Source organism: Canis lupus, chromosome 4 (assembly GCF_048164855.1).
Source record: "Canis lupus baileyi chromosome 4, mCanLup2.hap1, whole genome shotgun sequence".
In the NCBI taxonomy this organism is placed as follows: domain Eukaryota; kingdom Metazoa; phylum Chordata; class Mammalia; order Carnivora; family Canidae; genus Canis; species Canis lupus.
The window spans coordinates 78,983,146-79,055,234 of NC_132841.1; the positions used below are offsets into that span (position 1 = coordinate 78,983,146).

At 34.3% G+C, this 72,089-nt stretch overlaps 1 long non-coding RNA gene across 1 annotated transcript; it reads right to left on the minus strand.

The window, feature by feature from the left end:
• Window positions 1-19,145: 19,145 nt before the first annotated feature.
• Window positions 19,146-56,137, minus strand: LOC140631634 (uncharacterized). Its single transcript, XR_012029159.1, has 3 exons — window positions 56,050-56,137; window positions 30,828-31,126; window positions 19,146-20,533 (listed from the first exon to the last, which is right to left on the minus strand). It is a non-coding gene; the product is annotated as an uncharacterized lncRNA (long non-coding RNA).
• Window positions 56,138-72,089: the final 15,952 nt, after the last annotated feature.

A 72,089-nucleotide genomic window follows, 5' to 3' on the forward strand; every position in this document is an offset into this window, starting at 1 on the left:
TGGAAATATTCTTTTCATCGTTAACTGAGTAATCATTGTTAACATACTTAAGTCCACCATTTTGAAGTATGCCATTTCAAAGTTATGTTCAAAGAAAAATGCACAGTCAAAGCAAGTCCAGTTCATTATCAGAAAACAGCCTGTCTGTTCCAACATAGCATATAGTTTCACACATTTCTTTTTCACATTTTGAGAGTATCAGTCATTAATAGAATCTTTTCAAAGAGCTTAGTCCATTGTGAAATTTCTTTTCCTGATAAAGAGTATTAAAATTACAAACAAACTTTGATATGGAAATTAAAATAGCGCATAGTGGACGTGGGTTGCAAATGTCTTCTAATTAGTTATTAGAGATGCTTTGGCTATTACTACCTCACTAATGGATCTGTATTTCTTCACTGTGACAGGCTTCATCAAAGAAACTTTTCCCCATAAAAAGAACTTGCTGGGTTATTATTGGTGCCTGCCCTATCTTTTTAGAACCTTATAATTAGCACATATATTGTTTTCCGCATTTAATTTCTTTTCTATTTTTAATCTAATCTCAAAGAGGGCCAAATTCTAATTGTTATATTTATAAACTTTTTAAAATAAGAAAACTGAAGGTCATGGAGGTCAAAAGTCATATTCAAAAATATACAATTAATAGGAAGTACAAATAAGACTTAAAATGGTTTATGTTAGGGTTCCAGAAGCTGAATTTTATAGGAATAAGAAAATATCATTACTATTTTTTTTCCACTATCACTATGGGAATTTTGAAATATGGTCTTACATGTCAATTTTCCAGCATCAATTTGTGAATCAGTTCTCACAGTGCTGAGGAGAACTGATTTAGGGTCAAAAGTCATGGATTGGATGAGACCTACATTTTTTATTTGAGTTCTTTAGTTACTATCTCATTTATTGTGATCACCTACCATGAAAGATATTAAATTTGTTCTTGAAGTACTATGATAACCCCTGAAAGATGCTGTTATAATTTAAGCCAGTGTTTTAATATTCATAGAAGGAATAAGTGATACTTTATATGTAGCAAGAGAAGAAAGGCACCTTCGCTGTGAAGGATCTTACATATTGTCTCAAACTACATTATTCAAGAGACAAGACTATAAATCATACAGAGGTAGGCTAATGAAACTTACCAATCCTTATTCTTTTTAGAGCACTTGACTTAACCCATTAAGAGTAATTCTGATATGTGGAGAATTTACTATCTAGTACACCCATTAATGAAAAAGTACGGTCTAATCATGGCAATTAAATATTAAATGTGAAAAGGAGTAATGCAGTGTTATTTTAAGGAAGGTGAGAGAGATGTTAAGAAAAAAATCAAATGGAAAGAACTACAGGCTTTTTACTATTCCATAACAGTGAAATTGTGTTAAGTACCTATCTAGTTTAATAAAATCTTCTTTTGCCAAATTAAAGATTTTACAAAGGTATCTATAGTGAAAAAATACTAATAGTAATAATAATAATTTTACATTACATTCGTATCAAATAAAACAGATTATTCATTAAAAATTATGGTTAACTACTAATATAGTCCTATTGTGAATGTTTTTATATTTATTACCTGAGCATGAAATAACTATATAATATTTAACACAAAGCAAAACAGGTTTTCTGGACTTAAGAAAATTAAGACAGTTGGAAAACTCAGCATTGTATACTATTAGACCTTAGTAATAAGACATTCATTAATTTTACATTATGTCTTTTTTAATTTCTAGAAAGCCAAAAATTAAAATATTTTCCTTAAAATTGAACCTAATTATAAACATTAAGCATAAATAAGTAGATACAACTTTATTTTATACATAACAGATCATATGAATATTAATATACTGTGAATATGTTATATAAACATATAATAGGATATATAATGTAACATATTAATTGATATTACAAACAAAGATTACAATTTTTCTTCTGCACTATAAATGCTTTATGCTCCTTCTAATACTGAATTAAGGTGATTGGACTATATACACTATTGATTGGGATACCTTAATTCCAGCCATAAAATCCCACAACTTATTCATAAATTTGTACCATAAACAAAAACCTTCCCAAGCAAAACATAAAGAACAGAAATAAATAGTAGTTGTGAATATACACACTCCTAAGATATGATACATTTAAATTTATCAATACTACAGTATAAAACATTTTATATCAATATACTGTATTTATAATAAAGCAATATTTGTTTTACTAAATTCTTAAAATAAATATGGAGTGTCACTTTTTCATTTCTTTAGTCTTAGTCTATCATCAAGTATTAAATTAACTGCTAAAGTAAAATTAAAAAAAATTAAACACTTTAGATTAATTTTGTTATAGTTGCAAAACTAGTCTCTCTAATACATCATCTTAGGTTTTGACATTTCAATCTGTTATAAGAATCCTTTGTTGATTGGATTTATCTCTTTAAATCCAATTTATCTCTATCTAAGAGCTACTTTTCTTGACACATAACATGATTTACCTGGATATTAGAGATAAAGTCTGATAATATTTCATCTCCTGCTTAAATATTTGCTACATGATATTAAATTTTCTTTTATTACTTTGGGAAAAATTATAAATAAATTTTATATTGAGTTTGTAAGGAAAAGATACATAATAAGGTGCCTAACATAATATTTCCCTTTCCCTTCATATTTTAAAAATTTAGTTAACCTCCCCATAGTTATTCAAAAATTATATAGTTTACTTTAGTTCTATCAAGTTTTTGCTTTCAAAATATGGAACATTAAGTAACTATTGGAAGAAGAAAGAAATAAAAATAGAAACTATTAAAAGCATTTGCCTCTAGGAAACTGAGCTACTTATAGGGAATGCTGAAATAGGGGAGTGTTGCTTGATTTTAAATTGATTTCTGTTACATAACTTAAAAAATGAAGTGCATATTCTAATTGGAATAAAAATTATAAAAATACAAAATTTAAATATCTGAAATTCAAAAGCATCATATTATGTGGCCAATGGATACTAAGTTATGAAAAATATGTGCAAAAATAAAATGAACAAAATTATTTTAGATAGGTATAAACACTAAGAAAGAAATGAAATAGAACACATTCCAGGAGAATTGAGGAGCAAGAGTCTGATGGTCAAGAATGACTTGTTGAACTACCACTCCTTATTTCCTCCCTCCTTAGCCTTGGACAAGTATAAACCTACTCCCTAATTCTATGCATTTAACTATTTTAGATACATTTTATAAGTAGAATCATGCAGTATTTGTCCTTCTGTGACTGGCTTATTTCACTTAACAGTATGCTCTCCAGGTTCATCTGTGTTGTCACATACGACAGCATGTACTTTATTTTTAAGCCTGACTAGTTTCAGTTATATAAGATGAAGAAGTTCTAGGGATCTCCTGTAGTACTTAGTGCCTGTAGTTCACAATACTATATTGTACATTTAGAAATTTCTTAAATGAGTAGATCTCATGTGTAGTGTCATTACCACCAAAACTAACTATGTAAAGACCCATCGAGAAGGTAAAATTGAGCAGATGCATAAGTGAAGGAGGTCTGATGGCAGACTATTTCATCAGAAGGAAAAGGAAGACATGTCTTTAAAATGGGGCGAAAGAAAAAGACCAAAGACCATGGGAAAAGATGAAGTGACAGTGAGAACAGAGAAGTAAACTAGTTTGGACTGGGCATTGTGAGCCATGTTTATTTATTCCATGTGAGAATTCTAATGAAAATTCATTGGAGGGTTTAACAGGAGACTACAACTTCATACATACGTTAAAAATATTTTAAAATATCCACAGTAAAAACTAAAAAGAAGAAAAAAATTCTAGGGGGGAAAATGTTGCATATGAACATGTGGCTGATTACTTCCTGGTAATTATAGATTATATCTGCCATAAAAACTCAAAGTATAGATGTTCTTCTTTTCAGTAATGCTTTATAAATGGTGTTTAACTATGTCTTTCTTGTCTTGGATAGTGTTCTTAGATGATAACACTGAATTTCTAAGTAAAGGTTATCATTCTGTTTAAGGACATTTAATCATTGTAGTTACAGTGATTGTGAAGAATTTCCAACCCTAATTTCATACTCCATTAAAGTTTCTGGATAAAAAAAAAAAAAAAAGTCTAAGTTTAATGCTCCTTTCCAGATAATTAGGAAGTTACCATGAAACAATAATATGATTTTTTTCTGGAATCCCTGGGAGATAAATAAGATTAGTACATGGTACCAAATGACATAAACCTAACTAGGAGAGCAGAAGAACGAATTTGAGGAGCCACTTCAGTTGTAAAGCAGGGACACATAGCAGAGTAACACTAAAGCAGCTAACTCCAGAGTGAGAGATGAGCAATGATGGAAAGTAATCTTAGCTCTGAACTAAAGGATATTTGAAAATTGCTCTCAAAATAGGAGGTACATTCTTTATGTCATGTTTTATGTTTCTTGTTATAGTAAAGAAGAAAGAAGGGAAAAAGAGAGAGAGAAGAGAAAGAAAGAAAGAAAGAAAGAAAGAAAGAAAGAAAGAAAGAAAGAAAGAGAAAGAAAGAAGAAAGAAAGAAAGAAAGAAAGAAAGAAAGAAAGAAAGAAAGAAGAAAGAAAGAAAGAAAGAAAGAAAGAAAGAAAGAAAGAAAGAAAGAGAAAGAAAGAAAGAAAGAAAGAAAGAGAAAGAAAGAAAGAAAGAAAGAAAGAAAGAAAGAAAGAAAGAAAGAAAGAAAGAAAATGAGAAATATATTTTTCTTGAGTCATTCAATTAGGCTTTTTTATTAAAGCAAATGTTTGAACCTGTAATTATTTATAATATATATCCTAAAATAAGAATGTACAATTATTTAAAAGTTTAAATTTTGGGAGTAAATATTTGAAAATTTTACTTTCCCATAGATTTGTGAAAGGCTTCACTTCAACATTTATCTAAAAAGATGATAGTGAATATGAGCGGGTTTCATCAGGACTAGAGACACATGCATCCCAATGTTTATAGTCGCATTATCAACAATAGCCAAAATGTGGAAAAGCCCGGATGTCCACCAACAGATGAATATATAAAGAAGATATGGCACATATGATGGAATATTAGTCATCAAAAAGAGTGAAATCTTGCCATTTTCAACGATGTGGATGGAGCTTTACTTTCTGCTAAGTAAAATAAGTCAGTCAGAGAAAGCCCATACGATCCCACTGATATGTGGATTTCAGGAAGCAAAAAGATGAACATAGGGGAAAGAAAAAAAGAGAGAGAGAGAAGGAGACAAACTATAAAAGATTCCTAACTCTTCAAACTGAGGGTTGCTGGAGGGGAGGTGGGTGACTGGATGGACTAGATGGGGCATGGGGATTAAGGAGAGCACTTGTGATGAGCACTGGGTGTTGTATGAATGATGAAATAATGAATCACTGAGTCTTACCCCTGACACCAATATCACACTGTATGTTAACAACTAGAGTTTAAACAAAAAACTTTAAAAAGAGCCTCTGCAGATGACAGGCCTGAAGGAGAGAGAAGCCAAAATACAAGAGCAGACCACACACAGCACACACCAGACACTCTCTGAAGGGCCAGGCCCTGGACCTTCTTCTCCATAAAGCCATTACTCTCAGGAGCAGGAAACACAACTGGCTTTTCTAATGCAGGGAAAAAGGCAGAGGCTTAGACAAAATGCCAAGGTGGAGGAATTAATCCAAAATGACACAAGACAAGGCCTCAGCCTGAGTTCTAAGTGAAACAGATATAAGTAACATGCCTGACGGTGATTTTAAAGCAAATTATGAAGACACTTGCTGAGCTTCAATTAAAATTAAGAGGCAAATTTATAGATTAGAACAAATATGTATGTTATCATTGTCAGAATATTTTTGTTGTTCAATAATGTGTGCTTTAAACTGAGTTGAGGTCTTTACTAACAAAAATAACAATTAAAAAAAAAAAGGATGGGGATCCCTGGGTGGCGCAGCGGTTTGGCGCCCGCCTTTGGCCCAGGGCGCGATTCTGGAGACCCGGGATCGAATCCCACATCGGGCTCCCAGTGCATGGAGCCTGCTTCTCCCTCTGCCTATGTCTCGGCCTCTCTCTCTCTCTCTCTGTGACTATCATAAATAAATAAAAATTAAAAAATAAATAAATAAATAAAATAAAATAAAATAAAAAAGGAATTAGAGGCTTGGATCCATGACATCAGCAACAAAGAGGATACTTCGATGCTTTTCTAATTTTCATCATCTGCTCTTTCACTCTAGTCTGTTCCTCCTGGCTGTCTGAAACCATGAAACACTTTTTAAGGCCTAATTTAAAAATCCATCTCCCCCGTGAACTATTTCCAAATCTTTCAGTCTCTGGTAATCATTTGTCTCGACTGATTTTATAGTAAACACAAATTAATAAATCTCCTTTCTTAAACTACGCTTTGTCAAATTTTCAGAAATAGCAGACGTCAAACCAATGAATTGCTAAAGTAGTCATTGACAAAAGTTTATCGTGCACACATCAAAACAGTTTGCACACTGGGAGCACTCAAACCAGAATGTGGAATGAGGCTCAGGGGTAGACTGCTCTAAAGCAGCTTAGATATTTAGTAAGAAGCAGTGACTGTTCTGGTGATTGGTTACAGTATTATAGTTTTCTTAAATAATAGAAAATTGGTTAGCGGTTACCTCATATCAATACTGGGAAATAGTTTAAGTTTTGCTTAAGATTTACAGGGTTATAAGCAACAAATGGCCCAGGTCAGTTAGTCTTGCAAAATAAGCTAAAGGAAGTTCGTTTGTATGGTTACACTGTTTTGTCTGCTCAGGGAATTTTCAGCATCGGTCTAAGTTTGCTTTCTATTTTAATAATTTATACCACTTCATTTCATATTGCAATCACATTTGAGCTTTCTCTGAGTTCCACCTTCCTTTCTCCTGCACAATGATTTGAACCAGGTCAAATAACAAGGTTTTTTGTGGTACTTTGTACTACCTGTGGTAGATGTTGGATAGAGCTCCTCCTTCTTAGGCAACACTCTGTTCCCAGCATTTTCTTTCCTACATAATTTCAGATTAAAATGGACCAAATCATGCACTTTTGCAATGAAGGCAGAGAAATTTTTTACCCCTGGAAGGTTTTGTTTGCTTTGATTGTTTATTTTTATGGCATCTAAACTGGCTGGAAAATTTGGAACAAGAAAATGATGCGCTCATGACATTAATTCTCCTGTTCTAGTTTCTTATAAGGGAACAGACAGCTTCTATTATTACCACAAAAGAAAACCTTATCCTCTCTATACTGCTTATGTTTCTGAAAGTCTTATCATACCTACAACGTGGTAACTACAGTTAATAACACTGAATTGTTTATTTGAAAGTTGCTAAGAGCCTGTATCTTTAAAGTTCTCATCACAAAAAAAGAATTGTAACTATGTGTGGTGATGGATACTGGGGGAATGATTTTGCAGCATATACAAATATCAAATCAGGTTGTATATTTGAAACTAATATAAAGGTTTATATTGATTATATCTTTGTGAAAAAATGAAATCAAACCCCAAACTGTGTTGGAACAGTGCTGTCATGGGAATATCTCACCAAGAGATATTATGAATAAAGTTTGACTTTAGGGTTAGCCCATCCATTGAACATATTAGATGCTCATTAAAAGTTTTCTGAATGAAAAAAAAAAAAAGTTTTCTGAATGAAGGACAAAAAGATGCTGGAGTGTATTCCTACCCCAGCTGACCAACTTACCTATTCTGTTTGTTCAGGGGACAGATGTGAATGATGATTATGAAACTGGATTATCGAAAATACAATCATGCAAAGACTCCAAATGCAGCTGCTGATCTAGATGAAATTTCATTGCCAGACCAAATCATTATATCCCCTGGCAACTTATAGGCAGCAGTAAATGTGGAAAATCCTCTGTGTGTGTGTGTGTTTGCTAGCAAGGAATATAAGAAAAGCAAAATTAGGACTAGAAATATATCTGTACTCTTCTCGCACCAGGTTATATAAACTATTAGGCTTTTCTCTTATAGTCTAATCTGTAGTAACCTAAAACACTTATCAATTCAAAAGGATGTCATGTTTATCCATCACACGTATAAGGTAATAATTTGAATCTAGTGAATGAGAAGTATCAGCTGATCTAGAGACTTTGGTAAGGTGCATGCATGCCGAAGTTTGGCAAATGCAGCCCATGAAATTCAGGAGCCTGACACCTGGGTGAAATTCATGGATTATCCACTTCAGGAGGCATGTTGAAATATCCCTTTCAAGTTGAAGGTCAAATTTCTGTCTCTAGCTCCTCCTACTATTAAGAAAACGTATAACCTTCAATAGGCCTCTTTAAATTTGGGATGCCACATACATGATTTGGTTGTATTACGCATGCCCATTTACTAAGTATCCTGAAAAACTGTCAGTTTCGAGTGGGACCACGAATAAGTCTGCAAAAGTCCATCTGCCAAGAAAGCTGCTGTGCTGCTTGGACCATATGACCCAACAGATCCAATTTGCTTTAAGTGTCTGTGGCTGACAGAAATGTTGCATGGAACATTTTGTAGGCTGGTATAAATGATTCACAGAACAGGGCTTTGGAATTTTGAACCAAAACTATGACAGTGTCTACATATACTTTACCTTATGAGAAACCAATTCTTTTTGCGACTGTGCCATAGTAAAACAGGGCAACCAATTTCAGGAAGCCTGAGATGCCCATCATGAACTGGTTTTATCTTAAGGAAACCAGTTGCAACTAATAAAGGACAAGAGTACAAAAATTGAGATTTGCAAAGTTCTATACAGGATGGAGGCTAAATCATGCAAATACTTTTATTTACTTAAAGAAAAATAATTTGTGTAATAAAATGCATATGAATAGGTCTTAGGGAACTTACAAGAATTTTGAACGGGAGTAAAATGTTTTTGGAGCAGGACAAGCACCCAACAGAGGACAAACAAAGACAAAGGAAGAAGGAAGTAGGAGATGCCTTAGTAGTAGCAGCAGTCTCTATCCCCTGGGACCCCAGCTCTGAACTGTGTGCTTTCCCAATAACACTTGGTGACTTGGTGCCCCCAACCTCTACAAAAAAAAAAAAAAAAAAAAGAACTTTTTTTTTTACAAATGGTTTTCTTTTTTTCTTTTAATATTAAATTGTATTTTTTTAAATTTATTTATGATAGTCACACACACAGAGAGAGAGAGAGAGGCAGAGACACAGGCAGAGGGAGAAGCAGGCTCCATGCACCGGGAGCCCCACGTGGGATTCGATCCCAGGTCTCCAGGATCGCGCCCTGGGCCAAAGGCAGGCGCTAAACTGCTGCGCCACCCAGGGATCCCAACTTTTTTTTTTTTTTTTTTAATGACTTGACAAGTGACAAATGGTCTGAATTGAAATAATAAATAGAAGTTGACTTTCATCTAAAGGGACTTCTATTTATCCTCTAGCATTTGGGAAGCCTAGAACTTGGGGTAACTTGGAATAAGAAAAATGTGGAAACAAAAGGGCTATGATAGGCTACAGGTGATAATTGGATTTTAGGAATATAATCATGGCAGAGATTCCATATTTAAGTAATTTGCTGTTTTGTGTTTGGTTAATGATTTCCCCCCTTTTGCCCAAATCTTAAGTAATTGCTTATGCATACAACCACAGTTGTATTGACTATTTGGAGAGTAATGCAAAAGTCACTTTTTGACATAGTTGTAGAATGTCACCAGTTGTAAACAATAAACTGGTGATTTCAGATTGAGCTGGAAAAATAATTTCTGAATGAGAATAGAATTCCCTTGGAAGTTTAAAAATGCATATTCATAGTTAATAACAGCAAAAGCAATAGCGGTAGCAGCCATAATATAAATGATGATAATAATTGCCATCATTAATGAACGTTTTATCTAATCCAGGTTGTTGAAATACTTTACCTGGATTATCATTTAATTGCCACTATAATATATGAGGTAAGAACTGTTCTTCCCTCTGTTTTCAGTGATGAATTTGAGTCACCGAAAGATCAAGAGACTTGCCAAATATCAAACTTCTTATAAATGGAAGTCACAGGATGTCAGAGTAGGTTGACTTGGCTCATAAAAACTACACCACACACTCTCCATTCACAGAACAGTGGGAGGGTAAGATTTAGCATTTGAGCTACATGTTATCTGACCGTAATTCTAGAACACTGAGTTTCTTTGGGTTATGCATGTTGGAATTTAGTTTGTACTTATTTCCTGACTTTTATTAAGTAAGGTTATTTTCCATTTTATTTATGGGAGACATAATTGTGTCATAAAATGAATATCACTAGGAATACATTTCTCACACTGTCAACTCATTGCAAAGTCATGTGCTTATGACTGATTATAACTGAACAAGTACTATTATGTAAACAGATAAGTTTCATCCTCTCTAAGACTGGTGATTTAGGAAATACTTCTCATGATAAGTTAAGAAGACTGTAGAAATATCACTTCACCATAAATGAAAACAAAAGAATCAATTTGTTACACAGAAAATGGGTAATGTGGAAATTGGATTCTGTGACAACTCATTGAACAAACAATCATGAGCAACCACAATAAAATGTAATTTCCTTTATCTTAAATTCTTTAAAGTTAGCAGTTAAAGCTGGATTCTCATATGTGCCATTCCATATAGTTTATCTTTCAAGCAGATAATTTTATGTGTCAAAGATCTATAGCAAGGATAATTCATGAGCTGAGATTTTAGGGGTGAAAAAAATCAGTGGAACATTGCACTCCTGTTTCTTTGCTTCTAACTCGTAAGTGCACAATGCTAAATTTTTTTTTCCAGTTTTGTGTGAGTTCATGTAGCAGCGGGAAAGCATAATATAATCAAGACAGCAGGGAGCTTCTCTCTACAACTAGAATGAATTTACATTTGTCCATTATGTAAATTCTTCACCATTTTCCTATTTGCTATTTGAGGAAGTGGCTGGTTGAATTTCTATGTGCACTTATGAGAATGTTTTCAAAATCTTTATGCAATGATATAATAATAGTAATTTTTCATTAATATTAAGAAAAGTGACTGGTGTATTTCTTTCAGAAATAACAAATCAAACATATTTGTTGCTATATTCCCTTATTTATCTTGTACATGATTTAGCTTGCAAAACTAAGACTGTTAGCAGATTTATTACATAACCTGAATTAGTCATGATTATAGCTTCAGAGTTGGTGGACATTAAATATTTTTCTAATAATTAGTAAGTTTTCAAAGTTTTTCGCTTAAAAAGGAACCAATACTATTTATTAAATAAAAATAAAACTAAAATAAAAATATGATTTTTATCTGCAGACATATCTTTTATCAACAGCTTCTAGAAATTAATCAAATGCAAAGTTCCCAGATTTTGCAGTTTTTGAATTATGTCTCTCTAGTTCTCTTTTCTTGTATTATAAATATAGTTGGATGAATTTTGCTGTAAGTATGAGAAACATTTTCAACCCCAGAAGTTAAAGTGCAATTTAAACGGAATGCCTTTTTATGTATTTTATTTAATCGCCAACTTTACTTTTGACTCAATGAATGCCATATATTTTTTATTCCTGAAATTTAGTTCACTTTATAGCAGCTGCACAAATAGTCACTCACTCAGTCACTGCAATTAATAACAGATGGCAGGCAAGTAGTAAAAGTGTTCAAACCATTTATTTTCTTTAGTGCAGACTCTTGGGGCAGTTTGCTATGGCACAGGTTTCTCACTAGTAAGCAAGTTTCTGTTGAGTCGTGTGTGACTTTTTTTTCTGAGAGTCTCAGCCACAAAATAGTCTAAGCTCATGACTCCATTGTTCTCACCGAATGCTTCTCCCAAATTGCTCCTCTACGTTCGTGCCTTCGCCTATCACCTTCAAGATTAACAACCCCTCATACTTGTTTCTCTAGTTATGTATTCACAACAGCTTTCAAAATATTTGCACTTTAATTTTCTCCCAACCAGACAAATTTAAGTCATTAAACAAAAGTTATCTTCCTACACTGCTCTTGTGCCTCTTTTTTCCTTAGACTCTTCTCTTGCATCTGTAGATCGTGTCCAGTATCCTCTCTTCCCAGACTTGAAGGCTTCAATTCCTTCTGGCAGTGGCCATTTCTAGTTCCTTCAAACGGTCTACTCTGAGTGTGTGTGTCAGCTTTCATTTGTTTTACAAAATGCCATCATTTCATAGAATCTTTGTAATCTGGCTAAATCCCTTAGCCATCTCAGACTTCCATAACTGACAGGACATGTTCTATCCAGTCATGCTTACCTCTTAGCTCTTCAAACCAATATCTTTAGTTAAGTCATCTTCACTATTTGTCCCCTTGTACCATCCTCTACACACACACATACACGTATTTTACTCATATTGGCAACTGGGCTTTCCCCATTTTATGTCTCATATGGGAAACTCTGAGATGGTCAACTAATTTAAACCCTATATTTTACTCTAACGGCTACCTCAGAACTTTTTTTTACAGATTCGGAATTGTTTATGCTTAAATATTCCAACATTTTGATAGTCTCTTTTTACAACCTTGACCACTATGTGATGTGTGATGACCTAGAATTTAAGGGGAAGATTTAAAGAGTTATTTATTTATTGGAGGGAGCATGTGAGTGCAGGGAGGAGCAGAGGGAGAGAGAGGGAGAGAAAATCTTCAAGCAGAATTCCTGTTGAGTCGGGACTCCGACCCAGGGCTAGATCCCAGGATACTGACATGATGACCTGAGCTGACACCAGGAGTTGGATGCTTAATCAACTGAGCCACCCAGGTGCCCCTTGAGGGAAATTTTTAGGAGGAAATTTCATGGGAGTGTAGATGTTCTCTTTCACTCCAATCTTAATTAAATATGTTGGCATTATTTTAACACGATGACATTTAAAAAAAATCATTTCCTTTTTTGTAAATCAGTTAAATATAATAGTAGAGGTTATAAAAAACAATTATGATGTAATGATAGAAATTTCAGGATTTCTGTGGGGACCAGATGCAAAATTCAGAAAAGGAAAATGTAATTCTGGAGAGGAAATATGAAGGAAATTTTGTAGAAATTCTCTGAGTTTAAATATAACATTTAGTAGGTTTTATTCTGCTTAAAAATGATCCAAACATGGTGTAAAGTAAAACTCTTTAAATTTTTGATATTTTAAATTTGTGAATGCACTGCCCACTCCCGTTTTTGTTTAATTAACCATTTTTTTAAAGACATGGGCAGGGTACAGGCATTATTTCTTGCACAATTTTGCCTTCATGCCATTATATTTAACAATTGAATGATTGAAAGCTATGACATAATCAAGTATAAAAAACGAAGTAGAGACTGCAAGCTTGGCTGTCAAGAACATCGCTTTTCGGGTGGAATACAGGTTGAATAAGACAGGAAAGGGGCTGATGGATAGAACTTTTGTTAGACTGAAATTCTCTAGAGATGATGTCTGAGAGAGATTTATTTGCATGAGATGTATTGAATAGTTCCCTTAGTAACAACTGCCATTAAGTGACAGAAATAGTGAGGGTTTGAAGCTTGATGTTAGTTGAAAGAGAGGATTCATTCAATCCTATGAGAAGCTCTAGAGTTTGGTTGGCCAAACAGACTATAAACTTAAGTGAAAATTTGTGGTAATGACATAGATAATGCTGAAAAAAAAAAAAAGACTGATAAAGAATGGTAAATGATTATAAAACTAATTAACAAGAAAAAATGAAAAATTACAAGTATGAAAAATAAATTAAAAAGCATAAATGGTAAATCTCTGTAGAGTATAATGGACAATACCTGATTTAACTTTGTGCATTGCAGGTTTGGGTATCTTCCTCTAATAAAAAGCTTCACATAATAAAAAAAGTCATACCGACTTACACTTTCAGGTTGTAAGTCTTCTAGATAACTATCAAGATAAATGGAGACATTTTTAAAAGAATTGACCTAAAATTTCTGAAACCTAGGTTTAGGAATAGTAAAATAAAAGTTGGGTTCTGATAAACCCAATGTATCACCAGGATATTTAAGAAATAAAAAAAAAAATCAGTCACTGTAGTCATAAATTAAATTAACCAATATTAGAGACTAGATTTAACCATCAGTTTTTCTATATCAAGAGGAAAGTGATTGTCAACTAATATAGGAAGATGAACAAGCAACAACAATGACATAACGCATGCTATCTGAGCTCTCAGTATTTGCGAATTTATTTGATGCACCAAACACTCAATGAAATGGATGCTGGGGTAAGAAAATGGTGCTGGAGCTGAGAGTTACAATACTCTGCTGGTAAATGAAATTGTTCTCCTCTTACTTATCTAAGAATCATTCAGTTTCTCTAAGGAAATACATATGTTTGCTGTTGTTAGCCTTTGTAGGAGGAGGATGAGGTGTCAATTTTGAAGGAAATGAAAAATAAAAAAAGAAAAACAAAAATTGAGAAAAACTCACTCCAGAACTAATTTTTAAAATTTCCTGAGAAAAATAATCTACATTGTCAGAACTCAGGATAATAATTCCCTTTGGGAGTAAGGATGGAGGAGACTCCTAGACTAAGATGTTTAACAAAATCAGCATACTTCTAAAACAGTTGCATCTTTTTTTTTAATGCTGCAAGCTTGAAATATTTTTAAATGATTCCAGTAAATTATGAAATAGCACAAAAAATAACTACAAAACCTAATGATGATATTTAACATCTGTATTTGGATCCTGCAGTAGAAAAGATCCTAAGATAATCCACCCAAGATTCCTGCTCCCTGGTGTAACGGACTTCTATCATCTTCCCTGGAGCATGAATGCAGTCTGTGAACAGGGCAGGACATCACTGCTGTGATTAGTTTATCATTAAATCCACTGTGTTAATCAAAAGGGAGATTATCCTGGTGGGACTGTTAAGTAAGCCTTTCAAGGAAGGTGAAGAAGCCTCAGAGATGAGAGAACACAAAGTTGTGGTGCATTCCATGAATAGTCCTATTATAGAAAGAAGTTTAAGGAAACCTATATCGAGTTCATGGATTATAGGTTTTGCATTTTCTATTTTTATCTATTATTATATATAAATCATCTAATTTTATTAATTTCAACTATTGCCTTTCTTCTTTCTATTGCCTTTGGATTTAAAGGGAAAAGTTTAGGACATTGTCTTGATCTCTTTTTTTTCGCTCAGTAAAGTACTCAAAGTCACACATCACAAGCTTGCTTTAGCAGTACTAAAAACATTTTGATCTAATGTATTTTTATTTTTAACCAGTTAACATATTTTCTATTTTCCTTATGAATTTTTTCCTAAGTATTATTTACATGTGAATCATTTCGTTTCTATACATTTGAATATTTTTTATATGTTCTTTTTTTGTCAAAGTCTTATATTTTAGCTCTTACATTTAGGTCAGTGATCAGTTCTGAGTTAATTTTAGTGTCTGGTATGAAGAAGTGGTCCAGCCACACCTATTGCTTGTGAATATCCTGTTGTTTTCATACTTTTTATTGAGAAGACTATTCTTCCCTTATTGAGTTATTTAGGAAGACTTATCAAACATGAATTGACCATGAATGTAAAGATTTGTTTCTGGACTGTCAATTCTATTCCACTGATCTATATGTATATCTTTATGACAGAACCACACAACCTAGATTATTGTCGCTTTGGTTTAAGTTCTGAAATCAGAAAGTATGAATCCTTAAGCATTGATATTCTTTTTTTAAAGATTGTCTTTTGAGTGGCTCTTGCATTTCATAGAAATTTAGAATCACCTTGTCAATTTCTGAAAAAAAAAAAACTAGCTTGGATACTGATAGGGATTGCACTGAATCTACAAATTAATTTGAGTTCGGTCATATAACAATAAACATGGGATGCCCATGAACATGGGATTTTAAAATATTTGTTTACAACTTTTAAAATTTATTTCAACATTTTCCAGTTTTTTTCTTGCATTTTTTCATATTTGTTTTGAATGATTTAATTATTTTTTCATTCTATTGTGAATATGTTTGTTCTTAATCTAGGCCATATGGCATTCATTCTTACACCATGAACTTTGATATAAGCTGTGAATTATTCATAGGTTTTCTTTTTTTTATTATTCATAGGTTTTATTTAACAAGTTGAGTAATTTTGCTTTTATTCCTAGCCTTTGGAGTACTTTTATCATAAAAGTGTATTGAATGTTAGCACATGCTTTTTCTGTATCTATTGAGATGATCTTGTGCCCTGTGTGCCACATAACTCATTAGTCTATTATGTTACATTGATAATTTTCATAGATAAAATTGACCATTCTTTGGATGAAGCCTAGTTGGTCATGTATAATATTTTCATATATTATTGAATTCATTTTGTTAGTAATTTTTGAAGATTATTTGTCTATATTTAATAGAAATATTGGTCTGTAAATTATTCTTATAATATCCTCATACTAGAAAGAAATAGCCACCTGTTTTGTTTCTATGACAAGAACATCTTTTTTTTCACACTAATTCATGAACTCATCTGTTTTGATCATAATATAAGCAGAAATAATATAAATTTATATTAATGTAGGAAAATTAATCATCATTGTCCATTCTTTTTAGTGGAAGAGAAGCATATAATCTCTATATGAAAATGAACATTTAGAAGGAAAATTACTGTCTTTATTTTATGGTGCTTTTAAAAAAGATTTTTCACCTTTAGTGTTGTTATTTTAGATTCAATAAATTTGAAATGTATATGTAGGGTAGTGTTTATATCTCATATGTGCTTGGCCATAAACATTATCTAAATTATGCAAGTTTTTTACATTAGGGCATTATTTCCTAGCCTCTCAACTAAGATTTATAAATAATTGATTCTGGCACTTTGTACATTGTAATACAAATAAGCATCGGGTGCAATATCAAACTCTTACCATAACTGATCATTAACACTCAGGAATGTTTTATGTTGGAGGAAAAAAAAAAAAGTTGACTATCATTGAATGGAAAACAGAAACATGATTATACTTAGAAAATAAAGGCAGTAAATGGTTCATTTGCTCTCTTTCCATTTGCAGGATTGTAATAAAAGTGCCAACTAGATTGATATTTAGGCAAACAGTACATTGCAATAAAGTTAAGATTACTAGAGGAGATGTATTAATACACAACATTCTTCTTTGAGTCTGCTTTTCTATTTCAATTTCAAGAGTACTTCGGTGTTTTAATTTCAGTTATAGAATACTCATTTAGCTCCCGATTCAAAGAGAACTCTCTTTTCTATAAAATAAATGTTAACACTTCTAAGTTATTTCATTTTACCATGCTTTCTTAGATTTTAATCTTAATATTAAAAATCATATTTGAAAGAAGTTACAGTCTTGTATATCATACAAAGTACTGAATGCCTTCCTGTTTACACATTATTAAGCTGCTGTAGCAGCAGCTGCATAGGATTTAGCACAACATATGGTGTTGATTCTTTCTCTTTTTTAATGAAAATCTGATTTATAAATCTCTTGCAACAAACTAGTGATGAGATGTTTAGCAAAGCTCTAACACATATTACTTGATATTTAAAAATGCCACTTTTTTTTTCTTGTGAGCAAAAGGGTGACAGGATTATGGAGGTATGTTAAAAGACAAGAGGAAATAAAACGGAATAAAAATGAGAAAAATGTAAAATTACAAGGTTAATATCTTATATAGTTAATACCTCCTATAATGAGTTTCACAAAACAATAAATTTAGTTTTATAGATTAAATAATTATTTAAATAGTAATTTTAGATTTTTTTCTGAAAATTTAAAAGCAATAGGATATGATTGATTTTTGCGTGTCTTATTGATGAAAAGTAGAAAGGTAGTACAGAAGCTAAAGAAAAACTATGCTATTTCAGGATGTGTAAGAATATTATGTAAGATATTTCAAATACATGTTTTTAACATTAGCTATGCAACCTTGTAAAATACAGAAAAATTATGTTATCATTAAAATAAAATGAAAAATGTTGTACAGACTCTGGGGCATACATATTCCAAGAAGGAAAACTTGATGAAACTTGCTTTTCTTACTCATCAAATCTTATTTTTTTCTATTCCTGTGGCATTTATTCTTTCTACAAATTAACCAATGACTTCATGTGGTTCCAATTCCTCCATCTCATGTAAGGCATGATTCTAAGTAGCTCCATCTTTAACTAAAATAGTTCCCATAGGACCAATACTTCAAGTTTCCCTGCTTTGGTGCCTGTAATCTTTCCACTTAAAAAGGACGACTTCAAAGATATCACAATGAAAATATATATTATCAATAGAAGATCTAATAAAGGAGGAAACCATCTTTACCTATAAAGTAGTATAATGCAGGTGTTTTAAGGAATAATAGAGTTTCCTTACATGTTCATATATGCAGAGAAGCTTGATTCCCCATCTAATAAGTTTTAAACCTCAATTACTCTCACAAAACTGATGTTTTTTGTTACCAAAGATACTATCATAATCTATCTATACAGCAGTCCTTCTCAAAAAGCAGCACTTCCATCATCACCGATGGCAGTATATTATTTTTCAATGTCACTTGTAGATTATAGATTAGGAATTAGATGTGTCTCTTCAAATCCATTTATTAATGCAAGCATTCACATGTTCTTGCAGTCTGAGCTCGAGAATAATGGGAATGACAGGTTTTTTTTTTAAGCTATTTTTTTTAACCTTTCAGGTTCCACTTCTTTATTCAAAGTAAGTCTCCATCCCACAATTCTTGCTAAAGAAGAAATTCCATGTCCTGGAAGAACTTTCCTCACCCTAATTTGGATGTGTCAAAACATGTCTGAACATTAGAGTGAGCATCAATTGGTCACAGGCTGGTAACTCCACTATATATAAGAATACTCAGATCAGGACACCTGAGTGGCTCAGTGGTTGAGCATCTGCCTTTGGCTCAGGGCGTGGTTCCAGGGTCCTGGGATCGAGTCCCACATCAGGATCCCCGCAGGGAGCCTCCTTCTCCCTCTGCCTGTGTCTCTGTCTCTCTGTGTGTCTCTCATGAATAAATAAATAAAATCTTAAAAAAAATACTTAAATCAATATCAGACTTGTAAGAAATAAAACATTTAGAGCTAGCAAAGATATTTGAAAAAAAGAAATATAGTAACTGATATCTATTATTAAGTAGTGTATTTTTATTTATTTACAATAAATAACACAGATCTTATTAAGCCAGCGAATACAGCTTATAAAATATTTATAGGTATTTCCAATGGAATTCATGGTATTTAGAAATGGCCAGGCATTATCATTGTTCTGGTTATCATTACCCTTATACCCATCATCACTGAGCACAAATAATTTATGGTTGTCTGTTGACCTGTATACAAAAGGAAATGGCATCAACAGAGAGAAAATTAATGAAATATTAAATTAAATCTTGACAGTAGGCTCTCAGAGATGGCAAAGAAATTCTGTTTATAATACAAAACCAACATATTTAACATATTTTCTCATTTATAGTATCTATTATCTAATCACATGAAACACCTGCCCCAAAGTTTCTATTCTCTCAACTCTTACTCTCAACTCCTAGAAAACATGATTTCTGCAACTCAGGCTGGTGAGTACATCTATGTCCTTTCCTCCTCCCTCCCCACACACAGTGTTTTGGAGGCTTTATATTTTAGTGTAGCTGTCTATAATTCTAGAATGATTTGAAATAGTCAGTTTTTTTTAAAATTTCATTTTAGTGCATCCCAAGAGACTGACATTGATCAGACACAGAGAATCTGTCTTTTAAATCAAAGACTAAGTAAAAGTCTGTGAATGCTTATGTGTGAATATGGTTGTGTTTGCCCCTGACATAGTTGCTGTCAATATTACTTTTCTTTTGCCATACCTTTGCACTGAATTTAACCTGTTGCATTAAAGAACACTATTAGGTATTCCAGGTAGCATAGATTCTAAAGACCTCTTAACAAGCACCTCTGAGGAGCTAGCTCTTGGAACTGTCCTCGTATTTATACTGCTGAGGCAAGACTCTTTTGATAAATAAGATGCTATTCATTTTATAAATCACTTGATTTCTTAAACTGGAGGAAGCAGTACATACCCTTAATTACAGAAGTTGAGAACGCTTGGGGAGAGAGAGATGTGAAGTTCTTTTAATTTATTGCAGTACTGGAAGAGTGCTTTACCTGGATATGCCATTTGTTTAGTCTCAGTGGCTATCCTAGGTGTTAAAGCTCTTGCTTCGGTGTCTGTGACACTGGCCTCCAATTTTACTCCTTATTGACAGCTGAGTCCTCTCCACTTAGATCTAGATTCCAAGGCCAGGCCAGTCTGGATGGGGCTTCTCTCATTGGATATGAAAATGATCATGGTTATTATAAAGTGGTGGATTTAATTGAGTATACAAGAAGACACCACTTGTAGAACTGAGTGGTCACAGTTCAGGATCTGTGGTAGAAAGATACCCAGGAGCCATGCAGATTGTAGTAAGTGGAGTGACTGGCTGGTGTACAGGATTTTGGTTCTAGAAAGCTGTAAAACTTAAGAGTAAGTGCAGTAGGCCATGGCTTGCTTCTTCATATTCTCCAGTCACAGTGGTGGTGTGCAGATCAACTGGGTTGGAGTTGAAAAACATAAATGAAGCAAGAAGACATGATTAAGAAAATGAACAAATAAAGAAGCATCTGAATCAACAATAAAATCAAAGAAGCAATGGATCTTATCAAACAGAACATTGTGAAATCCAGTGGAATTGCGGGAGGCTATTTGCTAGATTTGCATTGCAAGGACATGGATGTTTTGTCATAGTGGATTCATTTGTGCGAAGAGAAAAAATGGTGACCAGGGGATGTCTCAACAATACAAGCCACCAGATTATCCAGGGGGAGGAGAAACAAGCTGGACAAAATCAACTCAAAACTCAGTGTTTTGCCCTTTTAAGCTTTGCAAACTAGTATCTGCTGTCAGACAACCTACATATGTGCACAATAGTATTCCTGAGCGAAACATGGCTTTCATCATTTTTTTAAAAAATTGCATCTGTTTAGAAATTAGCCTATAAAACACTGTCATTCGACGAAGAAATGGAAAGATAAAAAATCTATTGGATTGATTCCCCAATGAAATACTACTCTCTTTTTAGTTTTGTTGTTGTTGTTGTTGTTTGTTTGTTTGTTTTTTAAAGAGGGAGAGACAGAGTGAGAGCATGCCCTTGGGTAGGGGCAGAGGGAGACAGAGAATCTTATTCCACATCCAAGGTAGACCCTCGACACAGGGCTCAATTTCATGCCAAAATCAAGAGTCAGACGCTTAACCAACTGAGACTCTTGGGTGCCTCTACCCTATTTTCCTTTAAAGATGTTCTTTGTTGTTTTTTATAATATAGTGCTAACAATTAAAATTTTGTATTATAGCTTCACTATTATAGCTGCTACACTTTTTAAAAAAAATATTTGCAATAAACCAAAGAACTATAATGCCCTTTTGCTGGAGGTCTTAGAAATGATAGAATTATTAAAGGCATTAAATGGATTCTACTGACGTAAACTAATAGTAATTGGGGAAAAATTAGTACCTTTCCAAATTCTCCAAGTGAATGTATCCCCATTAATATACTTTTAAAACGTAATGTGTACATAGTGACATAGTTGGTCTTTATGATATGATTAATCCGGCGTGTATCTCTCAAAACTTCACATTCTATCTCTCCCCCAAGACCAGAATGTGGTGTTGTGCTGTGTGCTCTGCTTCTCAGCATAGAAAATATTGGCAAAGAACAAGCAAGGTGGCTATACTTCTGATTGTTTTACTTTTTTAATTTATTATTGAAGTATAAGTGATATACAATATTATATTAGTTTCAATTGTACAGCACAGTGATTCAGCAATTCTCTGCTCTATGCACTACTCAGTGCACACCACAATGAGGGCAGTCACCATACAACATTATTACAGTATTACTGACTATATTCCCTATGCTGTACTTTTTATCTCCATGACTTATTTTATAACTGGGAAGTACGTACTTCTTAATCCTCTTCAACTCTTTTGCCCATCCTCCCACCTATTTGTTCTCTGCATTTAAAAATCTGGTTTTTGTTTGCTTATTTGTTAGTTTTGTTTTTTAGATTCCACAGATAAGTAAAGTCATATGGTATTTTTATTTTTCTGTCTGATTTATTTCACTTAGCATAATACCTTCTAGATTTATCCATGTTGCTGCAAATGGCAAAATCTCATTTTTTAAAAAATGGCCAAGTAACATTCCAGTGTGTAGTGTTGTGTGTCTGTGTGTGTGTATGTGTGCATGTGTGTATCTCACATCTTTATCCATTCACCTACGGATGGACACTTGGTCGGTTCCATATGTTGCCTATTGTAAATAATGTTACGATAAACATAGTGGATATATTCTTTTCAAATTTTAGGTAAGTAAGTAAGTACGGTAAAATAGTATTTTAATTTTTAATTTTTTGAGGGACTTCCCTACTGTTTTCCACAGTTGTGGCACAAATTTACACTTTTATCAACAGTGCACAGGAGTTCCTTTTTCTCCACATGCTCGCCAACATTTATTATTTCTTGTCTCTGTAATACTAGCTATTCTAACAGGTGTGAGGTGATATCTCATTGTGGTTCTGATTTGCATTTCTCTGATGATGAGAGATTAAGCATCTTTTCATGTGTCTGTCGGCCATCTGTATGCCGTCTCTGGAAAAAAAAAAATCTATTCAGGTTCTCTGCCCACTTGCAATTGGATTACTTGTTTTTTGGTGTTGAGTTGTATAAGTTTTTTGTGTATTTTGCATATTAACCCCTTATCAGATACATCATTTTTGTTTTGTTGATGGTTTCCTTTGCCGTGAGAAGCTTTCTATTTTGATGTAATCCCAATAGTTTATATTTGCTTTTGTTTCCTTTTCCAGAGGAGACATATCCATAAATATGTTGCTAAGGTCCAAGTACAAGAGATTACTGCCTATGCTTTCCTTTAGGAGTTTTATGGTTTTAGGTCCTGCACTTAGATATTTAATCCATTTTGGGTTACTTTTGTGTATGGTGTAAAAGAAAGTGGCCCAGTTTCATTCTTTTGCATGTAGCTGTCCAGTTGTTTCAACACCATATATTGAAAAGATGGTCTCTTCCCAGTTGTATATCCTTACCTCCTTTGTCATAGATTGACCATATAGGTATGGTTTTATTTCTGGACTATCTATCCTGTTCTATTGATCTATGTGTTCATTTTTGTGCCAGTACCATACTGTTTTGATTACTACAGCTTTATAGTATATCCTGAAATCTGGGAAGATAGATGTCCTTTTAATCTATTCTGAACTACCATTTATTCTTGAAGGAGAATCTTTTAAAGAACTGCTTGCTTTGGTTTTAAATGGATTGTAATGAACTCTGAATGTAGACAACTGGATTTTACAGTTACATAATGGTTTTACAGTTGCATAATGGTTTCCTCAACTGAAAGATGCCTAATTTTAGTTTTTCTGTTTTCATTCGTTTTACTAAGAATGTTTTATAAATTATTATTATTTTTTTTTAATTTTTTAAATTTATTTATGATAGTCACAGAGAGAGAAGGAGAGAGAGGCAGAGACATAGGCAGAGGGAGAAGCAGGCTCCATGCACCGGGAGCCTGATGTGGGATTTGATCCCAGGTCTCCAGGATCACGCCCTGGGCCAAAGGCAGGCGCCAAACCGCTGCGCCACCCAGGGATCCCCTGTTTTATAAATTATAAGCCTGAAATCAATCATACTTATGTGTATATGTTAATAAGAGTAATCATTTCTAGGTCAATCATATGCCATAATGTATACAGATGTTTTGAGTACTGAATTTATGGAAAATATATCTATCTCCATTAACTGCTAGTAACACATTTGAATATGTGAAGACACTCCTGAAAATTTATGTAGAAAAAAAATCATATCAGATAGCTCACAGATTAGATTGTACAGATATTGAGGACATTAATAATCACTCATTAAAAACAATCCTATGCAAATATAATAGTAATAGGAAGTCAGTTTTAAGTCAATCTTTTGTGAGAAAAAGTTAAGAGCATATAGGGTATACCTAAGAGATATCAAGGGTATAGTTTAATATATTAAAGTGAGTGTGCTAATATAATGCCACACTAGCAATTCAGAAATTTTAACAATTAAGGTCAAAGTTATTATGATTATTTTGCAGTGCCAGCCTGGGAATACACTAGGAAGTGTATCCCCACTTCCTTGAGGATAAATGTCACCAGATAAATAGTTAAATATATTGATTACCAGGCATCTGCTCCAAGAAGTCCTCATTCAGTAAGTTATGTTGAGACATAATTATCTATAGTTTACTGAGCACCCCGTGAGACTTATCAGGCAAACTTGAAAATCACCAAGGCTAGAGAAGGACCATGACCTTGACGTATTCTCAGTCTTAAAATCTTCCTCATTTGTACTCAGTTTGTGAAGCAGGTTACCACTGTTACATTTTTGAACCATTTTATCAGCCCTTGATCACCTGGTCTATCTGTGACTGACAGCTCTGTGAGCTATTTGGTATATATATACCAAATAGCTTATATATATATTCCTTATAGTCTTTACTTGGATTTAAGAATACACATGTATTCTCAAACTTAATGTGCATAACGGCCACTTGGACAAATCAAAATCCAAATTCATGACCCACCACATAAACACATAAATTCTGATTCATTTGGTGGGACCTGGTGGGACTTAGGAATTCACATTTGAAAGAAGCGTTCCTGCCAATGCTGATTAAAGTGTTGTAAGGATTGCATATAGAGAAATCATGCTGTAGACAACTTATAAAATCACTGTAAATACTGGGAACTGCATCATACTAAAATACCTCCCTAAATCTAAGAAAACATGATGGAATTTTCTCTGTATTTGGGGGGTCCTATCAGCTGCCAACTTATCTGAATTTACTATAAGTGACGTACTTGAATGTCATAGGGCACTATCTTTATTAATTGGAATTATTTTGAGATTCAATCTATTAAAAAAGAGCTCTAGGAAAGAACTGGTAGGTGAATTGATTAAAACAAAATTTGTGGGGGTTTTTGTGACTTACCTGAACTTTTTTCTTAATATTCAAGCTAAAAAGATAAAATTTGCAACTGCAATTATGCTCTTTACCTATGTATCAGAAACTCCGCAAAGAGACTGAGATTGCTTCCTTACAGGAAATCTTGAAATTCTGGAATTCACATTTTTAGCAGGTAAGATATAACTTTCATCATTATGCATAACAAGATAGGGCTTTTAATTTATTTGAAAATTTAAATGTTTCTGATCCTTTTTGCAATGTTATGTACATGTTTTAGGACAGTTGAATTACTCTGCTTTTCACTAATGATCTGAGTGAAATTTTCCATGAATGTGTTATAATATTTCTGAATCTCATTAAATATTTGCAGGATATTATTTTGGAACCATCTATCTTAATTGTCATGATCTGGAAAAACACTGAATACATTTAAGCTGGTCGAATTTGCATTTTGATGTATTTTAAGTGTTTAATCTCAGATATCAAGGTTGATCAACATTTGAACATGTCTGATTTGCAGAAGAATGAAGCTGTCAGTCTTATAGTGATTAAAATAATGAATAAAAATATATTAACCATGTGAACTGTGGATTTCTTTATTGGTACATTAGTATTATAAATTAGGTAAAATTTGTCAGTGTGATCAATTTCAGGTTTTTTAATTTCAGAAAATGTAGTCCAATGTAATGAAGAATAATAACACTGGCTTTTTCATAGAATTATTACTATAATGCAATCAACAAAGTATATTAACAATTTGAATGAGCAATGCTTTGTGGTGTGTGTGCATGTATATATATGTATGCACATACACATACAGCTTTGATTATAATATCAGTGTTTTAAATATGGCTGATTTTGTGTGAGCCAGTTTTGATTTATTTTTTGATCAGAGAGCATTAATTCTACTATGCCACTGATCATCTATATCTGATTTCCAAAATAATTGTTTTAAACAGAAGTCATGTTATTTCTCCAGGCTTGTTTTCCTCATCAATATTGTGTAAAAAAAGTACCTTTATGAAGAAAAAGAGAAAACCTGAATCTTAATTTAGAGGAATGTCTTTACATCTTCATCCTTGACAACAAAAGGGCAGACATTTTAAAGCTTGGGCTTTTTATATGATTGAGGTTAGTAAGTATAGAACCAAGAACTTTATCTTCACTTGCCTGAAAACATCAAACTTGATATAATTTTTCAAGAAAAAAGTTTATATATTATATCCTAAGTTACATTTCACATCTTACTGCCACAGTCACATGCTTTCTCTCTCTCTCTCTTTTAAGAAAGGAAAGTAAGCCTTTCTGTTGTGAATATTATTTTTATCTTATATGCTTTTATAATTGTTTTTAATATCAAAGAATTAATACATTTATAACAATAATGTTTTAAAAACAGAGAAGATTACAATTTGTGAGAACTTAAAGACATGGTTCTATTCATTTATAAAATTATAAAATTGAAAATTATAAAATTTAAAAGTAATAGTTCTTGTATTTATTAAAGTGTGGTATGAACAGTATTTGAAAAAGAGTCATAGACTTGTGTTCCATCTAGTATCACAGAATATAACTGATAGCTATGGTTTCAGCCCTAGGAAATCATTTTAGATACTTATTTGTCCAGGGGATTAGTTAAACAAATGTCCCTAACCAATTTAAATTTGTCATCTCAATTGAAGACAGGTCTCAAGAAAGTGAATTGGTGGACCCTGAAACACATGGACACATGTTGTGACTTTCCTATTCTTGGAAACTAAAAAGGTAATTACAAATCACAGAGGTGGCAGTGACTCGAAGGGGTCAGGTTAGAAAGACAAGGAGAAAAATTATGGTCTAATTAAAAAAAAAAAAAAAAGGATGTGTGTTTAAACCCAATTGAGTTATTTAATGAGTAGATTTAGAGAAAGGATGGTACCCTGTCATACCACTTCAGCATATTGAATAGCTCAAGGGGAAAACGTTGCAAGGAAGCTTTAATTAATTTCCTTCATCTAATCCTCTGTTAACTGAACAAGCCTCTGTCACATGCATCATATGAATTCCAAGGACAAAGTAAAAGCCATTTAAAAGTAGTCATATCCCAATAAGGTTATTAAGAGACCATTTCTAAGTTTTTCATTAAAGTTAATGCATTTAACACTAATGCCATTTAAAAAACATATTACAGTCTGGCAACTTCACAAAATATTGATTGCTTTGGTGTGTCCTTATATACTAACTTATTATATTTTTAAGTAATTTAATGAAGCAAAAGTCTAGGTTATTTAGTTCCAGCTTGTTGTGAAAGATTGCAACTCTTGTAACAGCTTGAAATAGCAATAGCTCAAGCCTTTGGGTCTATCAGTTTCTGTATCTAAAATTGAGTGCCAGCCTTATAGCTCTTGTGTTTTATCTAGAGCTTTTCTCTCTCAGGGTCACACAAAGGGGTAGGAGATTAATGAGGTGACATATTAAAAAGTTTTATGAGTGATAAATATTATCCCTATTTTTCCGTAGGAAGAAATGGAGTCATATGTAGGTTAAGTAACCATTAAAACTGTTATTCTTTAAAAGGATCCATTTATGCTGCATTTAACTGCATTCCAAGCACTTATTCCCTGCTACTATTCTTAACTGTCACTTTGAATGCCAAAGGTGGGGTGAGGGTAGGTATCATGTATAAAAGTATGCAAATTTTGAATCACTCAAACTATCTTTTTAAATATCGATCAATATATCAAATTTAATGCTAAAAGAAGAGGTTTTTGCTTACTCTTTGCCAAAAAGCTTCTTTTACTGACATTTTCTTTAATGTAGTTGGGGCTGGAGGTGGTGAACAAGAGATAGATTTGCATATAACCCTTCAGTAAACTTACTTACTCAATCTCTAATACACTCTTGACTGAAAAGATGGTGTAGAAAGAATGTCAAAGACCTCATTGAAGAGTGGTTGTAGAATGCTTCCCCACTGATTGCTGTAGAGCAGGTTTGACGGGAATGACAGCATCTTTCACTAGCTTAAGGAAATTCACTTTTTTTTTTTTTTTTTCCTGGTCAAAATGCAGCTTAATTCAGCATCAGGAGTACAATAGCTTGTTCTGTGAGGTGCAACATTTTCAGCATAACAGTGATGCAGTATCATTTTAACAATGAATTCTCCATTAAGATTTTGAAGAATATATTTTCAGCATAATGGGTAGAGTGGGAGAGTATCATACAGTGGACCAGGAAGGGAGATGGGAAAGTTAAAGGGATGCAAAAGAAATAAAAAGGTATTATTTTACATGAAATAACATTTTTTTTTAAGATTTTATTTATTCATGAGAGACCCAGAGAGACAGAGAGGCAGAGACACAGGCAGAGAGAGAAGCAGGCTCCATGCAGGGAGCCCAACATGGGACTCGATCCTGGGGCTCCAGGATCATGCCCTGGGCTGAAGGTGGCGGTAAACTGCAGAGCCACCCAGGCTGCCCAAATAACATTTAATTAATTAATTAATAATTTACAGAGTGTTAAGCATAACAAAACATGCTGAATGAACTGGAAACTAACGCAAGTGGCTAAAGAAATTTTTGCAGATGTATTCATTCATAGAAATAAAGGCTGAGTAAAGAAAGAACATGGAGATAATTTTCTTTAATTTCCATACAAAACGTTAAAAACCTATTGATATCAGAAAAGTTCTTTGTTTTTAGACCTCCCAAGTGAGTGGTATAGCTCTTTCAATGTCCTTAAATCCTTCATCAGTGAATTTCAAATTTCTTCTATGTATGCTAAAGACCTATGTCATGAGTATTTTAAAGAAATTAACTCAAATGACAAATAAGAAGAAATGAAGGAGAAAGAGAGAGGAGGTGGAGGAAGAGGACATGTACAAAGGAAAATGCATTAATTAACATCAGCAAAAGCAAATGATCAGTGTCTGACCTCCTTTCTGGCAATCTGCTTCCTTATTTGGTCAAATTTACCTTAGGCATAGCTATGTGTTTCCCCCCCCCCATACTTTCCATTTGCATGTGAACATATTAATATTTCCCACGTTTTCCAGAATCTGACTGAAACAAGTTTATGTCTTAAACACATGACAGGTTCCCTACTCTGTTCTAAGCAGAGCCAAATGTGCCATGACTAAACCACAGGGAAGTATAAGACAGTGTAGGGTGAGGTACATTTGGAGGAAAGGAAGGAAGACTTTCCTAATATACAAAACACATTCCAAAGGTAGTTAAGCTTGAGGAATTTCGAGGGTCCCTAAAAATTAAAGTTCAACATGAACAAAATACAATGGAAGAGGAAGAGATTCCTATGGTCTGAGCTTAAAGCATAGAAAGTTAATCATTTCAAGAAAACACTAAAAATATTCGTATTATTGGATATTATTTTATTAGAGGGAGAAAAAGATTAAGTATCAAATACATGAGGTGTAAACATTTCCTTGACCATTTAAAATCAGCTTTCCTTTTTTTTTATAATTTTTATTTATTTATGATAGTCACACAGAGAGAGAGAGAGAGGCAGAGACATAGGCAGAGGGAGAAGCAGGCTCCATGCACCGGGAGCCCGACGTGGGATTTGATCCCGGGTCTCCAGGATCACGCCCTGGGCCAAAGGCAGGTGCCAAACCGCTGCGCCACTCAGGGATCCCTAAAATCAGCTTTCCTAAACAAATGTTTCTATTTGTTTCTTTACCTATAAAAGAGGGATTATAATGGCACTTCTTGGCACAGAAGATTATTGTAGAAAGTCAATGAGATGTTATATGTAAGTCACTTAGCATAAGTTGACAGTTTCATGCATATTCACAAATTTTAGCTATTATTGTGACCACTATCATCACCATTTAAAACCCTGATGATGCATATAATGTCTTCACAAAAAAAGTGAATGCCTCAAGATTAAATAAGCAACCCTAGTATCAAGAAGCCAGGTAGAGAGGGAGAATCCAGGACATGAAAAAGGAATATGAGCATCTGTGGCAGTAAAAGTGTAACTGTGAAAATGTTATGCCATAGATATTAAGAAGGGGAGTCCTCCAAGCATGGAGGGTGTAACTTTGGGAAAAAACAAACAAACAACTCCAAGTCCGGAGAAGATGAGAACTGAATAATTGTCCACTGTACTAACAATAAGAGCATAGCAAATATAATGGCAAAGAAAATGAAATAAAATATAAAGATGGAATTGCCATGGCTTAGGCATGAATTCTTTGGAAGTTCACTATACCTAAGGAGCAGTAACTAGTATCACCAAAACATTTATCCATAACAGATGTCATGGCTTTGGAGGTTGAAGACAACAAAAGGAGAAGAAAAGGAGAAGCTAAGAATATCCTCAAATGATTGAGGATAACTTGTGACATGTTTGATGGAATTAATCCTGCAAAATTTTTTGGAGGAGTGCAAGCTATTGTATATATTTAAGGGAATTGACCTGTGTTCTAGAAGAGAAGTGTATGGTCACATAATCTTCTAGAGACGCAGGTGTTGACAAAAATTTGTTTCAATGGAGTAGTGATCATCAGTAACATGATCTCTGAAGTGTTAGGAAGAAGAAAAGTTTGTGTTAAAAGCTGTCACAACCTGATTGGATAATCATGGTCCCTGCTGTATTATCCATGGGGTGTTGCACAATATCAGCCATATCGATCCAGGGTCAATCCTTAAAACAAAGACACTTTACAATGGCTTATATTCATTTCGTCCTCTATCTACGGATAAAAATTCTCATAAAATATAGACTCCTACAGCATTTTAACATGAGTTTTACAGTATTTCAGAGATTATCTCCCCTTCAAAAGAGACTCACTCCTTCAGCACTTGTTCAGGCTCCATCAAATTAACCACAAACCTCTCATCGTGGTACTGCTTTCTTTTTCTTCATCAGCAAACATCTTGAGACAACTTCCTGCTGTTAATCACTACTCCTTCTTTTTCATTTTTGGGAGCCTTTTTTTTCCTTCCCTTTCCTTTTATGGGCATTCCTGTGTGTTTCTTTTTCCTAGCTTCTAGTCTCTCCTCATTCTCCATATTCTTAGGCAGCAATTGGATCCAAATACATGTTTTAATTTTGGATGATAGGCAGATGCTTCCACCTCAGACTCAAATCCAAATGCCAATGTTTTTAATCCCAGACCAGAGGCTTGGGAGCTGGAAATGAAAATGGAGAGAAAGTCAGATGAGAAAACTGCTGTTGAAACCATGGCTGCCCTGAGACCGTGTGGTGGTGAGTTTATCGCAGATCCCATGGTTGGAATAGTCCTGATGGAAGTAGGAGAGAATGGGAATGTGTTGGATTGACACAAAATGGTCAGACTCTACAAAATGGAATTAATGAATTAGATGACTCTGGGACTCTGAAAGTACTACACTCTCATGGAAAAATTAGGGGGAAAAATGCAGGCTGTTACCATAAAAAAAAAAAAAAAAAATCTTCTGAAATGCCCAGAGTGCTAGATGGAGAAGACAGGGAAGACTCATGTGAAATCATAACCACAATTCTGCTATCTGTAGGAACAGAGTTTTAACTCTAATCCTTTAACTCTATTCCTTAACTATCCATAGAGTTAAAGAAATGAAAAGTCCAAAGATTAAATATAACTAATTGTTATTTCTTCATAATCTCTGCAGAAACAAAACAAATTATCTCTAAAGTTAGTCTTTCTGATAGGTAGGAAATCGTATGAATTTGCCTTTGTCTTGACATCTAATGAAGTTGAGAACTTTTTCATACATATATTTTTTTAATGTAGATATCTTTGTTTGTAGAAGGCTTATTTGAGGGCAGTCCCAGTGGCTCAGTGGTTTAGCACAGCCTTCAGCTCAGGGCATGATCCTGGAGACCCGGATCGAGTCCTGCACCTGCTTCTCCCTCTGCCTGTGTCTCTGCCTGCCCCCCCGCCCCCCCCCCCGCCCCGTGTTTCTCATGAATTAAAAAAAAAAAAAAAAGGCTTATTTGAGACTTCTGTTCCTTTTCTCCAAGATGCCTTTTACTGACAAATTTCTTGGATTTCTTAATGCATTTTATATGTATCTTATAAATATATGTATTTCGAATATATTTTGCCATGCCGAATCTTGCCTTTTAAGATTCTCAGTGGTGTCTTTTGATAAGTAGACAGTCTTTCTTTTATGTACACTTGTATTTTTTTTCCTGCATGGTTAATGGTTTCTGAGTTTAAGAAATTTTTCACACTCACTAGAATTGTTAAAATGAGAAGACAAACAGTAGCAAGTCTTGGCAATTATATGGAGCAACTGAACATCTAGTGGTTAACTGACCCAATTCCACTCTTGGATAAGTAGCCTATAAATAGAAATACCTTTATTTAGCTACCTGAAATCATGCACAAAAGTACTGGTGTCAACAATGCATATAATAGTGAAGAAAAAAAAAAGAAATAACCCAAATGTCCATCAACAATAGAAGAGATACAGATTGAGTTGGACCCACACAATGGAATGATAAGGAATAAATTAGGTTTACACACAATAGTTCAGAGTCTAAAGATGATTTTTCTCTTCCTTCTGGAAAATTTATCTTTATTATTATTATTTTGCCTTGAAGTTCCAAGATTCCTTTTTTTAAGATTTTATTTATTTATTAATGAGAGACATGGGGGGTGGGAGGAGAGGTAGAGACATAGGCAGAAGGAGAAGCAGGCTCTATACAGAGAGCCTGATGCAGGAGCCTGATGCAGGACTCGATCCCAGGACTCAGGGATCACACCCTGAGCCAAAGGCAGATAGATGTTCAACCGCTGAGCCATCGAAGCATCCCAAGGCTCCAAGATTCTTTATTCAAAAGTCCTGTAGTTTCATTTTGGATATATGTTGGCATTGATTATGATGACAGACACTGCAGCTTCAGATATTTAATTATTTCAATAGTTCTTACATTTTCCTTTGAAGGGTTTCTATTTAATTTGTTATTCTTTTTTCTTCAGCAACAAATGTTATGCACGCTAGATCTCTTTCTGTGCCATAGCTATCATTTACTTCCTAATAATACATAAATCTTTATTTCCCCCAGCTTTATTAGTGTTTATTTCCTCAAGTGATTTCTGTGTCTTCAGTCCATTTTTTCTTGTAGCTTCCAAATTACAATTTATTTACTTTATTTTTTTCCTTTCCTTTTTGTTTAATTCCTGAGTATAGTCAGGACATGTTTATAGGCTTCTGTTATCTCATCACTTCTTAAATGCTTCATATCTCTTATTAGATTACATCTTTCAAAGAAAACCATTTTCTTTAATCTCTTTTATAGCATTGAACAAATGATATTAGATTGTTCTAATTTCTGATTCAATACTGCTTGTGTGAGTTTGTTTCTGTATTTTGGGGGGATGATCTATTCTTTTTATTATTTGGGATTTTTTAAAATTATATTTTACTAATACCTATGAATATGCCTTCTAAGTTGTGAGAATGATCTTTTTCCTAGAATAGCTATTGTTATATGGGAAAAAAGTCAGGTTGGCAAGACACAGACTCTTAGCTATAGAGAACAAACTGATGGTTACCAGAGGGGACATGGGTGAGGAATGGCTGAAATAGGCGATGAGCATTAAGGAGTGCACTTGTGATGACCACCGGGTGTTACATGTAAGTGTTCAATCACTATATGGTACACTTGAAACTAATATTACACTGTACGTTAACTAACTGGCATTTAAATAAAAACTTTAAAGAAGTCAGGTTGGGAAATAGACCTTTTGGATTTAAGGGATGTTCTCGCACAGTGCTTTCCTACCATTTCAGCACTGGAAGTATATCTCTGCTCCCCATTCTTTTTCCTTTCTATGCTTTTCACTAAAGTCATACATTTTAGAATGCTTTGTTTTCATTTTCATTTTTTGTTTCCTTGTTAGCTTATTGGTAATGCTTTTTAAAAAATTTTCAATTGTTTATGTATTGGGAGAGCATTTATGATTAATGATATAATTAAGTGAGTTGAGACAAATAAAAACACCTTATCTTCGCTAATCCAGTGAATGTTATTTCAGACAAGAAGGCATTTTCAAAAAGCTTGATGTATGAGAATAACATAAGATTTGCACTTTAGGAAGATCTGTCTTGATTCAAAATAAAGGATTTTTTTTGGAGGAGGGAGAATGTTCAGTTTGATATGTTGCCACTTGTGAGATATAAATGAAAATGTGTAAAATGAGTAACAAATGTATATATGAATATGTCAAGACCCAATACCATTCATAAATAAAAAAAAAAAGGTTCTGGAATGAAGAAAATGACCTGGAGATTCCTGTGGAGGATATTAGTTTTTTGATGGCAACCAAAGTCACACGGTTAATGTAGTTCACTTTTATTAATTATTCATTCTTTAACATATATTTTGAAAATCGGCTGCATGTCAGGCTAAAAGCTAGGTACATCACAAGGAACAAAACATAAAATGTTCCAAGCCTCATATATTCTGGTATATAGAGAGTGAGAAGCAACCCACAAAAAGTAAATGAGAGGTCATATGATGGAGCGTCTGTAATTAAGAATGAACATAAACACAATAGGATAAAATAAGAATATAATGATGACCCAGAAACACCTACTATGTAAATATTCACAAATTAAATTCCTAACTGCTTAGCATTTTCTATTTATTTATTTATTTATTTATTTATTTATTTATTTATATTTTATTTATTTATTCATAAAAGATGCAAGGGGAGAAGCTTCCTCCATGCAGGGAGCCCAGTGTGGAGCTCGATCCTGGGACTCCAAGATCACACCCTGAGACAAAGGCAGATGCTCAACTGCTGAGCCACCCAGGTGTCCTGAGAGTTTTCTACCTAATTCAATGTGTATTTGATCGTTTCTTCTGAATATTCATAGATAGTATGGATACAGAAGAAAGTATCTATCCCTGAAGCATTTAAGTAGAAAACGTTATGTCTGAGACAACATATGTGATCTTGAATGATGAACAGGTTTATATTTGTAAAACAATGCCATATTATAGACTAGCATATGGAGACAAGGACTGGGAGAGGTCAGAGCAAAAAGATGATGTGGGTGAAGGTTGTATTGTGAAAGGAAACCAACTTAGAGAGTTATTTTTGGTTTGATAAGGACTTTAGCCTTTACGCTAAAGATACTTGAAAATGTTTTGATAATGGGGTGAGATTTAGTTTTAGACATATTTGAAATCAAGATCGAAAATTGAATGGGGACAAAAAAGAAACAAATATATTACCTATGAGCTCCATTCACTGTGAGAGCTGAGGTTCTGAATTAAAGCACTAATACTTGTGATAGTTAATGGGAAGTTTTATTAATTTTTGAAATGTGGAAGTAATGAAGACTTATTTGACTTGTCAGTAAAAAATTGGGAGTAAATCTAGTTTGGAGGGAAACTAGCCTGTTTAATTTTGCAAATGATTTGTTTGAAAACATCATATGATATACTTATTGGTGGCAGCATGAAGCTGGTAGTGAGTAAAGCATATGGATATGGGCATTAGTACCATAACAGGTATGGGAATCTGGAGAGAAATCTCAACTTAATAACAAACACCAAGCTGTGTAAGAGATTGCTGGAAGTGCGATATAAAAAAAAAAAAAAAAAAAAAAAAAGAAAGTGCAATATACGTATGTATACATATAGCTAGCTAGATATGCACACGGAGCTCATTCACAAATAAACATACCCGTACGCTTAACACAGAGATCAAGAAAGAAAATCACGCATTACATATTCTTTGGAGTCTCTGTTCATTCAGTCAACACAGTTTGAGAAATTTATCCATAATATATATAATTATTAATTCATTCACATTGTATATAGTATTTCATTGTGTAAATAGCCTAGAATTGATCAAATTAGCAGTGGAGGAGGAGGACTTCAATACTTTTAAGGTTTAACAGAACTTTTGAATGCATAAAGATAATAGGAAGGGACATGTCTTGGTGACACATGGTGAACCATGGCAAAAACTCAGTAGACAAAAGAGTATGGAGAATGTGAAATTTGTTAATAATATCAGGTAAAATGAACATCAGATAAAACAGAAATTGTGACGTTTCCATTACATTTGGCAATTATTGGCAACATTGTTTAAAGCTGCCCATTAAAGAAAGATGCACAGGACGGGAAAGTCTGAGTTAATGATGTTTGAATAAAATGAAGAAGAATATATAAAATGTTTTGTTTTGTTTTGTTTTTTTAAGATTTTATTTATTTGAGAGAGAAAGTGAAAGCATGGGCAGGGGGAGGACCAGAGGGTGAGGAAGAAGTAGACTCCTCACTGAGCAGGGAGCCTGACACAGAGCTCAATTCCAGGACTCTGGGGTGATGACCTGAACCGAAGGCAGATGCTTAACCCACTGAGCCACCCAGATGCCCCCAGACTGTTGTTTTATGACAAAAATTATTAATAAAACATATCATGCAATTGTCATAGGAACACATAGATTTTTAGAATAGCTTTGTTGTTGCTAACTTACTTTTTACTTACTGTGGGAAATGTATATTTTTATATGTATAGAGAAAAGAATGACTATTAAGAGAACTAAAATCGAAGACGGGGGAAAGTCTTAAACATAAGGCATCATGTCAATATTGAAACATGCAAGAGGGGATACAACCCAATGCAGAGACAGTGGATATAAGTTTACACAAGAAATGAACACTCATCCTTTGGAACCAAGGAAAAAGAAGGCATGTAGTTGAGTTTTTAAATAAATAACACAGTATGGTTGACAAAGAGAATGTCTGTGAATTTTGTGCCTCCTGACTTGATAATTATTTTTTGAGATAAATTCTTTTTATTTATTTGAGAAAGAGAGAGAGAGAGCAAGTGTGAGAAAGCTGTAGAGGGAGAGGGAGAAGCAGGCTCCCTGCTGAGCAAGGAGCCTGATGTGGGGCTTGATCCCAGGACTCTGGGATCATGACCTGAGCTAAAGGTAGATGCCCAACCGACTGAGCCACCCAGGTGCCCCTGATCTTGATAGTCCTAATGAAGCATGAGGCAAGGGTAACAGCTGAGAAAGGAGGAAAGCAGTGACATGGAGGTTACTTCACATTTGTGACATTTTGCAATAGCTAATTCATGAAAAGCTTTAAAGTGTGAGGAATTTGAATGGCAGGTTGTTGAGATGATTGATGAGAATTTAATAGAGATCTGTGATTAAAAAACAAGTATGGAATCGGAATGAATGGGTTTGAAACACACTTCAACCACTTACATATTTTGTGACTTTGAGTTTCAGGTTATTCACTTGAAAAATAAGAGTAAAAATAATTTATATGCCTGTAAGATTGCTATAAAGATACAATGAAATATGATAGGTAAAATAATAGACACACATCTCAATAAATATTAGCTACTCTTTTTTTTTTTTTTTTGGATGAATTAGTGGATCTATAATGATAGGATAAGAAAGTGGAAAAGGTTGATGGAGCAAGAGAAGAATAAGGGGTCAAGACACATGACATATTCGTTTTTATTTTTATTTTTTTAGACCAAAAGTACGTGAAGTGAGGTAGAAGAGTTAGAAGAATAAGTGGTTTTAGTGAAACTAAAATTAAATTGATTAGCATTCATCATTTAAGATCTGGCAAAATTATACTTGATGTCTTGGTGTGAAAGGTACTCAATACTTACTAGGAAGTGGAAAGTTGTTCCTGAAGATTCTTAGTAAATTCAGGGTGTCTCACCCTCACATTTACTCATTCTCCAACCAGTATCCATCTGTATTTTGCTCTTAACACTCTGGTGGCATTGCTTTGTGAAAATCTGGTATCTGCTTTTAGTTGATCTAACAACAGATAAAACAACTGAATGAGCTCCTCTTCCTTTTCAAAACAGCCACATCTCTTGACTGCCTTCACGTCTGTACTGTTGTCTCAAAGTCCTGCATCTGTGGCTGCTCTACCTCTAGCCTCTCCCATGATTCTAAATCCTCAATTTGGGTGTCTTCAAGATAGAAATGATATTCAGATTGTGGATGGAGTTTACTCAGCTTTGGGGAAAAAAGTGTGAGTTGAGAACACGATAGCCCAAATCTATATCCTGAGTAAATTTGATATTCAGACTTGCTTAGAATGGGAGATTCTTTCTCTATTGATTACTGGGTGCTTGAACTAGTATGAATAGCCACCTATCCCCAGGGCTCCTTTTCTCTCATTGTAAGTAGACAAAACAAGCCTTCTTCCTCCCATGGTCTGTAATCTAGTCCTTACTAAAAAGTTCTAAATAAGCTATATGTAGTTTTCATAGAACTCTTTACCCTCAAACTTCTAGCATTATTCTGTTCAGGCTCTAACCTTCTGGTCAAGTCTTCCACCACAGCACAGAAGAACAGGGTATTTCCACACCTCAGGCCACTTTTCTTTTCATACACATTGAATGACAAGGGTCTTTCTTGTCTCTTTTCTAATGATAGTATTTCCCATCACCAGTACCTTCAAGGTCAGCCCAGGGGGAGAAGTGGGTGCTGTCATAAGATAGCAGTCCATTTTCCATAGTGACAACAGACCATACCAAACTTTTAACGAGGCACGAGTCTTTCTCATCTCTTTCTACACGACCTCTAGTTGCAGGGAACCTTTACAACTCACTTTGAATTTATGGTGGCTGAGACCTCAAAGTACAACAAAGTATTCTGTAAGTTAGGAGAATTTCTGGAATGTCACAGACCACTAGACTCGCACAAACATCACAGATATGGCAGATGAGTGAATTTTAGAAAGTTCTATCTCTCACTTTCTGGTTTGCTATGTCTTACTAGAGAAGAGTACATCACATTTACTACTTCCGATTCTAATTAGCATGACATTATTAATATTGGTGGATCAATATGTTGTTTGGTGGAATATCAAGATAGTCAAGGTCCTTTTGAGCATACTATAACAGAGATCAAGAGTTAACATACTCCTGTGACAAGACAGTTAAAGATTTGAGAACTGAGTAGGGGAAGCCCTTCCCAATAGAGGCACTCCTCAAAAAAACAACACAAAACAGTGGTGCTTCTCGAGAGGATGGCATTATCACTCCATCAGACAGACAAATGAGAACCAAAGTGCTGGCCAAAGATGAGTGAAATCTAAGATGAATGGTGAAGGAAAAAGAAGATAAATATTGATTTTGATTTTGAGATTGCCTGTAGCATCAAGGAATGTATCTGAAGATATTCAGATTGACCTCTACTTTGAAAGATTGTACTTGTTCCTTTCCTGAGAAAGAAGGAAGGACCTCTTTTTGTCATAGCAGATTTGTATATGGACTATTTAATTGGCATAAATAGTAAACTGTTACAAATTGAGATAATCTACCATTCATAGCTACTAGGATCTCATTCATTTCCCTTGATTCCAGAGTGGAGGGAATGATTGTAAATCCCTGGCAGCAGTGACAGTTCCTCGTGTCTGAACAGCACAAGTATTCCCCGGGTAGCCATGGGACCAGGGATGCTTATTAGGTATGGGTACTATTGTGCCCTCCAGGGCATGAGCTGCAGCAACTTTAGCATCCAGTTCAACTGAACTGGACTTGGTTCCAACTGGAAATTTCTGCCTTCCTCATGGCACAGTTCAGGTGAACTAATGTCTTACAAATATTTTCATTGATAAGAGACAGGAGATGGGGAACAACTAGCATAAAAATGTCTTTCATTTCTTCCATCAAGGAATCGATCTGAGAGCAATAGTTCTGAGTAATCTCATGGAGATGTCCCATAACTGAGCGATCATCTTTGTTCTCTTTGAAATTATATTCAGTTTGATAAAATGTAATTTTATCTCCTATTCCACTTTTCACACATTAGCTTACATTTAACTCTGAGCATGGAAGTCATGCTCTGCTTTTTTAGGAAGCTAAGGCTAAAACATGTTTCTGGGACAGGTACTTAAGATAAGTTGAGAGTAGAGTAGAAGACAGATTAAACATTTCACAACCCTAAGATTATGTGAGGCATAGAATTTATGTCTTTAGTTAATTACACTTATGTTTTAACCCTCACAGTATTATTGAGACTATAAGCAATACCGCAAAAAGAACAAGAACAGAAGCAAAACAAAAAACAGAGCTATGAGTCCTTACTACAGGAAAGACTTTTACAAGTGTGTTTTCCAAAGACAATTTTTCTAGTGTGAACAGATGCAACAAATTAATTTTTTTCCTAGCAGAGCTATAAAAATATTGCAAACAACCTGTCAGTTACGACCTTTAAAATGATATTGGCCTTTTAATCTCATAATGGTGAAAATGCATTAAAGTGTGGCTGCACATAAATTGTATTTCAAAAGTCCCCCCCAACAAGATTGGATAAAATAAGAAGTGGAAAAATACAGGGTTGTTTAGGGCAAATCACATTCAGGGAGTGTAAGAGTTTATGGGACAATTATTTTTCACATCCAGAAAAGAAACATGTGTGTGAGAATCTTACTGTTCTAAGCTGAAAAACTAGTTTTTTTTACACCATATTCAGCAACATTGAACTAATATTATTCTAAAGTTAGAATGATTTTAAAGAGGACAGTATTATAATGAGAAATATATGAATATGTGAAAAGTTGATATTTAAAGACAACCTTATATTATATTGCAGTTTATGTATCAAGACAAATGGGAAAGGGGCAAAACAGAGGCCCTTTTATGCTAAATTAAAGAAGAGGTGTATGTTAGAGAAGGAGGATCACCACGGTGATTCCTCCTTTAAAAGAATGTCTATATTATGTATAATACCCCAAATGGATACCAGCGTTTGTAGGTGAGTGTCCAGACCTGTTTCCCTCAACTTCTTTGACCAGAGTAGAGGCTCCAAAGCCACCTATTTGAGCTACTTTACCTCTCTTATATGACTCCAAATCCAGGATTCTGAGTTCTTCATCAAGTAGGCAGTTACTTCTGGAAGGTACAGGAATTGTGTGGTGATGTGCCAGGTACTTAAATCCTCTTACTCTGAGTCCCTTAGAGTCAAACTTCAAATGAAAACTATGTTCTAACCCATGAGCACATCCTGTGGCCTATAGGACTGTATTCATAGATCTTTTAATTGATGAGTCAGAGAAGTTTTATGAAGCTGATTTAGAAACTTGGAAGTAGATCTCTTAGGTGGCTCAGTCAGTTAAGCATTTGCCTCAGCTGGGGTCATGATCCCAGAGTTGGCATCTGGCTCTTTGCCCAGCGGGGAGCCTGCTTCTCCTTTTCCCTCTGCCCACTGCTCCCCCTGCTTGTGCTCTCTTTCTCTCTCTCTCTGTCAAATAAATGACTGAAATCTTAAAAAAGAAAAAAAAAGAAGAAAGAAAGAAAGAAGAAAGAAAGAAAGAAAGAAAGAAAGAAAGAAAGAAAGAAAGAAGAAAGAAAGAAGAAAGAAAGAAAGAAGAAAGAAAGAAAGAAAGAAAGAAGAAAGAAAGAAGAAAGAAAGAAAGAAGAAAGAAAGAAAGAAGAAAGAAAGAAAGAAAGAAAGAAAGAAAGAAAGAAAGAAAGAGAAAGAAAGAAACTTGGAAGTAGGAGACCTAAAGTCAATAAGATATGTGGTGTTCTTTTCTGTATGGACAGATAACTCCAAACTCCAGGCACTAATAGAATGAGGTAAGGAAATAGGTGAACCAAGCAACTTTTGGGGATTACCAACTAGTAAGGAGTCAAATAATATTAGTGGACTAATCTAATGTGATATTAGCTTCTCTACTCCTTATAAAGATGACAAACTGTAATTTAGACCAATTCTCATCTGAACAGGATATGCCACTAAAGACAACACTCTTTGCTGCCTCTTTTGGTCATGCACAGTTCCCAGCTTCAAGCTGCAGCTTCAAGCTGAACAGAAGTCTTACACCAGCTGCTAACAGAAAAGAGGAACCAATAGGCACAATCATCTTTAATTCCCAAACATGCCTAACAAGATGAATGGTGTATTTGGTGATTTAAATGTAAACCCTTACTGTGTTTTCTGAGGGGAAAAAAATGTATCAAATAACTACAAAGAAAAATGAAAACTGCAGCTGCCATCAAGTTGAAAACACTTCCTTAAGGTGTTAAGTGCAATTACAATTAGGAAACAAAAGTAAAACAACAGAAGCAAAGTTTCAAGCTTACCCCTAGAACAAAACTTGGAACTGTATCTATGTATGTTAACTCTAACTTTAATGAGAATGAGTATTTTCTGACTCATGCTCTCTATTTATCAATAATAGATAAATGTAAGATGATAGGCAGTAGCAAATAAGCAAAAATACTAGAAAAAATACTAGCAAGATGAAGCTGCTTCTTTTACTTTACAGTATCTGACACTGAGACACTAAGTGTTTGACATGAATTAGTATATTCCTATTTCACAGATGAAAAATCAAGGCCCAGAGAGTTCAAGTAAATCGTTTGTGACCATGATACTAGGAAGTGGCATTCAGCAGTTGCACCAAAATCTTGGACTTTAACCACTAGAGTGTCTCTACCAGGCTTCTGAAGGGAGTGAAGATGTAGAAGTCAAATGTCTAAATGATATTGTATATGCATTGGGCAATGTAGAATAAACATGTGGAGTCTCTATTTTTGGGGCATCCATATTGACTTTACCGAGATGTCTTAATTATATAGATTTCTGAGAAGTTGATTTGATAAACAAAAGTTACAAAAACAAGATCTTTCAAGTTGCTAATTTATTGTGGTGCTCATATTATTATTACTTATTTAATATAACACTTTGGGGGAAAAAGCCCTCCAAATTTCTCTTTCATGATTCCAATAGTTAAATAAAAGAAAAAACAGCATGTGAAGGATTACATTTTTTTCTATTTACAAACACAAATGAAAAACAAAGTCATGTAAATCATATGGATGGATTTCTAGTACAGATGTGAAGGGAAAGATTGATTACAACCTCAAATTGTCTTGGATATGACAGGAGTGAGTTAATTAATCAATGGTTATGCCATATTACTCTATTACTGCTTTATTTTCCCATCCAATAACAATTCTAAGTTACTAATGTTCTTCTTGACAGACATGACTTCTGCATTCCAGAGACTGGTTTATTTGAGGGTCTGCTGCTTCCTCTGTCACTGTGGAGGAGCATTATGTTGAAAATTAACTTCATCTGGTTCGTGGAAAATAACAGACCATTGGGAATCTTCACAATAAATTATGTACTTACATTATCAGAACAAAAAAAAAAATGGACCTTTGTCAAAGAAATTCTTGCTTTAATTTGTTAAACATTATCACTTAGATTATTTACATGCTGCAATAATTAAAATAAAAATCACAGGAGATAATGAATATACATTTTGATATGTTTACATAGAAGACAAAGTAAATTGGGTCAAACAGAGTATGAACACCAGGGCAAATGCAGCAAACAAATAAATATTAACTTACATTTTCCAAAGGAATAATATCAATAAATAATAAATAAAATCAACAGATTTTTCCAAGGGAATAATAATAAAAAATAAACAAATAAAAAATAGAAATCAAACCATACTTGAAAAATTAACATCAGTTGTCTAAAACACAGAAATTAGCTAAAACATTGAACAATTTTGTACAGGTTAAGAGGAAAAGCCCTCTTCACTGTCATAAAATACTCTTTCTTTCTTTCCCTCTGATATTTCTTTCTATCTAATTAGGAGATGTCTTAGAATTTTTGTGTCATCTCTCAGGAATATGCATACTGTGGCATTGACAGCTGGAGTCCAACGTGAGAAAGGGAGAGGTCTGAAAGACAAAGAGTTCCCCTGAGAGCTAACATTTTCAGAACAAATTGGCCAGCTGACAAATAATCGCCGAATTTCAGAAGATAGTTAAAATTGGTGATTTCAGAATGACCAGAGTAAACAATTACCAAAGATGTACTCAGAACCCAAATATTTGTTGTGACTCTCTTCAAAGAACTCTCAGGTAAATTTTTTTTTTTAATAACTGCAGATTTTGCTTACTTTTCTGAATTTGACTGCTGAGTAATTCAAATACTTTTCCATGGAACAATATATTTTTCTAAAGTAGATTTAAATATAAATGAACAAAAATATTCCAATCCAAGATCAAAAAAGAATATTGCAATTTGAATCAAATCCATATATTCTTTAGTATATGGCATGCATTTTATTTATAAATATATATAAATACATATATTCAGACTGTTTATTCTTATTCATAGATTTTGTTTTGTTTTATTTCATAGATTTCCAGCAGCAATCACCCTTTCTGCTCTTTATTAATGAACACCTTCATTTAATTGGAGAAGGAATGATGCATTTTTTTAAAACATGCATACTTGAATACATGTTCCCTACTTTTCAAAAAAGGGGTTTGCTGTTTTTCACTTACGTTACATATTCAGATTTAAGAGCATAATGGAGAAAAAGTATTAAGAATAAGTATTTAAGCATATTTATAATATTTCTAGTAACCTTGATATTCTTGGAAAATCATTTTTTATACTTGAATGACCTAGATTGAGTCTTACTCTTCTGTGAAAAATGATGAGAATTTGGAGTGTTGCTGTATTTGTTCTAGGACATCACACTTAAATCTGGAGAAGCAGCATGTAGTGTAATTGTTAAGAACCCAAATTGGGAACCAGGCTACTTGGGTTAAATTAATAGGTCTGCCTATTACTGGCTGTGTTTCCTTAAGAAGTTATTTAACCCTTGTAAGTCTTTGTTCTTCATCTATGCAATGAAGATACTACCTCTGTTTCTGCTGTCAGGATTAAATAAATTAAGGCATAAGAAACACTTAGAATGTGGTCTGACCCTTATTAAAGCAGGGGATGTTGGTGAATATAATCAGTCTGTGTTCCTACTCAGTGATACAAATTCTAATTTCACATTCCTAGGGGGATTTTATAACCACTAGAATCCACAAGAAAACAACAACAACAACAAATAGAAGTTCTCATAGGTATTTTAACTTGCCCAAAGTGCTTTCTGCCTGTATGTATTTCTTCCTTTGTCTAATCTGTATTCTACAACCGATTGTCCTACTTTACCCAAGTACCTCTCTGCTGACGTTTCCCCTCAGATTCCATGTCAGATGCTTCCTTCTTCACTCAAAAGCCTTATTAAATCCCCTGATACTAATCAATATTTCTCTATCTTAAGTCGCATAAGCATCATCTCTTCCACAGTAGCCAAGATTGCTTTCTGTTTGCCTATGTTCACCCTCGGGGAGACCTTAATTAGCTCATCCTTGTACTCTTGGGCTTCGAGTTGACTCATTCTTCATTGCATGTATGGAAGGAGCTTTTTCATATTGCTTTACAGATAGTTTTTAAATGATAAACGAATGGTTTTAGCATATTCAACATATCTTAATAATATCTTACATAGGCAGATAAAATTATATATTTTAGACATTCAAATTCAGGAATTTTCTAATTTTTTTTTATTTGCAGATATTTAAACAGATATAGGTCTTTGCTCTTTTCTGATTTTAGTTTAAGAAAAAAATAGTACTTTTCCTCTGCATTTACACATGGCTCTACAATATTTCAAAATTTAATTTTCTCAGTGTTCAACCATAATATTAAAGAGTGTATAGTATCTGAATATAATTATATAAAACTATATATATAACTATATATAACTATATAAAACTATATATAACTATATATATAAAACTATATATATAACTACATATATATCATATTCTCTTTAGGTGAGTTGGCCTAAATTCTAGTTTGGCATCTTTATAAGAGGTAAAGAAATTAATCCATATCCCATTAGATTAATCCACTAATATTATCTAGCTTTTTACTAGTTGGTAACCCCCAAAAGTTGTTTGGTTCACCTATTTCCTTAACACAGTCTAATACTGCTTGGAGTTTAAAGACAGTTGCCCCTACCTACCTGTCCATTTAGAAGAGTCAACACCACATATTTATTGATTTTAGGTTTCCTACTTCAAAGCTTCTAAGTCAACTTCTTGCAAATTCCAGAGAATTAAAAATAAATAATGTACTTCACATACAATTTCAGGTGAATTTATGCAAAAAAGAGAGATAGAGAGACAGAGATTAGCTTTTGAATCCCCAAAACACAATTATTGGTTCCTTGTTAAAACCTTTACTAATAAAATAAGGATGCTTGGACTTTTTTATTTTTTTTCTCACTTCCATAGAAAGGAGTTTTTATTCTTTTAAGACATAGCTTCCTAGCATTTTCCTTTTTTTATGGGAAAGAAGCTATTCTTATATTTATTACATGATTTTCACAGCATCAGGATCTAGAATAATCAGAGTCATCACCAGGATGGGCGTGCACTGTAACAAGGCCATAGACAGCAGCAGTCTGTCAAAAATGGAATCATTTTTTAATGTAGAGGAGCCAGGAAGAAATAAAATGAAATGTCTGCCCTTTAACATTTCAGAACAGGGAAACTGATTCACTCTGCCCCATTGCAGTTAAATGTAATAGATGTATTTTTGTACATGTTCAAGCCACAGAGTTTCTGATGGACATTCTTTTAAAAAACTCCTATAAATAGAATATTTTTTTCCTCTCTGCTTATTTTCTCTGGAATGGTAGCTGCCTCAACTTAATGAGATTGAGACCATTTCTCTGAGGATCAGGTGCTAGTTCAATAAGATTAATGAATAGCGTGAAAGCTTAGTTTGCTATTTGAAAAAATGATAATAATCTATCTATATGTCCATCTATTTACTTACCACTCTCTTGTGGGATTCTACTCCATAACTAGTGAACTCCAGTTCCCCAGACCTGATTGAGAGTAACTTATAGGCTTTAATATATGACCAGTAAAGTAATATTTTTCTTAGTTTTCTTAATATTCACCACTGATAACACAGGCTTCTGTTCATTTTCATGGCTAATTTTGAAAACAAAAGATTATCATTCTTTGTTTACGGCTATGACTCACTAATGGCCCTCCTATTCTGTCAATTTGTTATGATAATTTCATACTAACGATACGGTTGACATTCTTGAAGCTCTACAAAATCAGTAGATTTTTAGCAACATTTATTATTTATACATTGGTTTATAAAGATTTCATTCATTTGCATTATCTACTTTTCACAACGTATTCATGAAGAATGATGGCTATAGTTTCTACAAATACACATTCTCAATTGAAGGAAACTTCTCTCTAATCCTTTCATATCTTGATTAGACATGTTTAGAATGTAAGTATTATTTACATCAATTACTTTCCGATACCAATTAAAATAAAAGCATCATTTCTCTGTGTATCTATTAAAACTGTAATTGCTCTATGGTAAGATGGAAAATATCTTCCTCAAAGATAACCAAACACAAAAACAAGTTTTTGTTTCAGGTGTAATTACATATCTCAAGAGGGGAGATTGTCCTGGATTATCATGGAGTGCTCTAAATGCCATCACATTATGGCTACAAGAAGGGCACGGAGGCGCAGATTTTACACACCTCATGGAGAAAGCCATGTGAAATCAGGGCAGAGAGACTTAAGGATGCTGCTCTTGAAGATTGGAGTGATGGCACCAGATGCTAAGGGATATGCCTATAGCCTCAAAAATGGGAGAATTCAAGGAAAGATTCTCCTACAGAACCTACAGAGGGAATGTGGCCCTTCTCCCACTGTGATTCTGGTTAAGTGAGATGCTGATTTGAAACTGGCCTCAGAACTGTGAGAGAATATATGGAGTACATTTTGGTTGTTTTAAGCCAAGTTTATGATAAATTCTTGCAGCAGCCCCAGGAGACTAAGGGAACTCATGTTTATTTAAAATCCAATTTTTCCAAAAAAAAAAAAAATCCAATTCTTCCATCAAAGAAACAGAATCAGAGGAGATATATATATACATGTATACTACACACACACACACACACACACACACATGCACACACACACTGGCATAACCACGCTTTGGAAATTTCCACGCTTTGGAAAACTGGCCTGATCTACTACTATACACTATCTATATACTTATCCAAAGATTCAACAGTTTCACTCTTAAGTATATATTATAAAGATGAAGATGGAGATAGAAAAAGGAAGACATGAGTAGATATATAGATAGAGAGGAGAGAAATGGGAAAATATAGAAAGATGTGTTTATTTTGAGTCCCTAAAACCCCTAGGACAGGCTGTCAAGAAGGGCCGGCTGGAACTCTGGGACATAAGCTATAGCCACAGTCCACAGGCAGCATGTCTTCTTCCTTCCAAGAAACCTCAACACCCCTAAGGCTTTCCTGCAAATTGAATCTGACCCCCATGATATCTAGGATAATACCCTCAAAGTGAACTGATTAAAGAGCATCATTCTTAATTAAGAGCCATTGGGGTGTCTGGCTGGCTCAGTCAAGCATGAGACTCTTGACCTGGGAATTGGGAGTTTGAGCCCCATGTTGAGTGCAGAGATTACTAAAATAATAAACTTAAAAAAAAAAAAAAAAAGAATCACATCCACAAAATACCTCACTGACTAGTGTTTGAACAACCGAGGAGTATAGTGTCACCAAGTTAAGATATAAAACTACCACGAGTTAAAAAATAGATGCATATTAATTTGCTAGGATTGCTGTAACAAAATGCTACAGATCGGATGGATTAAACAATAGAAGCTGTTTCCTTCTACTTATGGAGGTGAAAGCCCAAGATCAAGGTGGCCCACCTCTGGTTTTTCCTGTGGCTTTGTTCAGTGCCTTGCAAACAGCCACCTACTTGATGTGACATTTTCACCGTGTGCATATCCCAAGTGTTTTTTTTCTCGATCTTCTAATATCTTCTTATAAGGATACTGGTTAGATAGGACCCAATCTCAGGGCTTCATTTTAACTTAATTACCTCTTTAAAGGCCATATTGTCAAATAAAGTCATATTCTAAGATACTGGGGTGAGTACTTCAACAAGCAAATTTGAGGAGAACAAATTTAGCCTGTAACAATACTTTTTTTTGTTTTTCCCATTGAAGTATTCTTATTTGAAACATATGCAGTAGTGATGTTCTTTTGAAATACACTTCTGTCTTCAACTTACTACTAGTGTATAAGGGAATTTTATCTATAATATTCATTTTTTCTGTAATCGGTTTTTGGTTTTGTTCTAAAGCTTATTATAGAATCAAAGAATGAATATTGCCATTTTTAGCTACTTCTATGCTCTACAGTAAGTCAAAGAACAAAGCAACTGTCTGTTTTATTTTTAGGTTCTGAAAGCTTGATACCTACAATTTTTGAAGATTTATTATAATTAACAAGTAGGAAGAACCATGTGTACTTGCTCTTTATGAATGTATATTATTGATTATATATTCATATTTTAGTGAATATTAATATATTTAAGTTTTTTTCTAGAATAAAGTTCAAGAATTTATATTTCTATTTAAAATAACTCCACCTTTTAATTTTCTAAATTAATTGGCATAAATTTTAATAATTTTCCCATATGTTCTAATTTTTTCTGGATTGGCATTTTATCCTCTTTTTAAAATAATATTATGTATTTATGTTATATCTTCTTTTCAGTTAATAGAATTTTCCAGTGATTTATATAATTTTTTATACATATGCCATTTAACTGTTTAATTCTTCCTTTTATGACCCCTAACTCATTTTGTTTTAATTCCTTTCTTTTTATTATCCTTATATGAACTGTTTTAACACAGAATACATGCGTTTAAGTCAAACAATAAATAACACAAGGAGAGATGAAATGATAACCAAGAACCACCATGTATAAATCTCCTAATTCAAAACTTATATTTGGGATCCCTGGGTGGCGCAGCGTTTGGCGCCTGCCTTTGGCCCAGGGCGCGATCCTGGAGACCCGGGATCGAATCCCACGTCGGGCTCCCGGTGCATGGAGCCTGCTTCTCCCTCTGCCTGTGTCTCTGCCTCATTCTCTCTCTCTCTCTGTGACTATCACAAATAAATAAAAATTAAAAAAATAAAAATTAAAAAAAAAAAAAGAAAAAAAAAAGAAAATTCTTTGGTATCTATCTTACCTACCAATGAACACATTATATCATTTTTATTTGCTTTGAAAAAATATATTTTACTCCATATTATTTCATAATATTTATAATAAAATATTCTTTTACAAAATATATTTGCATATACTTTTTATGTTATGACTTATTTGTTTTTGAAATAATTTAGTTACACAGTTCCGATTTTAGATGTTAATGCCCTAATAAGATTTTTTCTTGTCATAAATAATGTTGTAGTAAACTTACTTATGCATATTATTTTGGTGTAGTTCTGCACAGATTTGTATTTGAGAAAAAGTATGTGCATTTAAATTTTGGTAGACAACGTGTGATAACAATAACAAAGAATGAATGATTACCTTCCAAAACTGGGGAAATAATTATTCTTATGTTGTCTTATTATTTGAATGTATGGCTCATTTATTTCTTAGTTTTTAGTTACTTCTTTAGACATGGATGCTCTGGGAACCGTTTTTATCATATTATATATCCACTGGATCACATTCTGTAGGATTTCCATTTATCCAAATTTAGTGAGATTTTTCTTAGTGCTCTTAGTCTATGTGTATGAAACATCATAGATGTTTGAATAGATTGTTATCCATATATTGGACACATATATTATAGATTAAAATACATAAGAGATATTGGCAACTCTTTTTTTTTTTTTCTTTTTTTGAGAAAGAGAGAAAAAGAAAGATGGGGGCAGTGGCAGAGGAAGGAGTAAGAGAATCCCAAGCAGGCTCCTTGCTCAGCCCAGAGCCAGACATAGGACTTGATCCCATGACCCTAAGACCATGACTAAGCTGAAATCAAGAGTGACACTTCACTGACTCAGCCACCCAGGCACCTTGGTAATTTTCAACATCAAGTAAAATCAAGTTATTTTATGACACAATGATTCCTTATTTTGTCCTATTAGTTGTTTATTTATTTTGCTGTGTTCAGACAAAATTGTTTCCAAATTTGCCATTATTTTCTAGTTCTTCTTCCACGTGTTGGAATACTTTCCTTATGCAGTTGTATGTTATATTATTTTAGGCTTACACATTTCTGATGTTCTTCTAAACTTTTTTATCATAATTTTTATTGATATTAAACAAACCCCTTGTAGAGACAGCTTTTAGACTACAGGCTTGACCAGTGGAAACTTGATTAAGCCAGAAGGGCCCAAAGTGACTCAAATCTCCTAGCTGAATATAGACAGGCTCATGAGGCCACCGACCTCAAAATATCCATAGGCCCTAACTTACCAATGGACTACTTAGAACCAGGCACAGTTATCACCACACCTCTTCATCTACTCCCTCTAAAAACAACCTCCACCATGGGGCACCTGGGTGGCTAAATCAGTTGAGTGTCTGACTTTGGCTCGGTATATGATTTGGGAGTTCTGAGATCAAGTCCCCAGTCCAGCTCCCCACTCAGCAGTGAGTCTGCGAGTCTGCTTCTCCCCCTCCCTCTGACCCTCCCCTCTCGTGTTCTCTCTCTCTCAAATAAATAAATAAAATCCTTGAAAAAAAAAAGAGAAAAAAACAAAAACACAAAACAAAACAGCCCCCACCCACTGCAAACAGCCTTTCCTCCGCTGTCCTGCCCACTGCTCCGTAGCAGTGGATTCAATAAACTTCTAACTCCTTTGTTCTGCCTCAGATGAATTCTTTTACCTCCTGCACCACCAGTTTCTACCCAATCATCACCCCACATTTGGGGGTCCCATCTGATTGGGAGAGACACCACACCCTTGAGGTTTTATTTTTACCATAAATGATATTTTGACCAAAATTCATATTGAAAATACTGCTTTAATCTCACTTAAAGATTCTGGGTCTGTTTCTGAAGATCATATTATTTTTAAATGTTTATTAAAATTATTTTTTCTTTTATTATTATTATTAAAATGTTTTTGATGTGTGTATTGTAAATATAATACTATCCTTATAAATTGTCAAAGAAAATTTGTCATTTAATACATATATCAATAAACTCACAATTGTTATAATTCATAATATAATTAGTCTTATATCTGATTTTCATTTAAATTCTTGTCTTTTATCTCCCTCCCTGCATTTTCCTTTATTCTATCCTTAAAACTTTTCTAGAAATATATGTATTTTATATTTATGGTTCCTGTCTTCCATAGTTCTTAAAAATGTCTGTCTTTTTTTACAATTACAAATCTAATTTAAGTAAAATGTTCTATTTATTTATTTGAATATTTTTTCTTTAGTTTTTTCTCTATATTCCTCTCAAAGGCCTATGTTGTTAAGTCTTTGCATTTATTTTAAATTCCCAGGCTCTCTAATAACTAAGTTTCATATTAATATTTTGTGGAAATGCTATCTTCTCCAGCTTTAATGAATAAATTTATTAAGCTAATTGTATTTGTATTTTCATTAATTTTATTTCCTGATGGATAGTTCTTTCATTTGTTCCAGCTGGTGTTCTTCTATGTCCCCCTCAAATATTTGGTGATTATAGATTTCCTGTATAAATTCTTAATAGTAGTTAACACAGATCAATATTAATAGTTTAACTGGCTTTTTAAAAAAAAATCCCTCACCGCAACATTAAAGGTTTTTCTTTTTCAGACAATGAATGCACTTTTAGTTTACTGATTTCTAGCTATGGTTATAATTATGCATTTGATTCAGGTGCAAATAGTTTCCTGAATAGAAAGGAAGAGATCTTCCTACAGTAATGGTCAGAATGCTTCTCTCTCCAGATGCAAAACCCTCTCTGAGAACCTGCTTTCCTCCATCTCTTTGGAAAGGTTTCCTCGCTAATTTATTCTGGGATAAACACATTAGTTACAGCAAATGATAACATTCATGAAATTCATATTTGAGTACAAAACACTCTCCTCTAGTTTCCCAGAACATGTTTCTTGATCTATGCATTTGGGAAGATTTGAAATCTATTTTGAAGTTTCTTCATTTTGTCTACTTTGGGTTGTGGAAGTTTCAGATTAGGTTTGTCCTGTAAAGGCAAGCTGATCTTTTTTTTTTTTTTTTTTTTTTTTATGATAGGCTCACAGTGAGAGAGAGAGAGGCAGAGACACAGGCAGAGACACAGGCAGAGGGAGAAGCAGGCTCCATGCACCGGGAGCCCGACGTGGGATTCGATCCCGGGTCTCCAGGATCGCGCCCTGGGCCAAAGGCAGGCACCAAACCGCTGCGCCACCCAGGGATCCCAAGGCAAGCTGATCTTATTGGTTTATAACCTCCAGAAATATCTCAATAGTTTATTTTTCCAAAGGAATCTTCTTGGTTTTTCATGAGCTCACAGTCTTTAATTGGTTTATTCACTTTATTTTGTGGTCATTCTGTAATACCAATGGGATTTTAGAAGGAAGAAGAAATGAACACATGTCTTTATCCACTTTAAACCCCCCAAATTGGATATCCCTTTTATGTAATATCACAGTGAGGGAACAAAGAAACAGCAGCAGTCAGGGTTTAGGATATGACTACAATTCTATGAATTATATTTGCATTTATGTAGATAGCAGTTGAAATTTAATCTCTATTAGAAAGAGTTGCACATTCTTAAATGTAATTATTTTAAACTTTATTAGGATTAATTTTGATAAAATTACATACCAGTTTTCTGCAACCCAGCTTTCCAGTAACCAAAATCAAGGATATGATTAATGTATCCACATTAAAAGTGCTTTTAAAAAATTAAGCAAGAAAAATACACTAATAAAGTAAATGTGGATTTTATTAGTAAATAAAGTCAATTGGCTTCCAATAAATTGCAACTAGATATTTCCTAGAATTTAAATTGAATGTAGAATAGAAATTCCATAGAGAATGTAACTTTAATTCACAAGCTAACATGGCAATTTTTACAATTTATAACTTGAGAGTGAATGAAAAATCACTTGGGTTTCTTTTTAAAATGTACATTCCAGGTCCCAGTCCCCCCGTATGCTAATGTGATGCCCAAGAAACTAAGTTTCTAACAAGAATCCCCAGGTGGATTCTGAGGAGAGACTCGAATCAAAGAGAGTATGTACTCATTTTGCCACTCAAAGGCTCAACAGAAATAATATTTGATAATGCTGCAGCATTACTGAGTGTAATAATGACAGTAATAGTAATAACAATAACAAGAGAAAACACAAATTAATTGCTTTATAGTTATCAGGTGATCTGCTTAATGACTTCCTTAATGATTTCACCTAATCTCTATTTTTAAAAAATCAAAGTTTCTAGTAAACAAATTCATATTTCTGATAGACTTTGGTCTAAGAAAGAGGAAGCTGTTTGTTTGATGTCTTGTAGGTAAATGGTAGTTCTCTCTGACACCAGAGATTTCTCTCACAGTCCTTCCTACCAGACCATTCTATCTAAAATCATAATTAATTTTAATAGTGAAAATTTTTCAAATATATATTTCATATAATTACCGTGCATCATGTTATTGTATTGACATTAGTCAATAGAGAGGCACCTTTATAATATTGATTTTTCCTATAAAAGAACAAGGTACTAACTCTCATTTATTTTAGTTTCCTTTTAAGACTTTCAATAATGCTTCATCTGTTGAATACCTAAAAATTTCTGAAGATTTCTAAATATTTTCTTTCTGTTCTACTAAAAGATTAGTAGATTCTTTTGTTATTATTATGTTTATCTTACTGTTAATTCTAATTAGGAGAAGTATTTTGGGTGTGAAATTAAGTCTCCAGATGATTTAACAAATTTCTTATTTTCGTTGTCTATTACTAGACTTTTCCAGGGGAAGCACCTATAAACTTTGAAAAAAAATTGCATCACTTGTCTAGTAGTCATGCCTCTCCTATAATCATATGTTATTTGAATGCATGCTAATAAAAAACTGTCTGACACTATGACCATGGCTGGAGTGAAAAATAGAACAAAACAAAACAAAACCTTGCCTCATGAAGCTTACACTTTAATGGAACTTTCAGGTCTTTGTTAAATAATCATACAGAAATATGATTCCATGGGCACCTGGGTTGCTCAGTGGTTAAGTGTTGCCCTCGGGTCAGGTAGTGATCATGGGGTCCTGGGATCGAATCCCACACTGGGCTCCCCGCAGGGAGCCTGCTTCTCCCTCTGCCTGTGTCTCTGCCTCTCTCTCTGTGTCTCTCATGAATAAATAAATAAAATATTTAATAAATATGTAATTCCAAACTGTGATAAGAAAATACATAGGAAGTTTGACAAGGTATTGCAAGGGCGATATGACTAACAGTTTAGATTTTAGGGAGGAGCCGCAGTTCCTAGAGGAAGCATCAGAACAGAGCATCGTATGCAGGCGACACTGTTTGCAAGCTCCAGACACCGAGTAAAACATGGCACAGCCCACAAAGGAGGAGGAGATTGGAGAGTGTATCATCTATTGCTCTGTAGGAAGTTATCCTAAATCTAATGGCTTCAAATGAGGACTATGTATTTTCTAGGTTTTTAGGAGTCAGAAATCAAAGTGTGACTTAGCTGAATGCTACAGTCTGAAGTCCGACCAGGGGGGCTGTGGTCCACACTCCAAGTCAAGTGTAGAGGCTGAGGTGAATCCAAGCACAAGCCCACTCACAGGGCTGTTGGCAGGACTCCGTCCCTTCCCACGGAAGTCTCCTACAGGGCTGCTCTGTGAGGCAGCGGAACATGGTGAGCAAATACAAGAGCGTGTGACAGAGAGCATCCAATCTGGAGGCCAGTCTTTTTACAGCCTGATCTTGGAAATAACTGCACCCCTTCTGTTCTATTCTGAATGTTAGATAGGGCTCTGTAAGTCCCATCCCCACCACCCACCACCCACAGCTTCCTCCGTCCTTGTGTGCACACTCTGTCATCCAGATTTTCTCCACCTTGCTCTCTTGGTTCTGTTTCCAGTGTGACCTTAAATTTCACTTGACAAGAATCTTCATTCTGTGGTGCTTTGCAAAATGACCACGTTGGGCTCCTCCTACCTCCTGAGGACTTCTCTGTTAAAGCTGGTATACAGGGGCACCTGGATGGCTCAGTGGCTGTGTCCACCTTTGACTCAGGTCGTTATATTGGGGTCCTGGGATCAAGTCCTGCATCGGGCTCCCTGTAGGGAGCCTGCTTCTCCCTCTGCCTGTGTCTCTGCCTCTCTCTCATCAATAAATAAATGAGATCTTTAAAACAAAGCTGGTGTAAGGCCTCATTTGACCAATTCACTTACACAACCTGAAAGCGTGTGGTTGTTAAGGCTCCGTGAGGTACACTTTAGCGGTAGGATTCAGTAAGTTGTGATGAATACATTCTTATTCCTCCCTTCTAATAGAAGGATGAAGTCACTATAAATTCTTGAGAATAATAATGGTATCCCGGAATTTTTCAATAATCCACATTTGTATTGGCTCCCCCTTCTTCCCTGCCTTACCCCTTTTTGCCCCTCACTTCTCCTTAGAATTCAACATTACTTCTGTGACTCTGGCTCAGCTTTCTGGAAGGACAGTGTTACCAGTTGATAGAGTGCTAATATTCAGGGTGGAATTTTGGAACTGGCTTTTACCCCCAGCTAAAAGCAATAAGGACATCATGGAGTGGCATTATTAACTAAGACTTTTACCTTTAATATGGATTAGATACAGATAGAAGGTGAAGAGTTGCGATATGCAGTGGCTAAGGCACTCAAGCACTATGACAACCAAAAATAATTATGAGGATTGTGAAGTAAGTTGGCTTTTTTATAAACAGCTGCCTACTAGAATGTGGAGTGTACAGCTATTATTTTTGAGTCAAATTTTAGTGTAAAATATATGACTTTCAGGGGCACCTGGGTGGGTCAGCCAGTTAAGTGTCCGGTTTGGCTCAGGTCATGATCTCAGGGTCGTGGGACCGAGCCCCACCTCAGGCTCCCTGTTCAGTGACGAGTCTGCTTCTCCCTTTCCCTCTCCACTCTTGTAAATTCTCTCTCTTTCTCTCTCAAATAATAAAATATTCTTTAAAAATATACGACTTTCAGAAATTAAAAGTTTACATTTACCTGTCCTTTACCTAGAGTGTCCAGATTTCATTATTTGCTATAGAGATCCCTTCTTTCTCACTCTCGACCTAAATATATCCACATAGAAGACACATTTTGGATTACACACTTACTATTTGAAACTAAGTTTCTGATACTTCACACTTAAATATTTTAGCATTCATTTCCTTTTTATAAAAGACATTCTGTCTAACTGCAGTGAAATGATTACATTCAGGAAGTTTAACACTAATAGACAAACATGTTCTTTGTTATGTATGCCATGTAGTCAGTATATCGATTTGGGGCAACTATCCAACTGGGTTTCTTTCATAAATATTTGCACTTGCTTATTTTTGATCCAAGATCTCATAAATCACCACAGATTGGATTTGTTAGTTACCTCTTTCATCTCCTCTACACTAAACAGTCCCATCCTCCTTTTGCTTGTATGACATAGAGACTTCGGATGTCGTGGCCATGAGGATTTTCTTCAGGAACCTCCAAGTCCCAGGAATGAACTTGACTGAAGGCTTCAAATCCATCACTCTGAAATCCATCTCTGTGATGACACTGAGGTTACAGGCTGTCCCTCGGGCAGATTCCTGGAAGATGATGGATTCAGTTTAGAGCTGATGTTGTCAGTGCTGCCCTCCTTTTATTTCCCATTCTTTTTTTTTTTAAGATTTTATTTATTTATTCATGATAGTCACACAGAGAGAGACAGAGAGGCAGAGACACAGGCAGAGGGAGAAGCAGGCTCTATGCAGGGAGCCCAACGTGGGATTCGATCCCGGGTCTCCAGGATCGTTCCCCGGGCAAAGGCAGGCGCCAAACCTCTGCGCCACCCAGGGATCCCTATTTCCCATTCTTGATTATGGTAATATTTCATTCTTTCTATGGGAAATTCTTTTGTTGTTGTCACTATAATTGTAGGTTTATCAATTTTATTGAACTTTTCAAGAAGTAACCTTTCACTAGCATTGATTTTTGTCTATATTTTTTTCTGTTTTCCATTTCTTTAATTTCTTCTCTAGCCTCTCCGCCCCCCTTATTTCTACTTGGTTTGGGTTTACTTTGCTTACTTTTCTCTAAATTTCTTAAGATAGAATATTAGACTATTAATCTGAGACTTTCTTTCTTCCTTTCCTTTTCCTTTTCCTTTTGCCTTTTCCTTTTCCTTTTCTTTTTTTCTTTTTCTTTTTCTTTTTTTCTTTTCCTTTTTAAGGCAGACTCCATGCCCAGCACAGAGTGACGTAGGGCTTGATCTCACAACCCTAGATCATGACCTGAGCTAAAATCGAGTTAAATGCTTAACTGAGCCACCTAGGTTCCCCTTTTTATTTTCTGATATAAGTATTCGATACTACAAATTATCCTGAAAGCACTACTGTATGTGCACCAACATATTGTTTTATGTTGTATTTTTATTGGTATTAAATTCAAAATTTGGGTGTGGCCCAGGTGGCTCAGTGGTTTAGTGCCACCTTCAGCCCAGAGAGTGATCCTGGACACCTGGGATCGAGTCCCACAGCAGGCTCCCTGCATGGAGCCTGCTTTTCCCTCTGTCTGTGTCTCTGCCTCTCTCTCTTTCTCTCTCCTTGTGTCTCTCATTAATAAATAAATAAAATCTTTTAAAAAATTAAAAAAAATAAATAAATAAATTCAAAATTTATAAAATTGGGATATTTAATTTTCGAATATTTGAAGATTTTTTTCAGATATATTTTGGTTATTGATTTATAATTATATTCCATTATTATATTAGAATAGAGTTGGTATGATTTCTATCCTTTTAAATTGCGTGTTTTTTTGTTTTAATGGCCTATTATATGGTATATCTTGATGGAAGTTCAATGTATCTTTGAAAGAATGTGTGTTCTGCTGTTGTCAGTTAGATTGTTCTATAAATGTCAACTAGGACTATTTGGTTGGTAATATTCGAGTCTTCTAAACTCTTACTGACTTTCTACTTGTTCTATTAGTTACTAAGAAAGGGTTGTTGGAGTCTCCATTTTTAAACTTATATTTCCCTGTTCATTTTCCTAGCATCTATTCTTGCTTCTTTATTTTGATGCTCTGTTATTAAGAATGTAGATGTTTAGGGTCATAATGTCTTCTTGGATAACTGACACTTAATTATGATGCAATGTTGCATCTTTTACTCCTCATTATGTACTTGGTGTGAAGCTTGCTTTTTTACATATATTAAAATGGCTATTCTAACTTTTTCTTGGATAGTGTTGGCACAGTATATTTTTCTCCATCTTCTTTACTTTTAACCTATCTTTATCATATATAAACTGTGCTTCTTGTAGACAATATGGAATTGGATTTTGCTATTTGATCCAATCTGACAGTTGTAGTCCTGAAAAAGTTGTATTTAAGCTATTCATAGTTACTGTGATATTGGATGTAGTTCGATTAAAATATACCAAATTACTTGTGGCTTTCTACTCATTTCCTTTTTCTTTTAAGATTTTATTTATTTATTCATGAGAGACACAGAGAGAAGACAGAGACATAGGCAGAGGGAGAAGCAGGAACCTTGCAGGGAGCCTGATGTGTGACTTGATCATGGAATTCTGGGATCATACCCTAAACCAAAGACAGATGCTCAACCGCTGAGCCACCCATGAGTGCCTCTACTCATTTCAACTAATCCTCACATACTCTTGTTCTGTCTTTTTTGTGTTAAATGAACATTATTGTATCAATTTACCTCCTCCATTGGCTTATTACTTATATGCCTCCATGTATTTTTAGTGATTTCCTTAGGATTTAAAATATATAGCCTGATATTTTTAACCAATCAGTTTTTACCTTTAAATAACATACTGCTTCACCTATTATATGAGGACTTATAACTGGCCTTAACATGTCTTACATCCAGCAGTGTTACTCTTCATTCAGATTTAGGCTTCTGTTTTGTGGTGGAGGATCTGTGTGGAGGGACATCATTAAGAAGACCTGGCTGCCCTTTGACCTATGAGCTAGACGTGGGACAATTTGAGGCTCCTTCCCCCTCACCTGTCCTTGGAATGTGGATTTTGCTTGCCTTTTCTCCTCCCAGAGTCTGCTCCAAGAATATATCCTTTAGATGGTGATGCAGTGTTGAGAACACCTGAGAACTATATGTTACCAAACCCAGTTATGACCTCAATATAAACTTTTAAGATTTGGTGGGAAGGAGGAGGTGTTGGATCTGTTAAACTTTCCACCCAGGACAAGCTTCCTATGTAAGTTCCCTTTGCTTATTAAACCTTCCACCCACCAAGCTGGATCGGTCTGCCTTTCTTCATCTTTCTCTGCTCTCTCCTTTAAGGAGCCCCATTTCAGATTCCAGCCCAGAAGCACCCCAGGAGTTTACTAACTGCCAATCTGGGTGGAAATCCTTGCCCCTCCCACATGACTATTGTTTTCTTCCCTAGTCTGCATTACAACAGGCACATCCTACTGACTAATTTCTTCAGTGTGCAGATGTTTCACATGGTACTGCCAGCCTCTAATCACCCTTCTCCAATTTGTCAGCTATACCAGCTAAATTCTTCCTACCAGTTGAACTGCTGTGTCTACCAATTGTGTTTTGTTTTGTGTTCTTTTAAAACCTGTGTTTTATCTGTATATAACAGTACTATTGCATTATTTGGAACATTAGTCTGTCTCTTAGTTGTCACTTTCTAAAAGACAATTTCACATCTGACTCTGACAAATTTTAAATATTTAAGTGTGTTAACTGCTAGAACTCTCACATGATAGCATATGTTACACTGAAAATATTTTATGATGAAAGCTTTTCGAGTAAAATGCCCTTGGAATACTGTAAACTACGTTTTAACATATTAAACAGGGAAGTTTTTAAACCAAAGTACTTAGTAAGTTTCTCACAAGTTGGTATGCCAACTTAAATACATACCTCACTAAGAATGATTGCTTCCATCATAGAACAGTCCAGTGCTGAGATCTATTTCATTACTGAAATAGCTGAATATCAATGTGTTATTGGGGGAAATATAGCCAGTTGTATATTCATATTGTGCAGTATACTTTATAATAAATACCCAAGGACTTTGGGTATTTATTATACCCATTACTATGGCTAAGTGATTTACCCTTGAGATTCAAGGGTTACTGTTATATATTTTGACTTTCATATTTTATCTAATAGTAAGTTCATTTGGTTCAGATAGAAATATTTTCAAATGACTACAATAATTCCAGTACCAAACAGTTTGTGAAATAATTGCTTTGAATCTCATTTTTTTTTATTACCCATCATCTACACTACGCCATCCAGACAAGAGAACAGTGAAGTAAAAACACATTGTTGATTTTCTGGTTACATTACAAAATCTTCTTATTAACATTCATTGATATGGGCTTGTTTTTTTTTAAGTTCAAGGACTAAGATCATTGAAAGTAGGAAATGGTGTGCTTTTAACTGCTGTTACCGATTTTAGATGGCCTCTGCTGTAGAATTGTTGTTTCAATGATAGTCACAAAATGCCACAGAAGTCAGATGTGTAAACCTTATATAGATTATGATACATTAGTTCAAATTTAACCTAATCCTAATTTTAAGAAAGATACTGAACATAACAGAAACAGAAAGTGAGGTTAAAAGCTGATTTAAGATATGCAAAAGTATGATTTGAGATAGAGCAAAAGACTGTGCATTCATACCATCCTACATTTCTTTTTTTTAAAGATTTATTTATTTATTTATTTATTTATTTATTTATTTATTTATTTTTATGATAGACATAGAGAGAGAGGCAGAGACACAGGAGGAGGGAGAAGCAGGCTCCATGCTGGGAGCCCAACGTGGGACTCTATCCCAGGACTCCAGGATCATGCCCTGGGCCGAAGGCAGGTGCTAAACCTCTGACCCCCCAGGGATAGCCCCATCCTACATTTCATAATATGTAGGGCCTAGAATTGTGAACAATTTTGAGATATTTGACTTAATCACATAAAGTTAGCACTAAAAATTTTAATAATTTTTCAGAATGTTTAACAATTTAAAACAACATAAACTATTAATATGTGATCTGGAATTTACAAATTAAAGCTGAATTCCCTACTTGAAGCTGAGTGATTATTGATTCTTTTGATCCAAACAAAATGAACATTTCAGAACACTAAGACACAAATTAGTCAAGTAAGTTCAATTTCCCTTATTTTCTCTACTACATGGGAGACAAAAATATTCAGATAAAAGCTATGTGTTATTCTGTGTGATGATAATATGTCAGACACAGTGGAGTTCACCAACCCAATTCATTCAGCCCACTATTTTCTTGGTAATTTTTCATCCAGGGAAAGCAAAGTAGCATGATTCCAATAATGAGATGAAAACAAGTCACTGAGTGGAGCTGTTAGGAATATTTTAAAGAATGGCCAGAGTCTGAGGCAACTGAGTGGCTCAGTGGTTGGGCACCTGCCTTTGGCTCAGGTCTTAATCCCGGGTCCTGGGATTGAGTCTGGAACCAGGTTCCCCAAAGGAAATCTGCTTCTCCCTCTGCCTATGTCTCTGCTTCTTTCTGTGTCTCTCATGAATAAATAAATAAAATCTTAAAAAAAAAAAAAAGGTGGCCAGATTCCACTGGCATACACTTAGGCTTTTGCACTAGGCACTTTATCTTTTTTTTTTTTTTTTTCTAATCTTTTCCTTTCTTTATGCTTAGAATAATGGCAGGTTACCCAAAGCTCATCAGCCATTCTATGAATAGGAGAGTAAAATCCACATGTTAAATAAAGATGGCAGAGCAGGAAGACAGACTACACTAGGGCCTTTAATGGTATTGATCAGGAGTTGTATTCTTAATAGGAATTTACAACAACAATACCACTACCAACAAAACAGCTAAGAGAGAGGTGGAGTATGAAAGAGACTCATAATGAAGAATTTCTTTAATGTTTCCCTTCTTTCTTTGCAGTCTTTCTTTAAGACAGAGCACCATCATAGAATAATATGCTCCAAAAATACTCAATATTTATAGCTAATGTATTCAATATGCTTTCCATAAGGAGAAAAATCATCAACGATAGAATTGTAAAAATATCTCCCCAAGATTTTCTGTTCTCTGATTATTCAGCAAGGCACTATTATAGGTAACACTGAAAAGATCATTTGCACATGGAATTAAAATTACTAAACCATTAATTGATATTAGGAAGATGATCCTGGATTATGCGAGTGGGCCTGATATAATCACACAAATCCTTAAAAGTCGAGAAAGAAGACAGACTAGTCAGTCAAAGACATGAGGCTAGAGAGATTTGATGAATGAAAGGAATCTGACCCACTTTTGCTGATTTGAAGATGAAGGAATGAGACCAATTGCCAAGGAAGCCTTTGGAGGCTGAGAAGAATCCCTGATATCTGGCCAACAGCCAATAAGAAAACAGAGATTCTTAGCCCTGCAACGATAGGAAGTGAATCCTAGAAACAATTTGCATAAACCTAACAGTGTATTTTCCCCTTGAGCCTGCAGAGAGGAACACAGACCTTGGAACCTTGATTTTGGCTTCTGAGACCCAAGACAGCTAGACTTCAGATCTACCTAACTGTGAGATCATGCCTGGGTTGTTTTAATCTTTTAAATTTGTGGTTATTTATGACAACATTATGAAACTAATAGTCATGGTAATATAAAAGAGCCTGTTTAGGGAATTTGCAAAAATTCCCTAAAATTATCCTGAAATATTATCCTTTCAAAAGGATATTTCTCTGAAATATTATCCTTTCAAAAATTATTTTCATCAAGTTATAATGCAGAGGTCAGAGATCAGAACTCTCAAAAATTACTACTAGGAACTAAGTGTTTTAATTGAGGAAAGGAAAACAAAGGTCATGAGATGCAATCAGAGTGGACAACGTGTGGCACTATGGATGGTTCTCATTGAATGGGCTTCCCCACCTGAAGTATGAAAAATAAATACCATGAACCTACACTACTTTATATTTTTCACATTTGTCAATTTCTTAAGAAACTTTTTAAAAGATTTTATTTATTAGAGAGAAAGCACAAGCAGGGGAAGGGGCAGAAGGAGAGGGAGAAGTAGACTTCCCACTGAGCATGTAACTGGATGCAGGGCTCAATCCCAGGACCCTGGAATCATGACCTGAGCCAAAGGTGTATGTTTAACTGAATGAGCCACCCAGGTGCCCCAATTTCTTATGAAATCTTATATAAATTAACATAATTTTGACAAAACTGATTTTACTAACATTTTACATTGTTGTAACTCTTATTTGAATTGTAACACTTACTGGGACATACAGGGAATTTATAATTACATATTTTTAAGTAGATTGTGGCGGGGGGGGGGAACACCTGACTGACTCATTCGGTAGACCAAGTGACTCTTGATATTAGGGTTATGAGTTCAAGTCCTACATTGAACATGGAGCTTATTTAAAAAAATGAGTAGATTGGTCAAGACTGTATAATCCCATCTGTTCACTCTTTTTTTTTTTTTTTTTTTTTTTTTTTTTTTTTAATTTTTATTTATTTATGATAGTCACACACACACAGAGAGAGAGAGAGAGAGAGAGAGGCAGGGACATAGGCAGAGGGAGAAGCAGGCTCCATGCACCGGGAGCCCGACGTGGGATTCGATCCCGGGTCTCCAGAATCGCGCCCTGGGCCAAAGGCAGGCGCCAAACCGCTGCGCCACCCAGGGATCCCTGTTCACTCTTTTTATTATTGTGTTGAAGTGCTGTTCTCTTTTTTAAAAAAGTGTAGAGTGCAGTTGAAATGAAAGGATTATAGTTTATGAATTGTTCATGTATAGTAGTAATATGTTCAATCTAAAAGTATTAACAAAATAACCATTATATCCTATTATTTTTATGCATAAATGTACCTATATGGCCAAAACACAATTCATAATTTGAATGTGTGAAATTGTTTTACACATCTACACAAATTAAGACTACAATATGATTATTAAATTTCACCCCTAAATATCTTAGTAGGTGATTAAATAATAGTAATACAGAATATAGTTAGTAGTATCAGCCATCATTTCATCACCCACTCATAGTCTGAACACATATTGAATAAGGAGTCAGTGTTTTAGTGATCTGAGCTCCTCAAGCAACTAACAAAGTACCTAATACATAGGCAAATAAAAATGTGGTTGGAATGATCCCTATCTTAATATTTATAAAATTTAAACAAGAACATGGCCAAGGATATTTGTATATCTGAGGAGTTATGCTTTGCTGTTTTGATCAAATTTTCAAAATAACACTGAAAAGTCAAAATTACATTTAATTCCTAATAACTTGACATCTTTCATTCTCTACACAAATACTATATGAGTATTTACCATGCAGCAAGTATTGTTCAAGACTTTTAGGATATGGAAATGAACTGACAGAGTCTTTAAGAATGTCCTAGACACGCTAGAACATTTTGCAGGTAGGGTAGCTGAAGATGCCTATTAGAAATTTATTCAGCATCCAGCAAAGGGCACAAGAGGAAGTTCTTAATTCAAGGTAATTAATTCGTTATTTGCCTGCTTGCTTGCTGGAAGAAAATCAGTGAAATTGGCCTAAAGGAAATGTCATGTGGTATTATTGTTTAATTATTCTGAAATGGGAAATGAAATATTTAATATGGATACATTAAATTATTTTATGATGAGCAAATTAAATGTTTTTGCATTAAGGCTTTTTTTAGTTTTATTTTTTAAAATATTTTTGAGGTGAAATTTAAATTTTATTTTTTGAAAGCATTTATTGAATTTTTGTTTGTTTCACGTTTTTATTTAAATTCTAGTTAGTTAACATATACTGTAATAATTGGTTTAAAAAAAAAAAGAGTAGAGTTTAGTGATTCATCACTCACATATAACACCTAGTGCTCATAACAAGTACCTTTCTTAATACCCATCACCCTTTTAACCCATCTCCTTTCCACTTATCTTTCTAATGACAATGTACCCATGTTAATTATGAACTATAAAAAAAAGTAAGTGATACAAGAGAAGTGAGTTGTAATTTTTGTTATTGAACAGAGGAAATATATTTTAGGCAGGAGCAACTGAAGGTGCAACTTGCAGGGTTAATTCATGGAACCTTTGAACAAAGACAAGTAGTTCAGTAGAGCCAGAGCAGAGAGTTTTTTGTAGAGAATAGTGACAAGGGATGAGTCTGAGAAGCAAGCAGGATCAAGATCACAGTCTCAAACATGTTGCCAAAAAGTATTTTATTTAAAACTAGACTGTGAGAAGCCAATGACATGTAAATTGCAGAGGACTGACCATATTTCCATTTAAGAATAATCACACTGGCAGCAACATAGAAGATGGTCACAAAGGGAGGCCAGAATTTGAGTACACAAATGAAAAGAGATAATGAGCACTAGCCTTAGCCCGATGCCAGTGGACATTGGGTGGAAGAGAGAGCTTCAAAAAAGATTTAAGACATAAAGTTGGCAAGACTTTCTGATTGATTTGAAATGAAGGTGAGGAACAGCAAAGAAAAATTTAAGAACCACGCTAGTTCTCTGGCTACCGAAACTTAAGTCATCATCTATACTTGTAATAACTACTAATTGAGATGAAAAAAATCTTATATATACTTTTCAGAATTAACCTAAACATTTCTTAATGAGGTTTGCCTATAAATTGTGCTTACTTCTATTTTCCTTTCTAGCACTCAAAAGCAGTAACTTTGCTTTTCATGTAATCATGGTGTAAGTACCATGAGAATATTAATTGTAGCATATTTCCTTCAATAAGCCTTTCTCATGTTTGAATAATTCAAAAACAGTTTGTGATATTGGATAATAAATAAAAAGATATAGTTAATTCTGAGTGCCACTATGAGATGTAAATATACAGTTTGTACAATCCAGCGAGATTTTGAAAATGAAAAAAATAATAGTTTTTTCCACATACATTGCCTACTGATTTGTAGCAGTGGTAGTTCATGCAAAAAGCTGGTATGGAACACATTGGAGATTACTTTTCTACAATCCTGTAGAAAGAATGCTGGAAGTATATGATTTGTACCAAAGCTGGAATCATTTTCCTGATGATACTATTCAAGAAAGTCTAAAGGCTGTGCATTTTCAGAGTAGTCAGTAAATATGGGTGGTACAAATCACTTATTCCTAGTAAGAAGGTCACAAAACGTGCTATCTTCATGATTTCCAATAATATTTTAAGTCATCAAAATAATATATTTGTAGAAAAATAATATACACAAAAGCAAAGCAGGGTGAAAGAAACCGAAATCACTTGTGATCCTAATAGCAATTTTATATATATATTTTAGAGAATGTATATGTGTGTGAGCAGGCTGGCTGACCAGCAAAGGCTTCCTGAGCAACGTCTACCATTATAGGGACTATGGGGATCTACCAGGGAGAAGGAATATCTTGATTCTAGAATATCAAAGTGGTTAGTCATTGGGGAAGCATATCTGTCATGAAGATATTGGCCAACTTGGAGCAGCTAGAGGCTGTCAATCAGCAATCTTTCCCACAGAAGTTTGCCTTAAATGGAAATATAAGCAGGACCCTTCACAGCCATCTCTTGCTTCACATCAATCCTGTTCTCCAACTGTGTTTGGAAAGCATCTCCTCCATAGTTCTTGTGGGTCTGTGTTTTTGAGGGCAAACTTAGATTTAGTGGGGAGAAGTACATCCACCATTGCTGCAAATGGCTTTAGAGTACTTTTTATATTAATCATCTCCTTCCTCAATTATCAATACTAATTTCCTCCCTATCTTAACTATTACCACGGCATATTTGTCTTCATGACATAGAACCTAGACATAACAGTACACAACACAGTGTACTATTCCTTGCTCAAAATTTACTAAGAATTTCAAGACCTTCACAGCAGGGAACTAAATCAAGCATGAAGTCCTTCCAAGTACAGGATGCTTCATGAAGCTGGCCCTCTTGTGGCCCAAAACTAAATTTCTAAAGGGATTGAGGCCTTGGTAATCACTCCTTTCTTTGGCTGGGGTTGCCATATTCATTCACTCCCAGTTACAATTGGGTAAGCACCAAATTTTATCTTGAAAATGTATAATAAATTACTGAGTTGAACATAGGGAAATGGATTAATATTGAGATTGTAGATGGGGCAATGGTTAACTGGAGATTAGAATTCAATAAATTATAAAAATGAGGAAATCTACCTTTTTTTTGGGGGGGGGATCTACCTTTAAGAAAAGTCTATGCCAATTGAATTATATCCTTTCTTCTTTTTTTCCAGTTTTTTTCCTCTTCTTTTTAGAGAAAGTATGGAGTGGGCATGTGGCTGGGGTAGGGTAAGGGGCAAGGAGCAGAGAGAGAAAGAAAAGAGATTCCTAAGCAGGTTCCATGTTCAGTGTGGACCCTCACATGGAGCTCGATCTCAGGATCTCAAGATCATGACCTGGGCTGAAATCAAGAATTGTCTGTTCAAACAACTGAGCTACCCAGACATCCCTGAATTGTACTCTTTTAACTGTAAATTATTTTGTTTCCTTTCAAACTTGATCCTTCTATTTCCTGAAAAGACCTATGATTTCTGAAAAAAATATATACATTTTGAAGTTTTGTAATTAAACATAAACTAATTGAGTTGAAAATTGCTGTTTAAAGGTTTTATGTTCTTAGAAGAGTTGATAGTTTGTGAATAAAAAAAAATGAAAAGATGCTTATTGGAAAATATGAGATTTATTTGGCAAAGAATAAAAACATCTTAAAAAATGAATATACACTGTCCAGTAATAATAATAAGTATTCACAAAGCACCTTCTAAGCACTAGGAAAATTCTAATTGCTTTGTATATATTTGATCATCCTAAGATACATGTCCCCATTTCATGGATGAAGAAACAGAATTAATAAATCTATATGAAAAATCAATGTTATAGACTTAATTTTAAGATTAGTTATAGATCAGTAAAATTAATGTGTTGCTATAAATTAAATTGCTTTGAATAACTTATGAATTTTTATTATAATTTTAAAAAAATATTTTATTTATTTATTCATGAGAGAAACAGAGAGATGGAGACATAGGCAGAGGGAGAAGCAGGCTCCCTGCAGGGAACCTGATGCAGGACTTGATTCCAGGACCCCAGGATCATAATCTGAGCCAAAGGCAGATGCTCAACCACTGAGCCACTCAGGTGCCCCAATTTTTATTATAATTATACTCAAAAAGAGAAATATACTCCTATGTTTGATTAGAGAGGTCATATTTCAGGAAGTAGATACTCTAAGTTTATGAATAATGCCAGCACCCAGGAAAAGGCTGCCTGCTGTAAAGTTGTTCATTTTTTTGTTTTTCTTTTAAATAATAGCTTTATTGAGATATGATTTACATACTGTGAATTTCACCACTTCAAAGTATACAATGTCAATAGTAGTAGTAAAGCATTCAATGTTTAGTATATTCATAGAGTTCTGCAAACATCACTACCTAATTTTGGAATATTTTCATCACCCTAAAAAGAAATTTCACACCCTTTAGCAGTGACTCCTCTAGGTTTTCCTCATTACTCTTATTCAACTGATAAGTTTTCAAAACTTAGAAAAGCCATATTGAATCTTAACCTAAGATTTCATTTTTTTGTTTATTTGTGTTTAAGCTGTGAAAGACTTGCTTTAAGAAGTTTATGAGAATTTTGCTTCTGAGAGAATTATAATGCCAAATTATTGAGAGTTTGATATGAATGTTAATTTAAATGTGTTATACTAGATATTGTAATAAAATTAAGTTTTTTTCCTCAGGTAGCATGTTAAAAGATTGGGCTGCTTATAAATTTTAATCCTTTAAAATGACTCTGCATTGAATTTATTTATTTATTTATTTATTTATTTATTTATTTATTTATGAGAGACACACACAGAGACAGAGGCAGAGACACAGGCAGAGGGAGAAGTGGGCTCCATGCAGGGAGCTCGATGTGGGACTCAATCCCTTGCCTCCAGGATAACACCCTGGCCCAAAGGCAAGCGCTAAACCGCTGAGCCACCCGGGCTGCCCTCTGCATTGGATTTTTATGATAACTGTGCATTTCCCAGATAACATAAAAGACATTGAGAGTTCTGTCGTTTTTCAGTGCTTCTCCTTTTTCCTTTCAGATCAGGAGATCATGACTCTCCAAAAATCCCGGGAGTGCCCTATATACCTTTATTTGGGGGATGGAAATAGTAATAGTAAGTATAGTAATAGTAAATGGTACAATTTTAAAATTGTAATAATAAATTATTTCCATCCCCAAAACTACCTTTGAAACTACCCTGATAGATTTACAAAGAAACAGTTTAAGGTTGGTGTGACTGGGTGATGGGCACTGAGGGGGGCACTTGGCAGGATGAGCACTGGGTGTTATGCTATATGTTGAAAAATGGAACTCCAATAAAAAAATAAAAATAAAAATAAAAATAAATGAATAAAATAAAAGTACTCATGAGAAAGAAAATTGTCATACGTTGTGATAGTAAAGAAAAAAGAGGCAATCAAAATATAGGAAGTCAAATTCAAAGCATTCTTGTAAGATCAACATACATAATAATTTATCACACTTTTTCCAGTATATTTTAAGATGAATATAGATTTCAGATATACCCTACCTGATGCATAGTTATTTTTGGAAAACAATGGCATATTTCATTATGGCCTCAAGAATATCTGAAATTCAAGGTGAATGTGGGACCAATCCCTCAATTTTATAGTGAGTTCTAGTACAAAAAGTGCCCTTTGACTGGTACTCAAGTGACTCTTTGTACCTCATATTATTATCAATGTTTCTCTCTATATCATACATAATAAATTAGATATTCTTTTTTTTTTAATTTATTTATGATAGTCACACAGAGAGAGAGAGAGGCAGAGACATAGGCGGAGGGAGAAGCAGGCTCCATGTACCGGGAGCCCGACATGGGATTCGATCTGGATCTCCAGGATTGTGCCCTGGGCCAAAGGCAGGCGCTAAACCGCTGCGCCACCCAGGGATCCCTAAATTAGATATTCTTTTATGAGTTTTCAACTCAGAGTATTTGGGTCTAGTGAACTTTATTTCAACATTTATAAACTTGCTACATTAAAATATTTCTAATTTATCATTTTTTAGTCAGTTAATGTTCAGTTACTCAAATATTCAAGATAAAACTTAAGAAGCTAAGCTTAACATACATTATTTCTCAGGTCTAGGGAAGTACAGGCGATTAGAGAATACTAACAAATTTAACCTTCAGCATAGAATTACCACGGTACACTATCATGATTTTTTTCTGAGCTGAGAGTAAGGGAAGGGGGACAGTGAGATAATTTCTAATCTAAACAGCTCCTTTGAGCAGAAAGGACATTGTATAGGAATAGAGGCATGAAGAGAGTGCCAAAATTCCCTGCTTCTTCTGTAGTTGATTTAAAAGTTTGCTATACCCATGGATATCTTTAACATTGGTCACTTGAGTGGGTAAGGTGGAGTGCAAATGGATGTGGCCTAGGTGATCAGAGAGCAGGAGAGTTTGGCTCGGCCACTAGAAGGATTCATCTTATAGAGGCATGAGCTTGCGGGCTCCATGCATTCACAATACAGGAGATTGAGCAAGCCATGAAGTGAATTCACTCACAATGCTAGAATTCACACTACCATAAATGATGGAATGCCTAGCTTCTCCAAGTAAGCCTCAAAATGAATCAGAAGCAGAGCAAAAATAAGTCTCAGCTAATGCAGAAACGGAAGTTAAGGAAAATCAGTGGTAATATGATAGCAAATGGAACATATGGGCAGATCTCTCAACAAGTATGTCCAAGGAGAATAGAAATTGCCACATAACAATAGAAAAATAGTTCTTCATTTTTCTTTTAAAAACTAGCATGAAAAAGACAGAAAAGAACCAAATTTTAAAGAAAATCTTATTCAGCATACAGAAAAAATTTCCTCATAGAGATTTGTTGATAAAATGCACTCAATAAACAGGAACTCAAAGTTGAAAAGAAAAATTATTAAAGTCGGTAGAGCACAAAGCAGAACTTACACAGAACTGAAAAATGATTAGACATACAAGGAAATGAATTGATGTAGCTGAAAATAGACTCACTGACAAAAAAGAAAATAGAAATTTCTAAAATGGAGTAGTTTAAAGAAATTAGGACTAGCATAACAGATAATGAGAACAGGAGAAAAAAATCATCCCATTTAAAGATAATTGGTATTTCTAGATACCTTAACCGTGAGAAGGAAACGATTTTAAGATAACGTTTTACTGAAGGGAAATTCATAAAAGA